The 72089-nt window shown below is 43.6% G+C and overlaps 1 protein-coding gene across 1 annotated transcript; it reads left to right on the top strand.

The window, feature by feature from the left end:
- The first annotated feature begins 3822 nt into the window (after window positions 1-3822).
- On the top strand, window positions 3823-56104 carry IRS1 (insulin receptor substrate 1). Its single transcript, XM_082221720.1, is given in 4 exon segments — window positions 3823-5730; window positions 5733-5782; window positions 5784-9009; window positions 55043-56104. Coding segments are annotated over 3 exon segments (3612 nt in total). The 5' UTR covers window positions 3823-5372; the 3' UTR covers window positions 8988-9009; window positions 55043-56104.
- The last annotated feature ends 15985 nt before the right edge of the window (window positions 56105-72089 follow it).

Below are 72089 nucleotides of genomic sequence, written 5' to 3' on the forward strand. Positions count from 1 at the left end.
AGAAAAATAGCACCGATAAGAATTAAATCTAAATCTGTGTGTATTTCATAAAAGACAACTCCAGTTATATTTACTTTACAGTATTTGTATATTCGTATATTGGTATATTTGAAGACAGGAATGCCTGGCGTGCTCTGGTCCATGGGGTCACAAAGAGTTGGACACGACTAAACGACTAAACAACAACATTTGTATATTGCTTTTCAACCATGGTTCTCCAAGTGGTTTGCAATAATAAAACCAGATTTGTAGGCATATGACCTTTCCCTCTTTTAAGCTATTAAGCTTTAAAAGACCACTTGTTGTAGATGGTTCAAAATGAACCCATGATGATGATATCATCGCAACTCCACTGAATAGCTGAAGGTGGCATGTGTGGTCTGTTCCCCCCCCCCCACACTTCATTCTCATAACCCTGAGGACAGTGACTGCCCCAAGGCCACACAGTGCACTTTATGGCTATGTGGGGATTTGAATCCTAGTCTCCAAGGTCATAGGCCAACACTCTAACCACTGCATCACAGCATTGTTCCTTCTCTTCTTGGGAATATTTTTCTGTGTGTGTATTCTTTCTGTTTGCCTGCCTTTAACTGGGAGAAGCCGAACTATTCATAAAGTGAACTAGAATGACAACATTAATGTATGGGAAAGCTGCACAGATGATATACAAATATAGAGTTAGTAGAATAACCACAATGTCTGTTAGATTCTATGGTTTAATTGAGGTTGTAGTTGAAGGTTTAAAAAAGTATACATATTTGACTAGAGTGTGGCAGTGTTACTCTAATCCTAAGACTCATTTACTTCGAAACAAGTCCTATTCATTTTTAAAAAGATATTTTTAAACAAGAAAGCTGAGGATGATAGCCTTAGAATGGGTACTTTTTCTAATTTTCTTAATAATGTAATTTGAGGCTTAGTATTAAATGGCTTCAACATCATATTCTTTATTCAGTAATGCAGCTGTAGTTTAAACAAATGTACAGGTGTATCCATTGTCCATGATTGTTAAAGCAATTTTTCTAAACAATTATCTATGACAGCAAGTTTAATTTGCAGTTTACTTGAAACTGGCAATAAAATGCTGGGCTCAGACTACCTCATTCATCCAGGTGACACAGTGGTAATGATACCAGTGTCATCACCAAACCAATGCTTTAATTGTAGGCTGAGTTCATGTGACTCAGAGTATAGGAACATTAAAACTTTGTAATAGAAAAGGTGTTATTGGTTTCATGCTCATTGTTTAATACTCAGAAGCCTTCATAAAACTTTAAACAATGATAATAGCAAGAACAAAGAGTGGGCATCCTAGCAGCCTGCACATTCATATTCCTGCTGAGTTGTTTCAATGATTACCAGATTAAGTAAATTTAGAGATAAAATTGGATGTCTACACCACACATTCATTACCATTGGGTGGGTAGCCTCATTATTGCCTGGAAGAATACATATGATCAGCACTTTTTAGTTTTGATCAAATAATTCCAGGTATCAGCTGCTAGCCCATAAGAATATAAGGTGAGTCCTACTGGATCAGATCGAAGGCCAATATCTAGTCCCGTATCCTGTTCCCCACCGTAGTCAATCAAATGTTTATGGAAAACCTACAAACAGGAAAGGAACATCATTGCACTCTTCTGCTTTTGCTCTGCTGGAGGTATTTATAATGACTAATAGTCATTAATAGCCTTATTCTCCACAAACCTCCCTAATCCCCTTTTAAAGGTAAAGGGACCCCTGACCATTAGGTCCAGTCGTGGCCGACTCTGGGGTTGCAGCACTCATCTCGCTTTATTGGCTGAGGGAGCCGGCGTACAGCTTCCAGGTCATGTGGCCAGCATGACTAAGCCGCTTCTGGTGAACCAGAGCAGTGCACGGAAATGCCGTTTACCTTCCCACCGGAGCGGTACCTATTTATCTACTTGCACTTTGACGTGCTTTCGAACAGCTAGGTTGGCAGGAGAAGGGAGCGAGCAACGGGTGCTCACCCTGTTGCGGGGATTCGAACTGCCGACCTTCTGATCGGCATGTTCTAGGCTCTGTGGTGTAACCCACAGCGCAACCCGCGTCCCACAGAGCCACCCGCATCCCCTTTAAAGATGTATAAATTAGAAGCCACACCACACTGTTTTGTAAATGAATTCCAAACTTTTACTATCTAATGTGTGGAGAAGTACTTTGGTTTGTTACAAGTCTTACACCATTGAGCTTCACTGGAGGACCCTGAGTTCTGGTATTATGAATGGCAGAGAAAGAAATAAACCACCCCTGTTCAGAATATGTATGATTTCATGTCCCACTTATTCACCGCCCCCTCCCCAAAAGCCCCGAACACTGTGAGCTTTCGTGTTAGGGAATTTTTAAAATCACCTGATCATGTTGATTGCCCTTTTCTGCATCTCTTTCCAGCACTACAACACCCTCTTTGAGGTGTGGCGACCAGATGCCTGTTACAAAATGCATCTTTCTTCTTTGGCGATCACTTGTAGCCAAGTAAGATTGTCTTCCATAAACACGGTTTTAACAATGAGTCCGTAAGTGACTGTGGAGGCCAATTCTGGATCCACACATCCTTCCACAGTGGGGACATTGGTTTCCGGATGGGAGTTGATCACATAATGCATATTGTATGAGTGTTTCAGCGTAGCAAACTTTGCACACTGTCTCTGAACATACTTCTGGATAGATCTGTCCACAGGGTTGTCTAACCCCCTTTTAGCCATGTAAACAAAGGGGCATCGCCACATCTTGTGGAAAGGGAGGGGAACATAGAAAAGAAAAAGTAATCAATTTCTGTGTCATTAGTTGGGCTATTCAGATTTCAGTATGTGTGACCCCCAAAGTGGGAGTATGACTTCTTCTTGCCCTCTGGTTGATATTTTGCCCAACCCTCTTCTTATAGTTATGCTTTCTGGTCACCTTCCCCTCAGGAGTAATTGCTGGAAAATGGATCCTAAACCTATATATATGGCACCTGTGGCCCGTCAGACATTTTTGTTGGACTACAGCTCCCATCAGCCCCCACCAGCAGAGCCAATTGCCAGGGATGATGGGAGTTGCAGTCCAACAATACCTGGCGGGCCACAAGTTCTCCTGTCCTCCTATCCTCGACCTTTTATTTTTATCCATGGATTATTATTTTTTGGATCCATGGAATTTGGATCCATGACATTCAATGGGACTTGCTTCCATGTAAACGTTTAAGGATTGGGGGACCTGAATGCTAGGTTGACAAGCGGAAACGGAGCAGGGAGGGAAAACAGGAGCAATTCGTGGCGACTGGGGAAAATATTAATTATTCCGCAAAGCGCTGCAAATCGTGACTTTCCCCCCTTTTAATTCCCTACAAATCATTTTGTTTTAAATAATGAGGGGGTTATGGGATGAATAAACCCGGCACCTCGCCCGCCTTTGCTTCAATCACGGCGGCGGCAATGCAAAGCGAGACCCGCAACGCCCTCGTTTTACCAATATCACGCCAGTGAATGGCGTCTACTCTTTCTCTCCCTCATATATATATATATACACATACATGTGGGGGGGGGAGAGAAGGCGCGAGCTCGCTCCCGCGCGCGCGCGCGCACACACACACATATTATACATAACAAACTACTACGCCGCGCTTCTCAACCAAGCCTGGGTTTGCCTTCCCCGTCTGGCTCTCTCCACACAACCCTTAGGAGGCCCAAAGAAGGACAGGCAGGTGCTCCAATAGGAAAGCGACCCCCCACCGAGGCTCCGGACGCGATCAGCGCCTAAAGGTAAGCGCTCTGGCTGCGGTGCTGAATGAAAAAGCCGCCGCCGCCGCGGCAGGCATGGGAGCGGGAAGGCGGGCTTGGAATGCCCGCGCTAACTAAGCTAGGCTGCGCGTGAGCGCTTATTTCCACCCCGCTCCCTCCCACCTCGCCCTGCTCTCCCGCGCTCTTGCTGCTGCTGCGGCTGGGGCTGGAGATGGGGATGGTCCACGCACTGGCGCCATCACGTGTTTTTCTCCTAGGAGTGAGACGGAGTGTCGGCGGCGGCGGCGGCTGGAGGGGGCTGGACTCATAATAAACACAGACGGCAGCCGCTTGTTTTGGTTCGCGGGGGCTCTTCGGGAAAGTCTGCGGAGCTGCAGCTACTGCAGGCGCCGCCGCAAGCAGCAGCAGCAGCCCGAAGAGGGAGAGGGAGAGACAGCCAGCGAGCCAAGCAAGCAAAGCAAGTCCGGCGGCTGCTGTTTCCCCCCCTCGCTCGCCTCCTTCATCCTGGGGCGCACGAGGAGGAAGAGGACGTAGCGGTGGTGCAGGAGGGAGACGGATTCTGCCGCCGCCGCTGCTGCGAGTGCCCTCCGAGACTTTCCCGACTGGAATGAAGAAGAGGCGGAGGAGGTGGAAGCAAGAGCCGCCGCCGCCGCCGCGAGGATGTTCCCCCTCCTTCTCCTCCGCTCGGGCAGCTTCCCCTCCTCGCCTTCTCCTTCCCGGCTCTCGCCCCTGCAGCCGCCTGCCCGCGTTTTGTGTCGAAATGGCACTTTCTCGCCCTAACCAGACGGGACTGAATGGGGTCGCCAGTCTTCTCCTGCACAAGCTGAAGGAGCTGCAGTCTCAGCGGCGCTGATTTCCCCCCGGATATTTTGTTTGTTTGGGTTCTTTTCGACGCCCCCCCCCCGTCCAATCTCTCTCTCTCCCGCGAAGGATATTTTGACTGACATTTTTTTGGCGGGGAAGAAAAACAAGGTGGTTGGCGTGGTGTTTTGCCTGACTGTTGTTGTTTTTTGCTTTCGGAAAGAAGGGTTGCCTGCGTTCACGACGAAGATTTTCCTCCCTTCTCTCTCTCTCTCTTTTTTTTGCAAAAGCAAATCTTCCCTTCCCAACGCGAGAAGATATTTAATCGGCATCTGAAATTCGCTCCTTGCTGAGGGGTAACTTGAGAAGGGGAGGGGGCTGTTTGTTTGGGAGGGAAGCGACGGGGGAACCCCATCCTGCTCCCGTCGCTGGAGGAATTTCCACCCCTCACGGATGAAATTATGCACTTCTCCCCTTTCCCGGCGGCTGCTCGGACGAGACTTTCCTGGACTGGACTTTTGAAAGCCACGTTTCTCCTGCGAAGGGTGATTTGGAAATAAAAACAGCAACCCAAACTCTGCTTCTGGAGCTGGAAGGACGCTGAACAGCTGCTCTCTTCCTATCCCCTTTTTGGAAGGGGGGGTTTGCAGTGCTGTTTTGCTGGGGTTTTGTTTTGTTTGGTTGCTGCTGCTGCTGCAAGAATTGGATTTTGGGCTGCTCCGTTAGTTCTCTTTTGTTGTTGTTGTTGCTTTGTTTCCCCCTCTGCTGTTTCGGAAACTGCCCGTTTGCAGGAGGAGAGCTGCTCTGCCACCTCTCTCCCCTTCCAGCATGGCGAGCCCCACGGATAATAACGAGGGCTTCTTCTCAGATGTCAGGAAGGTGGGTTACTTGCGCAAACCCAAGAGCATGCACAAGCGCTTCTTCGTGCTGAGGGCAGCCAGCGAGTCCGGACCCGCCCGGCTGGAGTACTATGAAAATGAAAAGAAGTGGAGGCACAAGTCGGGGGGCCCCAAGCGCTCTATCCCGCTGGAGAGCTGCTTCAACATCAACAAGAGGGCAGACTCCAAAAATAAGTACCTTGTGGCGCTCTACACTAAGGACGAACACTTTGCCATTGCTGCTGACAGCGAGCCTGAGCAGGAGAGTTGGTACCAGGCTCTGCTACAACTGCACAACCGGGCCAAGAGCCATCAGCACCACCACCACCACCACCATCATCATCACCACCACCACCATGGGGATGTCACCCTGGGTGGTGGAAGCATTGGGATGGGAGAGGCAGGGGAGGACACCTACGGTGATATGGCTCCTGGCCCAGCATTCAAGGAAGTTTGGCAGGTGATCTTGAAACCCAAAGGTCTGGGCCAGACTAAGAATCTGATTGGCATCTACCGCCTGTGCCTAACCAACAAGACCATCAGCTTCGTCAAGCTGAACTCTGACGCGGCAGCCGTGGTGCTGCAGCTGCTCAACATTCGGCGGTGTGGCCACTCGGAGAACTTCTTTTTCATTGAGGTGGGGCGTTCTGCGGTCACCGGACCAGGTGAGTTCTGGATGCAAGTAGATGACTCGGTAGTAGCCCAGAACATGCATGAGACCATCTTGGAGGCTATGCGGGCCATGAGTGAGGAGTTCCGGCCCCGTAGCAAAAGCCAGTCCTCCTCCAACTGCTCCAACCCTATATCGGTGCCTCTCCGCAGCAGGCACCATGTCAGCAACCCCCCGCCCAGCCAGGTGGGGCTCAGCCGTAGGTCCAGGACTGAGAGCGTGACAGCTACCTCACCTGCTGGCAGTGGTGTGGGAGGAGGGACAGGGGGCAAGCCCAACTCTTTCCGCGTCAGAGCCTCCAGTGATGGAGAAGGTACCATGTCCAGGCCAGCTTCGGTGGACGGGAGCCCAGTTAGCCCAAGCGCCAACCGGACCCACTCGCATAGGCACCGCGGCAGCTCTAGGCTCCACCCCCCTCTCAACCACAGCCGCTCCATCCCAATGCCTTCCTCACGCTGCTCCCCTTCTGCTACGAGCCCGGTCAGCCTGTCGTCCAGCAGCACAAGCGGCCACGGCTCCACCTCGGACTGCCTCTTCCCGCGTCGCTCCAGTGCTTCGGTCTCTGGCTCCCCCAGTGATGGGGGCTTCATCTCGTCCGACGAGTATGGATCCAGTCCCTGTGACTTCCGCAGCTCCTTCCGCAGCGTGACCCCTGATTCTCTAGGACACACCCCACCTGCCCGGGGAGACGAGGAGCTCAGCAACTACATATGCATGGGAGGGAAGGCTGCTTCATCCTGCTGCAGCATCGCAGCTCCTAATGGTCATTTCACCCCCCGCACTTGCCACCTTCAACAGCAGCAGACCCGCTGCCCTGGTGCCCCCTGCTGCCCCCGGCTTGGCGGTGAGGATGTGGGTGATCCGGAGAAAGGCTTCAGGAAAAGGACTCATTCAGCTGGTACCTCCCCTACCATCTCCCACCAGAAGACTCCCTCGCAGTCTTCAGTGGCCTCCATTGAGGAATATACCGAGATGCTCCCCTCTTATTCCTGTGGCGGCAGCAGGCTCTCCTCTTATCGACATTCTGCCTTTGTACCAACCCATTCTTACCCTGAGGAGTGTCTAGAGATGCATCAGGTGGAGGGCAACCACCACCGGACCAACTCTACCCCACACACTGATGATGGCTACATGCCAATGTTGCCAGGAGTGGCCCCAGTCCCCAATGGTGGTAGTACTCCCAAAGGTGGTGATTATATGCCCATGAGCCCTAAGAGTGTGTCTGCCCCACAGCAGATCATCAACCCTGGGAGAGGAGGCCGTCATGTACAGGCCACGGTGGACTCCAATGGCTACATGATGATGTCTCCCAGCGGCAGCTGCTCTCCAGACACTGGTTCTGCTGCCTACAGCAAATTATGGATGAACGGGACTAGCCACCACCCCAAGCTCTCCGTGGAGAGCAATGAGGGGAAGCTGCCGAGTGGTGGGAGCGATTACATCAACATGTCTCCAGCCAGTGGCTCTGCTACCAGCACCCCTCCAGATTGCTACTTCGCCAGCTCAGGACCTCCAGGCCCAGAAGAGCCATCTGTGCAAGGACCCGCCCGGTCCCACCACAAGCCCATCTACTCCTACTTCTCCCTGCCACGTTCCTTCAAGCACATGCAACGCAGGACAGGCGAAGAGGGAAATGCCCAGATGCGGATGTCCTTCAGCTCCGGCCGCTTGCTCTACGCTGCTGCCGAGGACTCCTCCTCCTCCACTAGTAGCGACAGCCTTGGTGGCCCTGGGGGACAGGAGGGTGTGGGGTATGCCCTTCCCGCGCAGACACAGCCATTGCAGCCTGCTCCTTCTTGTACTGCGGACGCGGCTGTGCGGACCAAGAGCCGCCTGGTCAGGCCTACCCGGCTGTCCTTGGATGGCCCAAAGGCCAGCACTCTGCCTCGGGCTCGGGAACAGCTCCCAGAGCCCAAAAGCCCTGGTGAGTATGTGAACATTGAGTTTAAGCAACCAGCCTTCCCGTCGCCTTTGCCCCACGGAGATGCTGGCTCTAGCTCAGAGGAGTATATGAATATGGATTGGGGGGCAGCTTGCCCACCTACCTTAGCATCCATGCAGCCAAGCCGGGCCGGGGCAGCTCCCCCCAGTGGCCGAGACTATATGAGCATGCAGCTGGGCAACGGGGGGCAGTACGTAGTGTGTGCCCACACCCCTTCGCCTCCCCCTCCGGCCCTCCTGCTCAGCTACGCTGACATGAGGATGGGTCGCAGGAGGCCGGAGAAAAGCCCCCCGCCTGTGGGGCTGCCTTCTCAACACCCCCAGGCGCAGCCGGGGGAGCTGCCGGCCGTCTTGCCCCACTCCTGCTCCTCATCCATGATGGGGCCTCCGGGGATGAGCAGCGCCTTCACGCACGTCAGCCTGAGCCCCAGCCGCAGCAGCCAGAGTGCCAAAGTCATCCGCGCTGACCCGCAGGGAGGCCGGCGCCGCCACAGCTCCGAGACGTTTGCTTCCTCCACCACGCCTGGTGGTGGCCTTGGGGCCTCAGCCCTGCCCCATGGACCAGGAGGAGGCTCAGAGGACGCCAAGCGCCACAGCTCAGCCTCCTTCGAAAATGTCTGGCTCAAGCCTGCATCTGGGGAGGCAGGGGCCTTCTCCGGCCTTGGCACAGCGGCATTCAGGAGGGAGCAGGCAGCTGGCGGGGCTGGGGGTGGCGTGGAGAATGGGCTCAATTACATCGACCTGGACTTAGTGAAGGATTTTAATCACCGCCAGCATCATCACCATCACCACCCCCACCCTCAGGAGAGCGCTTCTCTGCTAGGGGTCAAGCAGCCGACACAGCAGCATCAGCCACCTAAATCTCCTAATCAGCCTTGTGGGAGTAGCCACTTGGGTGATGAATTAAGTGCATATGCCAGCATCAGCTTCCACAAGCGGGAGGATATCCAGTAGCTGGGCAAGAGCCAGAGACAAGGTGAGCATGCTGTGAGCTAATGGTTGGTTCATAGGGGTGGGGTGGGGAAACTGCTTTGGACTATTGCAAATAAGATGACTTGAATTGGTACCCCCAGTAAGCCCTTCAGTGAACATGCTCTCAGCTTGGGCATGGGTTAGGTCACATTTTGTTAGTTGGTTTAAATTATGTAATCGTTAATAGATCTGGCCGTTCTGCCATCTACTTGTTCACTGCATCTAGTCCCCCATTTTGCCCCTGGTCACCCCTACATACCGTGTGTGTGTGTGTGTGTGTGTGTGTGTGTTTAGAGCTCCTCAGTTTACTGGTGAGTTAGAACTGGAACAAGTCTGTTTTAAAGGACGGGTGGTCAGGGCATACAAATCCCATTAATTCTGGTTAAGGAGGGTTAGGTATGTTATATTGCTCTGTTTATGGTCATAATATAAACATTTGTCAAGGAAACAAAGTCCTATGAAAGGATTGTTAATAGGGAAAGGAGGAAGTCACTGCTACTAGATAGCAAACATGAGATGAAATCTCAGGCTATGCTTGGTTTTGAAGCCTGGTTAATACTGGTTAATATATCTCAAACAAACAAAATCTGTCTTGCTTTGTGTTTTGCTATGTAATATCCCTTTCTAATATCCTTTCTAATGGCATTCGATCTGGAAATTGAGGCAGTTGCACAAAGTGGGGGGGGGGAATCATTGCAAAAATGTTGCAGCTGTTTAAAACCCTGATAGTGGGATATTAAATTGGTTTCTTTGTTTCTCATTTGCTTTTGTACCTTTAGAAACAATATATCGTATAATACAGCACTCCCGAAGCATAATCTTTTACGTGTAGACACCATTGTTATTGTTGTTATTATTATTGTTGCTACTACATTATACTTTTCTCTATGAAATCCCCTAATCCACTTTTGGCTGAGACTCTGAGAAGCGTCTTTGTGAATATTCTGCTGTCCTACTTGTTTAACCTTCAGAAAACTGCCGTCTAAAAGAAAGGAATCCTGTGTTTGTGTGTGCCTGAGCAAGTGTGCATGCTGCATATGAGAAAGAGGTGTGGTCTTTAACTTAGGGCATGAGAGCTGGAATTGGAAACCTCTGCAGTCTAATCCTGAATGAGCCAGTGACAAGTTTTGTGGCTCCGGGCAAGTTTTCCTATGCGTAGAATACATGTAGTAATACTTACCTCAATGGGTTGCTATGGGGATTAATTACCAGTAGATGATGTTTGCAAAGCACAGTGTATATGAAACAAAAGGCACACTAACTTAGAATATGCTTGACGTTGTTGAGAAAGCTTTACTGCTGTTGTGTTGCGTTGAGCAAAAGTAGATGAATGAGCAGTTCTTAAATAGTAAATTAAGCAGAATTTCCATAAACTTTCTGCATTTAAATTATGGTGATGAGTGAAGTAGGAAAGAGAATGTTTTAGGTTCGTTTATGGTCCCATGAGTCTGCACAAGGAAGCATAATAAAATAATGAGATGCTTTATCACCGCTGTAGGTTTTCCAGGGTGTGTGTACTGCTGATACGAATATGGCTGCCACTCTTTTACAGTGTTTCTTCCACTCATTATGCTTGTCAAAATCTTGATGTTCTGCAGTTATGATTTTGCCCTGAGCTTTGTATTATCACACTCCTCCTGATCTGACCTCTTCCTACTACCCCCGTTATCTTTGATCCATGGCAATTACTGGTGAGACGTAGGAAATGTTTGTACTGGCACAGATGGAGGCAAATTCAGCAGTGTGCTTTTTGATCTTAGAATGTCATAACAAACACTTCTGTTCTGTGACGTGTTTTAATTACGTGTTTGCTGGGTATAAGTACTAACAGTGTTGAGAGATGGGAGTGGTAAATGCCCTTACAAAACACAGAGGTGGTTTTCCTGTAGTTGAATACGTGAGGATTGAAAATGAAAACTGTGAATACTCCGAATAAACATTTTGCACCATCGAAAAACAAAGTAAGCACCTTTATTACAGCTTTTTACTACATAGCAAATCACAAATGGTCATGTAAATCCTTTTGCTTCTCCAATGTCCACCAAGTAAATTTATTCATTACATTCATATCCCACCTTTCCTAGAAAAAGCTTGAGGTGCTGTACATGGTTCTCCACCTCCTTGTTTTATCTACACAACAACCCTTTGTAGTAGTTTATACTGACAGTGACTGGTCCAAGATTGCCTAGTGAGCTTCATCGCTGTAGATATTTGAACCTGACTCTCCCAAGTCCTGTTCCAACACTCTAACCACTTACTGCCTTTAAATTTCAATGTGAGGGCCATCTGTAATGGGTGCTTTAGTTGAGATTCCTACATTGCAGGGGGTTAGATTAGATGACCCTCAGTGTCCCTTCCAACTCTACAATTCTATGATTCTATAAATGCAGATAGTAAAGATTTGTAGGCCGCCTTTTAAGTGCTTCTTTATGACACCATTCTCTAGATTCCACTTTGTTTCTGCTCTTACTGACTTGTTTTATGGTCCTCGATTTCCTCGGTTGTTCCTTTGTCATGTTACCAGCAGATCCTGAGAACAGTTACAGGGTAACACAACTTCTCATGGAATACTAGTGATTATGAAAGTGGGCTGTTTGGCTAATGTTTTATTCCTTGATGGTTTGTCTAATGGAAACCATTGCTTTGCTGGACTTCTGTTGTTTGGTTGTTCCAATAAATCAGTTGTGGCTTTCAAGGGTGCTGTCCAGTGAACTATGGAGAGCTCAAGTAACATACTAGCACAATCATATAGTGAAATGTAGACAGACTCTAGCCCCTGTGTTGCTTTCTAATATTCAGCTAACTGAGCCATTGTGGAGGTTTTCTGGGAGGATGGGTGTGATGCAGTCTTTCTTTACATTCTTCAGCGAAGGGTAGTGGGAAAATTAAATGTTGTAGAGAGTTCAATTCCTCCTCACATGGGATCACAGTTCTCCCTTGCCTTCTTGGCTGAACATATGCAGTTCCTAAGACATCTTAAAGTCGAGAGTATTTACATTTCCTGATCCTCTTACGTTGCTCTTTTGATGCTTTATGAGAGGGGCTATGTTGCTGCCATTTTGTTTTTGTGCACGTTAAGGCAATGAATATTTTGCATGTCCTGTTTGAAGCAAAAACCCATGTCAAGTCTGCTGCAACCTGTAGAGTTTGGCTCTTCCTGCACATTTTTAATAACTGGTGCGGTTTTCTTTTAGTTTGATTCATAGCTGAAGACATTCTGTTCACTTCTCATTCAGACATAGGCAAGAACAGCGTTTAGTCTGACAGAACTGCTTTGGCTGGGAGTGGAATTCTGTTAGCAATATAGTTTCACTGAGCCAAGCAATAAAGTCTGTTATTGGCCTGTTTTTAGATTGTTGACTGTGGAGATGTCTTGGCCTCCGTTGCATCTTTATTCAGGTGGAACTGGGAATATGTCTATGCTTAAGACTGTGCACAAAGATATACAAGCAGCATTAAGTACTTCTGTGGAGGTTATTTGGGCAGTCGTGCTTTATTTGTTCATTGTTCACACATGTTTTAACTACAGGAATACATACCGCTGTTCTCTCCCTGGGAAATATTGGATCAGTGAAGCTGTATGTGGACATCACAGGTTTCTTGGCTATGCTATCTGTAATGTATTCTCTGTAGTTGACAGTGTTGCCCAGGGAAGGGAAAGAATGAAGCCAATGCTCTGCAATGTTCACATGAGCCATTTTTCTTTCGAGGGCCACATTCCTTTAATACGAAATCTATTGCAGCCACACACACCAGTAGTGAGCAGGGTCCATGTATACAGGCATTAGTCTCTGTAAATAAATGAGGCTAAGGAAGAGAAGAAATAACTGAGAGAAGGAATTGTAAGGCACCCAGCAATACCCGCTAAAGGTTAAAAGATAACTCTTGTTTCCTTGTTCGTGTTTATGAGGGATTTGAAAGCCTATTTAAGATACTGGAAAGACTGACCTGTTAATTTAAATCACAGCTGCTGGAACCTTAGGGTGGGGGTTCAGTGTTCGAAACTCCCATTGTTCTAGGCACATTTTGCGACAGGGAATTTCATTGGAGTGAGCAATTTCTGAGCTCGGGTTGCAGTACTGCGCCTAAGATTTCAAATTAAAACTGCAAAGTGGAAAGAAAGACCTTTTTTGAGCCTTCCCACTTCTGGCTACAGTCTGAAGACTGGAGAAGAGACCCTCTTAAGAATATTAGGGGGTGGAGTGGGCAGGGGAAGGACTAGACCATGTGAAAAATGAACATAATGTTTTAGCAACAGTTCCTTCATTTTCAGCTTTGTATTCTTGTTATTAAAAAAAGCACACCTAGACATTCCGTCGTTGCGCCCATAACCTAGGTTTAAGGTTATGTAGGTTCTTTGGTGTATTCTTGCTCACCCTGTGTAACTATGCCCCCCCATTCACAGAACAAAATGGAGGAAAGTGGGCAAAAGTGGGGAGTGTTGACATCTGTGACTCACTCTAGGAATGGGGTGCTTCTGTGGCATGAACCCGCAATCTCCTCTTCCTTGTCTCGCAGTTTGGTCTAAGGCAGGGTTTCCTAAACTTGGGTCTCCAGCTGATTTTGAACTACAATTCCCATCATCTTATCTAGCAGGAAGGTATTGTAGTCCACAATACGTAGCAGGGTAGGTATTATAGTCCAGAAACAGCCGGAGACCAAAGCCCTGGTCTTAAGGGGTGGTTTTAAACCAAGCTTTGCTCAGGGCAGACCTGTTGAAATTACAGTAATGGCCTTAACTTTGTCCTGTTCATTCACTTCAGTGGGTCAGGTCTGAGCAAAACACCCTCGGTCTTGGTAGATATGCTTTGTATCCCGTTCCTCCACTACAAGTTCAGCAAACTCTTCAAGGCAAAGCAACTTTAAATGACAGAAGGTCATGGAAAGCTGTGTGTGTGGAGGGGGAGAAATGTTGGGGGGCAGGGAGAGAGAAAAGGGGGGGAGATGGTCACTTGTACATTCCTTATTCGCTCGTCTCCTGTTAGTGGAGGGTTTTTATTAAACTGCTTGATAGGTGCTTGGTGTTGTGTGTGCATCTTGGTTGGCAGGGTGGGGTGGGGAATACACTTCTTAAAAACCACCTCCTTCCCCTAGTGACCAGACCAGACCAGACCATAGGCAGGAAGCCATGACAACGTGGAAGCCCCCTTCCTGCTCTGTGTGAGGGAGGAACCCAAGATGAGGGTGAGTTAAAGGCACAGTGACCTTCCTTCAGGTTTTGCATAGTTTGGCTTGTTCTTGAAAGGAGGAACGTTACCCGCTGTCCACAGACAGCACCAGGGAATCCCAGTGAGGCAAGGGGGATGCAGGGCTGAGTATCAAACAACCACATGATGCACAACTGGCAAAAGAGGAGACCAAAACCCTGGAAGTGGAGGTGTGAGGCAGAGGAGGAGAGGCTGTGAGCTGGATCAAAAGGCTCTGCAGGCTAGGACCAGCCTGGAGCTGGTGGTTCCTCATTAAAGTTAAGTTATGCCTGTTCATTCCTCACTTTAACTCAGCATGGTCAGCGCAGAGGTCATAGAATCAGAGCTGGAAGGAGCTCCAAGGGCCATCTTGTCCAACCCCCTGCAATGCAGGAATCTCAACACAAGGTCCCCCATCCAGTTTGACCCTGTTTAGCTTTGCACATGTGCTAGCAGTTTTATAGCTGTGCCACTAGGAGGATCATAATTGAAGGGTATTAAGGATTTAAAGTGCATATTTTTATGAACATGGCATAATTGAGGTTTTTAAATACTGCTGCAGATAGACCAGGGAGGAGCAGAGTAGCTCCTCTCCTAGAGCCCAAATGTTTGTACTAAGCCATGGTACCAAGCAGACATCTGATGTGCCGAATGTCTTGTGCTTGTGCTACATGGGAAAGTTTTTTGCTTGTAAAATCAAGTTCTACTATCAAGACAAGACAGTAATAACCTAATTGTAGGTTTTATGATAATCTGCTTTTTCATTCTCTAGTGAAAATGTTTTACGACATCAGAAAAGCAAATCAAATAAAACCCTGGTCAGACTTTTGATTACTCTGCTGGTAAAATGTTGCCTTTATTTAAGGTTTGCCTGCTGATACAAATACTGAACTAGAAATAACAGTGCCAACAACAGCTCTTGGGAGCCATGTGATTCATGACTGCTCTGGTGAGAGTCCAGCTCCCCATGTGAAAATTACTGCAGTAACTTGGCTGTTACATTTGCTTAGTGACCATTAATTTATTTCTTGTAGTATTTGTGAGATGCATTTGCTTTCTTTATTTAGACACCCAAAATGATGTAGGGCATTAAAGTTATAAAGAGCAAATGCATTCTTTTATGCCTCTTATTCAGTTTCCCCTCTTTATTTGTACAAGGAGGGACACTTACTAGGGGAGGGCACACACTGAAGAATTCACATTTAATTCCAACCTATATCCCTGCTTGCACTATCCTGGGACATCATTTCATCTGCGTAGGCTGGGTTTGCTGGTAGGTATGACTTTTTGGCATGGGAACATGGGGCAGAACGGGCAAAACTTGCTTCCAAAACTGGTCATAGTTATTTCTGGGTTTTATGTAACTCTGCATGCTTCCAGCACATAGCTCTGCTCACATTGCATGACATAGTTATTGTTAGGGTGGGTGCACATAGGAGTTGCTATGATACGATAATCTTTATTGTCATTGTCCCATACAGAACAACAAAATTGAAAAATATACATAAGACATTCAGAAACCAACAAGCCAGCTATCCCAGCCTAGTTAGCCCCCTGATACCCCATTTTAAAATACAATATACTCCCATAGAGACTCCTTTGGGTAGAAACTGTTTCTCAGGCGGCTGTTCCTAATCTTTATAACCCTGTACCTTCTTCCAGAAGGCAGAAGATACAGATTACTGGGAGCTCCTTAGCTTTTCTGCTTTAGACTGCGGTAATAACCTCACTTTACCTGGTTGCAAGCTCCTACTTGAATTCAATGGAATTTACTTCTGAGTAGATGTGGTTACGCTTGCAGCCAAGGTAAGTAGGTATGTGACGATGAGGACATAAGCTTTCTATATATGTCAGCATGCAAATTTAGGGAACTTCCTGCCAGAGGTTTCAAGTTTCCTACTTGTTATGACTTCAGACATTCTGTCGAAATGCAGGTCAGCTTGACTCCCAATTAAAATATTGTGTACAGTTAAGGTGGAGCAACTTTTAAATCTAATACTCTTATCTGTAGACCATTAAAAAGAAAAGAAAAAAACTTGACGTATTGCCAAAGACGAAATCTGCAGAAGTTTTTGTGGCTCTGGGGCAGTAAGTTGAAAATCTGTAAGGTATGCAAGTCCAAGCAGTATGCTTCCTCCTATAGACATTTGATTTCTTTGTCCCCTTAGTAATTGTTTGCTAACCTTAGCCTATGTATCTTATTCTGTATTTAAGTATTTGAACTTTTCTCATTAATTTATCTAAGCATTGTGCTTTCATACTGTTCAAAATTACACCCAGTTGCCATCAAAGATTTCTTCCATCACTTGCAACTTAGCCCAGCTAAAGGAATCATTGCACATATCCATGTTGTGTGTGTCACTGTGCTGTGCACTGGAATGTGCATATACATGTGGTTGAATGAGGTGGAAGGTGGTATAATACATATAATCACACTTCAGGCTGCTGACGCGGATAACATTTTATGAACGTTCTCCTTTGTTTTTTGTTTAATAGAAAGCTGCACTAGAACTTTTCTCCATGGCTTTTTAGATTTTTAAAAGGTAAAGGACCCCTGACGGTTAAGTCCAGTCGCAGATGACACTGGGGTTGCAGTGCTCATCTCGCTTAACAGGCCGAGGGACCCGGTGTTTGTCCGCAGACATTTTTTCCGGGTCATGTGGCCAGCATGACTAAGCTGCTTCTGGTGCAACGGAACACCAAAACCAGTACCTATTTATCTACTTGCACTTTTGGGTTTGCTTTCGAACTGCTAGGTTGACAGGAGCTGGGACCGAGCAACGGGAGCTCCCCCCATCGAGGGGATTCTAACTGCCGACCTTCTGATCAGCAAGCCCAAGAAGCTCAGTGGTTTAGACCACAGCGCCACCCCTTCTTACAGATTTTTACTTACAGAGGTTTTTGGGGTTTTTTACTTTTGAAAAAAAAACACCTTCAAGGAGTGCTGTGTGATTCTTACCTCCCTGTGCTGCATCACTTCTGATACTTTTCCTCCTAGTCTGGCTAACTCAGGGGTCGGCAAAATTTTTGTGGCTTGGGCCGGTTCACGGTCCCGTAGACCCTGCAGTGGGCCAGAGTGTGTGTGTGCATGCGCCTACATTCGCAAACGCTATTTCCTGCCCTCCTTCCAGCGCGGAGGAGGCATGCGCAGCTTCCCATTGGCTGCAGGAGTTTCCTGAGCCAATAGGAAGCTGGCCGGCGTTGCGGAAGGTAATCCCCGCTCTGCTCCGTGCCGGTTTAGCATGGCGCATGGGAGCCTACCGAGCAGGTGGGGGTCCATGGGCTGGTTAAACGACCCCCATGGGCCGCAGGTTGCCGACCCCTGGGCCAACTTCTGGTATTAGAGCTAGCCCTGGGGAAAAGTACCTGGGGCAGTGGGGCACAAGGGGGTAAGGTGAGAAGAGAGGAAAGTTCAGCTTCTTTCACCTGTGTGTCCTTTTTCAGATGAAAATAGACATTGTGGTTTTTTTAATTAAAAAATGTGGTAGCCTATAAGTTACTGGACTTCCTTGCACAGTATATTGTAAAGTGGGGAAGTAAATTTTAAAATAATTTTTAATAGAGAGAGAGAAACAGCTCCCTAGCGTGTAAGCCAAAGAATTAAAGAGTGCAGAATAACTTGCTTAAATTTAGAGTGCTGATAAAGGACATCTTATGCAATAATTGCCAGTTTCAATAATCTTTTACTGCTTTTTATGAAACACATTGAAATAGGGTAGGTAGTTCGCAAATCCAGCTCTGTTCCCAGTTCTCCAGAATGCTGAAACGGCAATCTTGGTCTCTTGACTATACGCAATGTTATATGCACACCTTTGCTTAACTCAATCTGGTTTCAGTCATGTCAAAATAAAATATAAATTACAAACCCTTTCATGAAATTCTGCAGGGGCAAGGAGGACAATATGCAAGTTCTGTTGGGGATGCTTGAGTAAACATCATATATTATGCATGTATCAGTGTGACAAATTTTAACCAACACAGAGTGTAAATAGTTAAAGGGGATGTAAATAAGTCTGGCACTTTTAAAAACCAGCCAAAAGATGGCTTGAAGTATGTCTCTCTGATCATCTTTGACATATCTAGGTCACATTTAACCTTCTATAATTGAAAGGTTTGCTGATTTCTTTGCAAAACTTTACAGTGCAATTGGAAGCTAGTGAAAAATGTGTGATTTTTTTTGGGGGGGGGGTGTCCTGTGGCAAGTGTCTTAATCAGATACTACTTAAACTCCTGCACTCATATAGAAAGTTTAATTTTGAAACGTCTTCGCTGACGGATTGTAAGGCTTTCGTTTCCCCCCACCCCTTCATTCAGACTTTACAAACAGAAACTATCTGCCAAGTGCTGTCAGGCTGCTTGGACCTTAGCTGCAGATATTCTGCCTTATTTCAAGTTGAGCTGCGTATTTCAGCTATGCATAAAAGAATGAAAAGCCTGTCAAAAATTAGCTGCCTCTTACCTAAGAGCTGGCAGTAGAGCATAAGAGTCCTAATCCTAGGTTGGTGGGTCAAGCCCCACATTGAGCAGAAAGATTCCTGCGTTGCAGGGGGTTGGATTAGATGACCCTCGTGGTCCCTTCCAACTATACAATTCTATGATTCTATATTTAGCCATTCTACGGAAATTATCAATGCATTTGGACATCACCATGAAGATGTTATTTTTTAAAAAAGGAGGTTGCTCTTCTTTTCATTCCTCATTCCAGGTTGGAATCTCTCTTTGGACCAAACTAGACATGATGAAGGCAGCAACATGTGTTTGTTAATGCATTTGCCCCATTCACCTGTAAGGCAGGGTGAGTGGTCTTGTTTTAACAGGCATGTGGATGAGCAGAGAGGACCACATCTTCCCACCTTAACTTTCTCATGCTCTGTCACTGCTGACTCTTTCCCCTCCATCTGGTCCAACCTACTTCTTGAAATATCACCCTATGGTTCTTGGTGGAAGTGCTAGATGCAATGTATATTCTATAGAATAAGTAATAGGAAGTAGGACATACGACTTTTCAAGAACTTCAGAACAGACCAGTTTAGAATAATATGCTTAATAATTGTGTGTATTTTTAAAAAAACAACTTGGATTCCCTGTGTGGGTTTCTAGATCTGTGCATCAAGTGCAATCAAATTTCTCCTGGAATTTATAGTAGAAATAAGTTCCAAAAGAGTAATGTAAATAGGATAATTTTCAGCTGGGGTTGTTTTGTTCAGTAGCAGAAAACTCAGCAATCTTTTTCTTTTCTTTTCTTTTTGGTGTGGGAGGGTTTGAGCAAAGACTAAGGATGTTTAGTTTAGCCAAGGCTGCAATAGCAGACAACTAATAATAATAATAATAATAATAATAATAATCACGATAATAAACAAATATCTGACTTTTAGAAGACACCTGAAGGCAGCCCTGTTTAGGGAAGCTTTTAATATTTGATGAATTATTGTATTTTAATATTTTGTTAGAAGCCGCCTAGAGTGGCTGGGGAAACCCAGCCAGATGTGCAGGGTATAAATGATGATGATGATAAGTTATTATTAATGTTAAGAGCATCACATCCATCTCAATTGCAAACAAAGTTGTGTGCAATCTGCAGTTATTTGTTGTATTTTGTTTTTATTTAGAGGATTATTTATTGTAAACACAAATGAAATAAATCCACTTGTTTTGCTTTATCCTTAAAGATATAAAGTGGAGGGGAGAGTATTTGATCCCCTGCAAAATTTGCTCGTTTGCCCTCTGACGAAGAAATGACCAGTGCATAACTTTAATGGTAGGTTTATTGTAGCTGTGAGAGACAGAATAACAACAGGAAAACCCCCAAGGATACAGGTTTCAGCAGAAAATGTTAAAACCTGTTATTGTAGGATGCTGGCAGAGACCATCTGAGATGGAACTATCCCTTGCATGGTTGTTGTCCCCCCCCCCCCCAATAGTGACAGATCTACATTTTACATTACAACACCCTCCATTTTTGGAAACAAATGAAAATGAAAGGAAGTTCTTAGTTAGAATAGCTGGTGTAGCTACTTCTGTATGGAATGGGTGAGAATTCACTCAGCAAAACAGAGATGGGTGGGAGAGGGGAGACAACATTAAAATACGGTATCGTATTTTAAAAATTCAGGCACCTGTTTTTACCAAGCAGAACTTATAAAGGTATGTGCATCTTGTGAATATATCAACGCTCATTAGCCTCATCCAGTGCTTCAATGTGCAGGCACATAAGCACTTCCTCGTTCACTTTGCTTCTTGAAAGAGCTCTCCACATAAGTTTTAAGTGTAGTAAACAGGAAAGGCTGAGCTCCCCAGGATCTCCATGTTTAAACTGGAGCACCTGCGCAGCTTTGCACTAGAATCACTCCATGCTGTAATATGTTGTGGTTTTATAAATGCATGAAAGATTGAAATGTTGCACTCCTGTGAATTAAATTAGCATAGTTTATCTAAGTCAAAAGTTCTGATAATAGTGTCACCTAATTAACAGTCTTTAAACACTCGTAATAAATACTTTCTTCAACCAACTTTTTGCATCTTGCAAGTTTCTGCAAGGGGAAAGGTGTGCAGGCTTGTAGCTGGGATATGTGGTTTCTCAGGCCTTTGAACTTGGTAAGGAATGTTCTCAAGATGGAAGAATGAATGGTTGGATAGTGCTTTTTGCCTCGGGGCATGAAACTCACAAGAGGAATGTTACCATGTATTCAAAAGCCTGTTTCACACACCTCTTTGTTGAACAAGATCTTGGATAGAGTCTTTGTTATTATCAAGCACTCTGCAGCAGCAACAACAAAAAGAGCTCCCCAAAGTGGCTTCCTTGAATAGAGATGTAGAAAAGAATCTGAAGGATGTACAAATTATGATATGACATTGTAAACCAACTTCAGTCTGTCTTTTTTATTTAGGGAAGGGGGGATATTTAGAGCCAAGGTGCATAACCAGGATCACACAAATCAGTGTCCTGCTAGTATTTTTTTATTGATGGCTGCCAATGGTGGTGTGCAATTATCACTCCTACGCTACTTTTCTAACGTTGGCAACTGTCCTGTTGAGTTATCCCATCTTTTATTATCCTTTGCCAAGCCTGCTCTGGGGTTTTAACATCCTGGTTAACATTTAACAGAGACAGGCTGTAGCAATGGTATTTAGTGTTATGCAGGAACAGAGATACAGCAGTACCAAACTCTAAAATAATTTGACCTTCTACCAGAACATGGCTTGAACTGAGGTGGGTCACAAGTGTAGCACTGTTGCCATGAAAATATATAGAGTAAAAAAGAAGAAGAAATGGGTCCCCAGATGCATGTTTGACATCTGAATTTGAAAAGGTTGAAGACTGCTGCTCTGTAGCATGAAAAGACTGAGCAATACATGGGTAACTAATGGAATATTTCAAGCCTATGGGAACATGCATGTTATAAGAGAAGTTGAGACCTGTGATTGTTTGTTTAAAAATGCCCCCCCCCAGTGACTTTAGTAAAAGGCGAAAGATTTATACGACCTGAAGAGAAACCAGAGTATATCCTTGTTTTACTTAAGTCTCTGCCATTGTTTTAAAGTCTTTCCTACCTTCTTGCAACACTCAAACTTCTCCCTCTTTCACCCTGCAGTTGCTACATGTGAGCGAGATAAAGGATGTGGAGCCCTCAAAAATTCCACAGTACTGTACTCAATCCTTCCGTTGTTTAAAACCACCATTTTCCTCTCAAGTTGCCTCCCTCACTGCTTTACTCAAACTTCTGCCATTGTTTTAAACCACCACTTTCCCCTTCTCAGTGTTCCTTCCTTCTCGCTCCCATGCTGTGACTGCTGCTGCTGGTCTTCACTTCCTCCTGACTTCATGCAAATCTAGGATTGCATTGCTGCACCACAGAAATGTAATTGCTGCGATTACATTATTATTCAATAGAGAGAAATAGTATTCTGTGACTAAGTGTCTAATTATACTAATACTCTTAGATGTTCCACATTTTTCAAAAAATCATGCTCTTAAAGATTTACAGGACCTTGGCTTTGTTTTGATGCAGTTGTTTACTGTTTTGGGGTTTTTTGTTTGTTTTTGTTTTTTTGCTAAAGTAGCTCATCAGGTTTTATTCTGTTTTTGTAGAGCTCTCATGACATTAATTACCTCTTACTGATTCAGGTCACGGCAACTGCATTTAGGTTTGAGGACAGAAGTATGAATGTGGTGGGGGTGTACGTTTCATAAAGCGTGGATCAGATGCTAACTAGTTGGTTTCCTGTTGTAGAATTTGCAATTCCCCCTGTATTAGACTTGCTTATGTATCTCCTAAGGTGGTGCTTTAGATGGCTGCTTATATTTGAATCAGATGACAGGTTTTAGAAAGCTTTTACAAGGCCACAATCTGTATACCTTTCAGCTGCAATGAAATCCCTGTGGTTTTATCATTTGACCTAATGGTGTGTGATTGAAGGCACATTAATAGTCATTGATTCTGCCAGATCGGCACAAGTCACACTCTTCAAAGTACATTTTGGGACATTACGTGGGTTATGTTTACACGATCAAGATCCTGTGAAGTAGCAGCTCCCTTTTTTTGACTGAAGAAATTCCATGGCTCTTCAACCATTCCCACTACCCCCTTGTTGACTGTCTTTTGGTTATTCCTAGGCCACTGTAGGGATACAAGCTCTCCTGACTACAGGTTAGCAACAATCAATATCCTGCTGCTGTTTGCATGCCTGTTTATCCTAGGGTGTAAGAGAACTTAAGGCTATAAACAGAGCCCTGCTGGATCAGGCCAGAGACCCATCTAGTCCAGCATCCTGTTCCCACAGTTGCCAAGCAGATGCTTACGCTAAGCCTGCAAGTGGGACTGAGTGTAACAGCACTCTTCCCGCCTGTGATTCCCGGCAACTTGTATTCTAAGACATAGTACCTCTGGCATGGGAGATAGAACATAGCCACGAAAGGCGCAAGAGTTCCTGTTTGGCATTGCTGACTCACATTTCATGTAAGCATGTTTGACCATTATGTTTAATAATCTGGGCTTCTCAGCTTTGAACGGAATCATAATTGCGCTTCCGTTTCTTGATTTGTTAAGGTTTTTTATGACAGTGATACCTTGGGTTAAGAACTTAATTCATTCTGGAGGTCCGTTCTTAACCTGAAACTGTTCTTAACCTGAAGCACCACTTTAGCTAATGGGGCCTTCCACTGCTGCCACCGCACTGCCTCCATGCGATTTCTGTTCTCATCCTGAAGCAAAGTTCTTAACCTGAGATACTATTTCTGGGTTAGCGGAGTCTGTAACCTGAAGCGTATGTAACCCGAGGTACCACTGTATTTTAAAGCATGTGCCTTTTTTTGTTTTTTGTTTGCTTTGTGAGTTGCCTAGAGAACACGTCCTATGGCGTAGGTGCACAAATGCAGTAAATACATCAATTCACCTTGGGCAACTGATAGTGCAAATGCAACTTGACTAAAAGCTTAAATTGGAATACAAACGCCTCCAAGTCTTTACGGCAGCTTGGCAAACAATTATTTGAGGATAGCGGCTTGGCTTCCCCTTGCTTTGAGTCTCCCGAGTCTCTTTTGCTCCTTCTTTGGGTAGGGTAGTGAGAGGCACCTGCTGTAGCACTGCAGGAGGAACAGAATGGCAGTGGATGGGCAGTGGTGTGTAATTTGTCACTTCAAGAAGATTGGCACTTCCTGAGAATCTGATTGTAGTCATCAAATTACTTGTAAGCTTCAAATTACTTTATGCCATTCCTTAAATAATACTACAGCAGAGTAAGTGGTTAGAGAATTGCAACAGCTATATAGAGGTTACCATTGGAATCATCTGGCAGAGTGCACTGCCGTTCATTTTAAGGGCATCCAAGTAGATCTCCAACTGCTGCAGAAAACCTATTGGAAATGGGGCCTGCTAAGAGGACTGGAATAAAGATTAGAAATGGCAGGTAGTGTTGCAACCTATTGTTTTGGTTGTGAGCGTGCAAAACAGATTCTGTTAATATTTTTATACCCTTTGAGGCATATGTTCTTTTCTTGGCGGGACAAATGCAATTCAACAGAGCAAGATCGAAGCAGTAGTTTTCTTCCCCACCTTATGTGACTCTGGCAGTGTCAAATATTTTGGCACCTTCTAATCTCTCTGTGTCACTCTATGACAGGATTCCCTTAAGTTCATTCTGCCTTAGCAAGTGAAGGTCACATAGCACACTCTTCCTTTCAGTCGCCATCTGGCCGTTTATTATTAGCAGTACTGTGGAAAACAGAAATTAGAAACACAAGACCAAAACAGTCTTTGCAAGTTCAGCCATTTTGCCTCTATCAAACGGAGCCATTTCTCCTCAGTTGGCACTCTCACTAAGAAAAGGAAGGTGCAGAATCTGCTTTTCAGTAGGTGCAATAGGTTGTATTAGATAGGCCTCTATAACAAACAAGAGTATATATGCTAAGCTGATCTGGAAATACTGAACGACTCCTGTATTAATAGAACCAATGGGAAACTACTTTTCTTAAGCTTCTACAAATGTTTGGTATTTCCCCGTCAAGAATAGATAGGGCTCAGCCCTTATCAGTTTTTTTTAACCTTCAGTTCCTTCATTCTTATGGGAATTTAGGCATACAGAATTACTGATTTGAAAGGCTGAGAGTACAATCCTGGACATGTCTATCTGGGAGCAAGTTCCATGCCAATAGGATTGCAGTCTTAAGTTCCAACATGCAACAAACGCATTGGGGAGTGTTACCTGCATTTTTGTCAATTCTTCAACAAAAATGTGCTCTGTGGTTACAGAATATGCATGGGCAGAACACTGAGAATCATATACATTTGCCAGGGAAAACCTAACAAACGTTACGTTGAGGAAACAAGAGTTGCATTTACAGCTGGAACAGTTTTATGGTATATTAGCGAGATGCCCAGTAAATGCAAGTGAGCGTATATTAAGACATGGACACAAAGATAGGCACCAAAATGGCACAGAAGAAGAATGCGGACTGGCAGAAAGAGACAAATAGCTGTATGGGGGAATCAGGACATGCAGGCTCTGTCCAGACTCTCAGTTTCTGCATTGAATTCACTTTGTTTACTGAATGTTGGTCTTTCTAGCATCACACAGCATTTTCTTTTAACTGCAAATCTGACTTGTCTGGAAAGGAAACTGTTGAAGGATTAATGTTCTTCTGCCCCACATGGTTCCTATTAAAGCAAGTCTGGCATATATAGATGCATGTGTTTGTTAAGTGTGATTTGTAACAAATGAAGAGTTGGTCCTAAACAAAACATTTCTATCGAAATAACCCACATACATATATCCTCTACACCTCTTGCCCTTTTCATTGCAGGTGTGTGTAGATCAGTGATGTCTCTACAGGAGAGGCTTTTGCTGAGCTACAGAGAGAAACTTGCATAGCTTAGCTTTTGGACAAAGGTATATATATGGAGCACCTATTTCACATTAAAAATACAGCATTTTGAATTTATTTCTGTTATGTCTGCAATGAAGTGTAAATAAATAAACCACTTGTTTTGCAGAAGATTATTGCCTAAGAAACTCAAGGAATTGCATATTTAGAAGTGAGGGAGGGTTTGGAGTCAGGGTAAGAAATACAATGGTACCTCGGGTTACATACGCTTCAGGTTACAGACTCCGCTAAGCCAGAAAGAACTTTGCTTCAGGATGAGAACAGAAATCTGGCAGCGCAGCAGCAGCAGAAGGCCCTATTAGCTAAAGTGGTACTTCAGGTTAACAACAGTTTCAGGTTAAGAACGGACCTCCGGAACGAATTAAGTACTTAACCCGAAGTACCACTGTATTGGTTATTGTCACAAGAGTTCTCTCCTTCAGGCCTCACCCCCTCTTACTTTTTAGAAAGTGGGCATGTTAGAGGGACTGCTACCTAAATAAGAAACCAATATGTGGATGTGTTCTTCCATTGTGGGTCTGCTTACATACCATAACCACAACTGCAGTTGTTGTTCTGGTATGTTTGCAGGAGCAGGTGATTTTCCAAGAGACCAGAGTCTTCTTTAAAGGTAGTTAGCTGTCAAAGTGAAGAATTCACAGCTTATGCCCTCCTACGCATTTTTGTTCTTTCCCGATTTGTTCAAATTCACCACAAGAAGTAGGAGTCAACTGGAAAAGTGTTGTAACAATTTCCCGAATGTGCACTGCTGAGACTTAAATCACTTCAGCTGCACTGTAAAATACTAACGGCAGGCCTAGGTGGACCTGGTCTGGGGTGGAAAATGTACTAAGTTTCACTACGTTTTTCTCAAAGTAGACTTGTTGAAATTAATGGACCTACATGAGTTATTTTATTTTATTTTTTAATTTTAGTGGGTCTGCTCTGATTAAAAGTCAGTTGAAAGCATTCTGTGCCTTTCCCGCCCCCCCCAAGGTTTTTGATTATTACTTTTTTTTAAATAAGTATACCTGGGAAAACTACCTGGTATCAAACTATTTAGAAGGTTTCTGCTTGTTTATTATTACATACCCTTTGGGGTTTTTTTGTGTCTGCATGTGGAATTTCCCTCTTTGGTGAAAACAGTTGAGGCCTTATTACACCTTCCCTTAGGAAACTGTAGATGAGCCATTCTACAACTTCAAAGTCCCAAGGAATTCCAGATCCTCTATAGGCCTTATAGTGAATGGTTTGCCACTTAACAGTGCAATGAATCACAAATTTATTTTCTATGTGTGTCACATCAATTTTAAAAAAAGCAGAGGTGTGGGGATGGGCAGGCTCTGCTGGGAGGTTTATGAACGGAACAGGCAAGATGCACACAAGGCAAGGAGGAGTAGAAGAAAATGGGAAAGGAAAGAGATCAGTTATTCAAGACCTGAATGAAGTGGCAAGCTATAAGCAGACATTTGTACCCAGATCAGGCTGATATTCCCTTGGTGGTTTTCATGCCCCTGTTGCTCGTTTTGGCAAATGGATAGGGCCAGTGTGTCCTTTCCCCTTGCTTCTGCTGTCCCAGGGCAACTGCCAATTAGAGCTTGAGTGTTCATTTAGTCAAGGGAAGGGAAGCTCCCTGCAGCCCTTTCCTTCTTTGGCTGAACCAAAGAAAAAAGGTCCAGAGAGCACTTTCCCTTCCAGCTGAGCCCTTTGTGGGTGGATGCTTGAGTAGCAGAATGCTCCCATTATCACCCTTGTCTCCAAGGTCTCTTGGCATGCTCAGAGAACTTGGGGAGGAGGCGGTTAGTGGTACAGTGGTACCTCGGGTTAAGAACTTAATTCGTTCCGGAGGTCCGTTCTTAACTTGAAACTGTTCTTAACCTGAAGTACCACTTTACCTAATGGGGCCTCCTGCTGCTGGCACGCAATTTCTGTTCTCATCCTGAAGCAAAGTTCTTAACCCGAGGTACTATTTCTGGGTTAGCAGAGTCTGTAACCTGAAGCATCTGTAACCTGAAGTGTCTGTAACCCGAGGTATCACTGTAATTACAAATTTTGTCAAGACTGGGCAGAAGAAACATGAGGGGGAAAGTATTTATATAGCACAAAAGGGACAGATGTCATATTCTGCCTTCCTACCTGTGCCCTATTTCTTAGCAACGAATAAAAATCAACAGGAGCATAGTTTTGGGTAGTGTCTGTGTATTCAGGAATACACTACCCAAAGTTATTAGTTATTATCTGTGCCTTTTTGTTTTTTAAACAAGATATGCTGGTGTTCTTAATACAAATGTTGTGGCCGCTAGTGCAAAACCAAGGGTAGCAAAAAAATATGAGGTGCTAGTGCTCTGTACCGGTGAATACCATCACAAAACGATGCTAGCAACGTAGAACTGCATTTAATATTGCAGTTCTTTATGCATGGCTATTTGTGGACTGATAACCGAAATCTGCTAGCTGTCCTCTTCCTAGGCTAGGCTGCAATCAGAAGTGAGTGCTCATAGAAGCACCTGGGCAACAACTCCCCTGCAACCTTGCAGGTTCACATTTCCGAAATCAGATACACTCATAATGCCAGAGGCTGTTTGAAATTGCCCTGGGAATCCCAAAGAAGATGACTTTAGGCACAGAGAGGCCACACGCAAAAGGACCACATTCCAATTTGAGGCAACTCATTAATGCCACCCCTGAAGGAACATTCTTTGCTTACGCTTCCTCCCCGCTCTTCCTACCAGTTCTTTTTTGTTGTTTTATTTTTGTTCAAAGTTAATCATCTTATTATATGTACTGCTGCAAATTCATATCTACAGAAGATGTTATCTGTCGTTTTGAATTGGATTCTAGCTTCAGAGGGGGGGCGGAAGGGTAAAACTGCAGAGGTTTATTCACTTGATTCTGCTGGTGGCCCTGGCTCTCCAATTAGAATGGTTGGGTGTAATCCAGCGAATGTTAGTCATGCCTAAATCCAATTAAAATCCTTGGAATTTACTGCACATAACTATGGGATGTGCCTACCTTTCTCTGGAGTGTAACTGTAAAGCTCAACTATGTGGATAATGATAATGTGAAAACTGCAGGCATAATTTCATTAGCACATCATCCAAGGCTTCTATTAATTCTGTTACTGCCACTGGTGGTCATATAGCTACATTGTGTGGTCAGAATTGTAGATTAACTAGCAGGTAGTATCATACCTTAAACAGGTAGCAGAGGGGAAATGAGCAGATTACTAGTTACACTGCTCAATTCCCACAAAATAAAATTCATTTTGTACACAGATCTTTTGATCTGATCTTGATGATCCATTGGATGTTATAGCCCTAGATATCCCTTTAATATAAGAGTGTGGCATTTGGCCGTTTCTCAAAATTGTATTGTCATAGCAAACTCTCTACTTCTAGAAAAGGTTTGTGTGCAAATATGGAAACTTGCTAAACCCTTGGGTTAGATGTTGGGTTTTGGTTTCTCTAAAAAATTTAGACATGATGGCTTCCTAATAATGTTTAAGGACTGCTTCTATGTTTGCAAAGCTTTCACTGCATAGATACATTTCTTTGACATGAAAAATCTGATTGTATGAACCATTTTTTGCTAGTAGTGAGCAGTAATGGATATTGACTTTTTGAGCCCCGAGGAGACTTTCTGCAACGTGAGTCATGTATCCCTTGATTTGAGATGAAGTATTTATTGCAAATGTATGGGATGTATAAGGAGGAATACATATATCCAGTTTATTTATTTAGTTGATATATTTATCACTTTTCATGCACACCTCACCAAACAGTTTATATAAAAACATTAAAATAAGCATCAGTTAAAATGATATAAAACAACATTATAAAAATGAACAAAACACAAGCTGGACGGATTTTTTTTTTTTTTAGTAGATCTCCTTTCCTCAGGGGAAAATGATTCTTGAGTCGCCCTGTGGTGATGGTTGTGGGAAGGAAAAGCAGCTTTGGATTGGAATACTAGGAGCTAGATGTGGGTAGCTCACCAAATTGTCATTTCTAATCTCTGTCTTCTCTTCAGGGCAAGCCGTGTCCTTAGCCCTGTGCTGGCATTTGCAGGGAGGGAGGCTGCTCTGCTTTCTGAATTTCTGAAGTTTTACCTCCAGCTACATTGAAAGTTGGTTATGCGGCCGCCAAGCTGGAACCAAATGGAATATTCCTGTCCTTGTCTCTAGACATGCTGTGGTACACAAAGGAGAAATGTCTGTTACTCTGCATATTGAATTCATGGGTAATGTCAAACTCGCTATAACAAGAGTCCTAATAGGTGAGTCCTCTTTACCCTGGCGTTGGACTTCCGATATCTGTTTTAGGACCAGCCTTGTTATTTTGACTGTAATTTGTTTTAACGGTTTTTGATAGCACACTTTTAAATGGTGCCCTGAGACCATATGGTGAAGTGGGGGTAAGAAATCTAATAAATCAGTAAAATTGGAGGTGGAATCACCATGCTGAAGTGAATGTATCCTGCCGCATCGACAGCTACTCCTTTTGTACTTTCATACTTGTACTCGTTTGCCTTTTTACCCTTCTTGATGATGATACTCAGTTTGTTTTCTAAGTTTAGGTTCACATAAACAGTCAGCAGTGAAACTTAGCAGTATCGGCTTTCCTGCAGCTAGCGAGGGAGACTTCAGCAGCCCTTGCTGGTTGGCTGAAGTGGGCACATATGACTATACAGAGGAGTCTTCTATTGCGGTGTTACATTGCGCTGTTTCTTTCCAAAGGTTTCCCCCTCTTATGCACATTAATTTCTAGTGCATTTTTAATATCTGTGTATTCTAACCATACTGATTATGCCTCTGTCAGTTTTTCACAGAGTGGCAGTTCGCTTCTTAAGATAGGGAAAGGCCATAAAACCAAGGACTTCTATCCCCAAAAACCAAAATAATGGCAATTCTACTTGGATCCTTTTCATTCCGTACGTAAGTTCTGATCAACACTATGTTTCTAGGCTAATACAGTGGTACCTTGCAAGACGAATGCCTCGCAAGACAAAAAACTCGCTAGACGAAAGGGTTTTTGGTTTTTTGAGTTGCTTCGCAAGACGATTTTCCCTATGGGCTTGCTTCGCAAGACGGAAACGTCTTGCAAGTTTGTTTCCTTTTTCTTAACACCGTTAATACAGTTGCGACTTGACTTTGAGGAGCAACTCATAGAACACGGTATGGTAGCCTTTTTTGAGGTTTTTAAAGACTTTGGTGATTTTTGAAGCTTTTCCAAAACTTTCCCGACACTGTGCTTCGCAAGACGAAAAAAATCGCAAGACGACAAAACTTGCGGAACAAATTAATTTCGTCTTGCAAGGCACCACTGTACCTATGACGCAGACATTCTAGGAGTACGGGTGATATTGTGTACAGTGGTACCTCGGGTTAAGTACTTCTGGAGGTCCGTTCTTAACCTGAAGCACCACTTTAGCTAATGGGGCCTCTGCTGCTGTGCCACCGGAGCACGATTTCTGTTCTCATCCTGAAGCAAAGTTCTTAACCTGAGGTACTATTTCTGGGTTAGCGGAGTCTGTAACCTAAAGTGTATGTAACCTGAAGTGTATGTAACCCGAGGTACTACTGTATTTCAGATTGTATATGTGAAGCTTAATTTAAAAACACACACCTTCCTGAATTTAAGCAAGATGTTGCAGTGCTTAGTTGTTTTCTTTTATATAGAGAAGCCGCTTTTGCATATGTGTACTTTTTGCAGAATTTTGAACAAGAGAGCCACAATCAGTAATTGATCTACTGCCTGCTTTTCATGGTCTCATGCTTTGTCCTTTGGCCTACAGAAGGAGGTTTTTAGCCTATCTGAAATGTTATGGGATGCAGGTATCAAATTTTCATCAGGCTTGAGTAGTGTTAATTTGATGTATTACTACCCAGTCACATACAATCATTTGGTTTATTCTTTGCATGACGGTTAAATCTCCAATACTAATTGATGCAGATGGTATCATATTTTTACAGCAGTTGAAAGAAGGGTGACATATTGTGCCATATTTTAGTGACTCTTGCTGCCCTTGCTCTCCCCCCCCCCCCAATAAATGGTTTGTTTTTACCAGGACTGCTTTTTGCAGTATGTTCGCAGCATGGAAAATGCTGCAAACGTGGCTCCTTTCTTTGCCAGACAGGTAATGTGAGCAGCCCTTGACCCACATGGGAAGACTTTCCAGGACTGCTGGTATAGAATCCTTCCACATGGCTTCCCATGTCTCTAGAGCAGTGCGGGAAGGAACCACCTTGTAGCTGCATGCGCTCTACAAATTTCACGTGAGAGGAAAGAAAACACAGAAACTGATGCTGTGGGGAAAGAGTTTTCTGATGGGATGCGTGTAGTCTTATTGGAAAGCGAAATAATAGTTTCCCCAACTACCCATTTTTATCTCCCCATTAAACTTTCATTGGAATACGCAACTGGCTTGATATCTCTGTTTAGTGGAGAGTACATACCAAAATACATTGTAATATAGCAAGTACAGCAAAGTTTCCGAACTTGATTTACCACAGCTGCTCTTCTGTGGTTAATGTTACAAGACATTTACCAGCTGCCCCATGGTCTAGGTTCTCAAAAATAGCCAATTGGTATCATTTAGGTTGGCAAATTCTCTTCATTCTTTTTGTGAACAGCACCATGTTTGCAGATGCTAAAACTAGTGTGTAAAAGCAATTTTATTCAGTGTTGGTAGGTGTAAGTTCCAGTTGTGTGTGGTTTTTAAGATGTCTTGCATTTTGGGGAGGGGGCGAGAGACTTTGATTAGCCCTGGTAACAAACCCTATATTAAGCATAAAGGAGCTTAAGTTGTCCTATTAAGGACCTGGAGTGAAGAACTGCCTAAGTGAGCCCTGTGGGAAGGAGGTTTGATTTGATTGTGGGAATTTTGTATTTTTCTCCTCCCTGGGGGCAAGGGGGATTAGCTGAATAGAAGTATGCATTTATGCAGCAACAGTGTTGATGCCTGTAAAATTGTGGCACATTCTTTCAAAATTTCAGAGGACAGCCTCATTGTTGGGAAGCATAGTGCTGTTTAATATTGGTATGCAGCTTGTTTGGCATGCTACATTAAACCATAGATTAAACTATGGTTTTATATGAATGAGCAGCATTCTGGTGCATGCTTCTCACTACAGTCCAATTTGCTCCTACCTTTGCCACATTTGGAAGAAACAAGCTCTCATGGGTTGTTTCCACCAAACAAACCATGAGCGATAAGAACAAACCTTGACTTCTGATCGTGGTTTGAAAACAAACAAACTGTGAGCACTGGTTGACATAGAATGCTAATCCAACTTCCTGGTTTTTGCCTCGCAGCGTGGCAAAGCCAGGAATGGCAAAAGAGCCAAGCGGGTGAAACTGAGCAGTGTGGAGCAGCATAGTTTATTTTAAAATACGGTGTAGCGTTGTGTCTGCAGCAGATTTTCCCTGAGGCTCTCTGCACTGATGTTGACTGTCAATATGGATGTACCTTCCTCCAGTAATGACAGGCGGTGGAGTTTTCTGAGTAACATCCCCCTTGATTACTACACCCTGACTTGCGGTCCAAGACCTCCTTATGCCAGGTTGTGGGGGGTTTGAATCTCTCTGTTCACTTCTGCTTGCTAAACTGACACCCCACTGCCAACAAAATGACACTTGCATCATTCTGCAAGTCCTGACCTTCCAAACGGGTGGGCAGAAGGCCTGCTGGTGGTATTTCTGTCCAAAGAGACTAGCAGAAGGCCCCCAAAGCAGTGTTCCAAAGGTTGGGCAGAGCCAGCCTGGGATCTGCTGGATCCTAAGCTGATCTCACAGCCAGCCACAGGTACCATCTTTTGAAGAACATTGAGGGGCCCCAGCGTGATGTCTTGACGTCGCTCCACACCCAACTCCACCTTTGGCTTTAACAGTGGGAGGGCGGCCCCCTCCAAGCAATATTGATGGGACTCAAAGAGCCTTGGCCCCTTGGAGCCGGCACCTTGGAGCCAGCGATGGCCTAAAGCTGACGCAGGAATCAGACCCAATCTACCTGCTGCCCATTTTCTGAAGTGTCTGGACTTGCAGCAGCCGCTCTGGGCAAAAGTCAGCAAGCAGTTTGGATTATTTTGCCTGCTGGTGGAAGCACAGCAGCAAGGATGTGGAGGAATAGTGCAAGTCTGTCCCTTCTGCAACCCTCACTGCTTACAAGGTGTTCTTCAAGAGGACCCACCATTGAGAGGCTCTCTTTGAGTCATCTTCCCCTGGCGGTTCTGCCTTACAGGGCACTTAGGGGAGTGGTGGGTGGTGAAGTCTGCAGCTAGGGTAGGGGCCTTGCATTGCTCTTCTACCATGATATTTGCAGTTTCACCCCAGAGTTGATTCATGAACTGGGGTTATATCTCTGAAACCAGCCTCTTACATAATCTTTTCTTATTATTTAATGTTCTAGTGTACCAAGTGCAAAAATTCATAAAAGCTTTCAGTTCGCTCTTCCATTTCCTCCTTTAAGTATTCTATCACTTGGGGTGCTGAGAAGCTGTTCAGAAAGTCAGCTTATCTGTTTCAAATTAGGATCCTTGTAGGATTTGTCTCTGGCCAAGGATCTCGTTGAACAATGCTATCTCCACTGCTGGTGTACTCTTAAGCTGGCAATTACTCAAAATTGTCCTGAGTTACACTGACCTTGTTGCAAGCCTGGCGATTGAATACTTTCCAGGAGTCAACTGATTATTTAGGTCATTTTGCTTGACCAGGTAACACTCTTAATAGCAGTGGTGTAGCGTGGGTTGTCAGCACCCGGGGCAAGGCAAGTAATTTGCGCCCCCTAACCCCTAACCTGCCGCCGCTGTCAGCTTCTTCTTGCTGCTGCCTGGTCTGGTCTGGTGTGGTTCTCTCCCGCGCTCAGCGCTGCGCTGGGCGGCCACTGCACTGTCCCTCCCCCAGATAGTTCCTTGCTCTCTCTCCGCACCACACACCTGGCACCCACCCCCTCCACAGTGGGCGGCGACCCAGCGGCTCGGATTGGATTCGCACAGCCAGCACTGCAGTGAGAGAGAGTGAGTGAACTAGGTAGGGGCAGAGAGCTGCGAGTGCGAGCGCCCCCCCAGATGTTGCGCCTGGTGCGGCCGGCCCCCCTTGCACCCCCACGCTACGCCACTGCTTAACAGTACCAGCTCCATTGGTTGTGCATAGCTGGCTTGATTTGAATGAGACAGGAAGGAATTGGAGTGACTGAATTGGGGAAAGCTTATGTTTAGTTTTTGATCAGTCATATTACTCACATAGGCCTTAATGGTATATGTATTCCTTTTGTGGAAGAAGACTAATTGAATTTTTAAGCTGTCATTGAGAAAGACCCAGCACATATTTTCCAGTGTCTATGTGGGGAACTTGGTCTAGCCCAGGCATGGCTAAACTTGGCCCTCCAGCTGTTTTGGGACTACAGCTCCCATCATCCCTAGCTAACAGGACCAGTGGTCAGTGATGATAGGAACTGTAGTCCCAAAACAGCTGGAGGGCCCAGTTTGGCCATCCCTGGTAGCCGCAACATACCGTATTTTTCACACCATAGGACGCAGTTTTTCCGTCTTAAAAACTAAGGGGGAAAGTCTGTGTGTCCTATAGAGCGAATGCAGGGGGGAGGCAGGCAGGAAAAGCCCCCAAGAGCCAAACACAAGCTTCGTGCGGCTCTTGCGGGCTTTTCCCCAGGAGGGAGAAGGGACTGACGCGGTCAGTCAGTCCCTTCTCCCTCCTCTAGAAAAGGCTTGCGCAATCTCTCCAGCCGGGGGGAGGCTGTGCAAGGCTAAAGAGGAAGCCTGGGCAGTGAGCGCGATCCGTCCCGCTTGCTGCCCGGGTTTCCTCTTTAGCCTCGCGCCTCTCCAGCCGCGGGAGGCTGCGCAAGGCTAAAGAAGCCAACTTTTTAAAAAAATCTCTATCTCTATCTCTATCTCTACCTCTTTTTCTTTTTTTGTCCTTTCTCCACCCCCTTCATTTCCTCTGGATCAGTGTTTTTATCTAGATTAACGTTTTAGGTTGGAGGGGGGGATATTATAAAAAAGGAAACTTTGCAGCTTTTATTTTAGTATACAATAAAAACAGATTAAACAAAACACAAAAGAAGGAAATAGCATAGAAGAAGAAGAGAAAAGGGAAAGCCATTTACCAGAGGTAGATCTTAACCCTTGCCTCACCTGGGAGCTTCTCTGGGCAGGAATTCCTTCGGCTTAAGTGGGGTGGGGGAACAGTGGCAGGTAGGGGGGTACCTACCTAGACACTGAAGCCACATGTCTCTCCAATGAAAAATGGGAGTAGGCATCGTGTGAAGGCTGTGGATCTCCTGCTGCAGAAGTGTAGGACTGTATAGAGTTGGGAGGGCCACCCGAGGGTCATCTAGCCCAGCCCCCTCACAATGTAGGAATTACAGCTAAAGAACGCCAGGCAGATGCCCCCCCCCAACTGCTGCTTAAAAGCCTCCAGTGGTGGAGACCCCCAACACCTTCCGAGGTCATAGAATTGCAGGGTTGGGCGGGAACCCCAGGAGTCATCTAGTCCAGCCCCGGTGGACAGCGGGCACGATCCATCCTGTTGCGCAAGGCTAAAGATGCTGCTCAAGGCTAAAGAGGAAGCCAAGGCAGTGAGCGGGATGGATTGCGCTCGCTGCTTTGTCTTCTTCCTTAGCTGTGCTGTAGAGGTTTAGCTCCTGGCTGGAGAGGTTGCGCGGCTATGGATCCCGCTCGCTGTCTTGGCTTCCTTGTTCTTTGGGGCCGGGGGGGGGACCCAGGCTTCCCCCGCAGCCCCAAGAAGCTCTGGGAGAAGCGGACAGGCTGCGTGCAGCCTGTCCCTTGCTCTTTGGGGCTGGGGGGGGAAATAATATTTTCCCCTTGATTTCCCCCTCTAAAAACTAGGTGCGTCCTGTGGTCCGGTGCGTCCAATAGAGTGAAAAATACGGTACTTAGTCATTCCCTGGCTCCTGACTTTTCCTGACCTAACTCTTCACTACCTCCATTTTGGTGTTGCATGTTGCCAGTATAAAGTCCTTCAGGCAGGAAATGTGTCTGCATGGCATTCCTTTATGGCACCTAGAACACACACAATGCCTCACAACTGAAAATAGGTCATATAACAATGCAAAATGCATACCTAAGGCAGAGAGACCTTTTCATCCATTTGCAAAAACCTGTTGAAACAAAAATGTCCTCAATTGTTTCTGTAATGTTCAGGTAGTGGGTGTCTTTTGTATCTCAACAGGAATGCTATTCCACAGAATGGGGCAGCCATGCTGAAAGCTGTGCTCCACCACTATGTCTGATATTTTTGGCCTTGTTATGATTTTATTTTATTTTTCTATGGCTGGCTTCTATGAATACTTGCATAGGCATGGTTGCGCCATCCTATGGGATATATAGTGGTACCTCTGGTTGCGAATGGGATCCGTTCCGGAGGCCTGTTCGCAACATGAAAAGCCTGCGACCTGAAGCGCCGTATCTGCGCAGGTGCGTGGCGCAATTTGGTGCTTATGCGCAAAGCATGATTTAGCGCTTGTGCGCATGCACAAGCGGCAGAACCCGGAAGTAACCCTTTCCGGTGCTTCCGGGTCACTGCGGGACGCAACCTGAAAAAACGTAACATGAAGCAAACGTAACATGAGGTATGACTGTAATAGATGAGATGTTGCAATGCTACAGTACTGTTTCCTTGTAATCACCTTTTATTTACAAAGAAGTTATTAATTTGCACGAGTGACACTGTGTGGGTTTGCAGCATACTATGCGTCATTTTAATGATTCCAAAACATTTACAGTGGAGTTTCTATTTTCCCAAATAAAATGCTGTTAACAGCACTTATTATTTATTTTAAATGAAACAGGAATCCACATACGGTGGTAGATGTTCATACGATCATTGGGAAAAATGACGTAGATGCCTTGTGGCTTTATTTCCTAAAACTAAATAAAACCCAGGCATTCAGAGTGCAGCACGCATTGCGGTATTTAGTACTATCAAAAATGTACTGAATGCTCCAATTTTGTGTTGTTTGACCTGAATGGTTGGAACAATAAAATCTGTTAACTTTATTTACATATGTGCTGCATTTAACACTAGCAGTTCAAAAATAAAATTGCTATCACACATAGGACTAAGTGAGTCACTTTCTGAAGTTGGCCTGGGGCCAGGCAATGGAGAACTTGATGTGGGACAGGCTGGGGCCCCTTCAGTGTAACTTAATCCAAAGAGCAGATAAATTCTTTTCAAAGTCAAAGCCAGTAACAAGTTATTCCCCGTTATACAAATGTTATACCACATTATAAATGGTGGATTGATTTAAGTCCATTCATACTGCTGGGTTCCAAGTCGTGACTAGCTCTAAGTCAGAAGTTTAAGATGGAAATATGAAAACCCAATACTCTGGTAGTACCTTCACTTATTTAAATTAAATTATTTATTGGTTGATTAGTTTGCATACTTTGTATTTATATATGAGTTCTTAACCCTCCCTTCACCATAAAGGACAAAATATACAATCATAAAAACGGATAAAACCATTTCAATCACAGGGCAAATAAAACTAGGAAGAGTCTACTTCTGCATGCCATTCATTACTGTATTTTTCCGTTTATAAGACGCCCCCCATGTATAAGACGCCCCCTGTTTTTGTGGACTCAGATTTAAGAAAATGGGGGGGGGATGTATCCGTCTATAAGATGCCCCCTAATTTCTGCCATTATTTTTTAGGGGAAAAAACCTAGTCTTATACACGGACAAATACGGTAGTTAACTCTTCCTACTCGACCCTTGCTACTGCTTTATTCAAGTGGTAAGTGACTCCTGACTGAGGGGGACAGAGGCATCTGTGTTTGGAGGTAGCAAGCTGCCTAGGGAGGTGTGTTGTCTTCCACCAGTGCAAAGATTCACAATTTGACAGAGAAGTTATCAAGTCTTATAAAAACCCACTCGGCACCATGCTTTCCTTCTGAGTCATGACCTGGAACATGTAAGGCAGAGTGAGAGCATATGAGTAAAAATTACAGGAGAGGGAAACAGTTGTGACTCTATTGTGGGTGTCTGCTTTAGACCTCCAAGCCGGACTGGAGACTGGGAGGACTCTTTCAGATGCCATGGGAGGTAGCAATGCAGGGAGCAGCAGAGGCAAGGGAGAACTACTGAAAATCTCCTTCCATGCCCTCCCACTTATGAGAGCCTCCACTGAATCCAGGAGCCTTTTTTTCAGTAGAGGGACACAATTGAATGCAACTCTGAGACAATATTAGTTACTAAATATGGATGCCTTTGATTTCTGCACACAAATTTGGACGATATGGTAAATGCATTTTCTATCAATTTGAAAACAAGTTATTTCCAAGTGTGTAGTTTAAGAAGCATTGTTGATGTTTTGCATCTATTTTGGTGTCCTGAATTTTCCAGTGAAAGAATGTTTGGTTGAGCAGCAGAAGCATGCCTTTGCATGGTGCAATGAACATTCACCTGGGCAGCTATAAAGTCTTGTTCTGGTGCAACATTGATGAAATAAAAGCATACCTATTAGCTATAGTCTGCGATCAGTAAGCAGAGTGTATTTTTTATTGCTCAGACCACCAAAATAGCAAAAAATGTGAGCTGTAGGTTCTGGTTTGTGTATGCTTTCAGAGTTTTCTGCAAGCGATCATAATTTATTTATCACTAAATTGCATTAATGTCAATTGAGGTCATACTCATAAATATGGCTTCATTTGTATTGTTAAACTGGCAGTGTTTTAAAAGCAGCGTCATTGTTTAGCAGTTATCCAGGCACAGCATGTTTTGATCTGTATAGGGAATATTTTACAAAGTGGAGGCCTCAGAAGAAACATAAACAATAGGGAAAGGAAAGGGCAGCTGTTTTCTATTAGTTTTTAATCTTGAGCACTTCAATGTCTTCTAATGTTATGGGACGTTTTGGCTCCATATGAGAGACCGTGGTTTGTAATATTACAAATGTCCTGGTTACAATGTACCGTTTTAAAAGGAATGGAAGAAAAATACGAACAGTAAAATGTACAAATCCTCAGACATTAGGACTGAAGCTGTGAGGCTAGTTGAGGTGGAAAGGGTTTGCAATTTCCAAGGTACTGTGTTAAGAGACGTGTGAGTGCTGACTTATGTGCTCAGACAATAGCTTTTCAACACCTTGTCTCTGCATTAGTTGTAGTGACTTGGGAGCAGTTGCAGTGCTACTCAGCCAGCGTATAAGTAGAGCTGGTATGGGAACTTTTTGAGTTTCTTATGTTATCCTGGTGGTGTGGGACAGAGTCCCTCTGCAGTAGCTCCCATGCTAGTGGTATATTGGAGAGGGCTCTCAATGGAGAGAGGACATCAGAAGCTCCAGTGTTGCAGCTTTCAGCTGATTATCTCTGGCATCTGTTGTATGGTGTTCATGGTTGGTTAGCACCACACACCAAACTTAGCCAGACCACACAAATGTCTAGGCTCCCAGACAACAGCAGGAGCTCACAGCTTCTTTGCTGCTCCCCAGTCTGTTGTACTTTCACACCGTGCTGAGCTAAGTCAAGGTTTCGTTTAGCATGTCATCTGCATTGGGAGTTGTTAATAACCCTCTTCTCGCTAACTATGAGCTGTAGCCAACTGCTAGCATGTGCTGCTAGTTCTATCCTACCTGGGCTGGCAGGCCTGGAGGCCAGGTGAAGAGATCTGAAGGGATAGCTAGCATGGTATCCTCCAGATGTTTTGGACTGCAACTCCCATCAGCCTTAGCTCTATCATGGCCAGTGGTCAGGTAAAGGTAAAGGCACCCCTGCCCGAACGGGCCAGTCTTGACAGACTGTGGGGTTTGTGCGCCCATCTCACATTTATTGGCCGGGGGCCAGCGCTGTCCGGGGACACTTCCGGGTCACGTGGCCAGCGTGACATCGCTGCTCTGGCGAGCCAGAGCCGCACACGGAACGCCGTTTACCTTCCCGCTGGTAAGCGGTACCTATTTATCTACTTGCACCCGGAGGTGCTTTCGAACTGCTAGGTGGGCAGGCGCTGGGACCGAACAGCGGGAGCGCGCCCCGCCGCGGGGATTCGAACCGCCGACCTTTCGATCGGCAAGCCCTAGGCGTTGAGGCTTTAGCCCACAGCGCCACCCGCGTCCCAATAGTGGTCAGAGGTGATGAGAGTTGTGGTCCAGAACATCTGGAAGCTACCAACCACATTGGCTACCCTGATTTAGAGTAGCAATATCCGGTCAGCAGTGTGACTGGGGGGAACACGAAGCCAGGGTAAGAGGGTAAGGTAGGTCTAGTCCTAGGCTTACTATTGCCTTGAGCTGGCCAGCTCTTTTCTCTCTGCTGTTGCCTGAATAATGACTCTGGTTTTGAGTTTTGATTTGGAGTGTCAGTAACAGTAATGGCCTTTTTCAGTGGTCTTGGGAACTAGAGAAAATATGGTGATGGTGATTATGATTGCTACAGTGTATTACCCACCCTTTACCCTAAGATCCCACGGCTGGTTACAGCAATTAAAACGCAACATTAACATTAAAACACAATGTTAATACAAATTTTAGAAAGAACGTAGGCAACTTGTGTCAGAAACCTACCTATAGTTCGTTGTAATGCACCAGGAATGTGCTAGAAAAGAATAAGCTGTTTACAGTGATTGAAAGGTGAAAGTTGTGTACAAATATTGTATTACAGCTCCATTGTGAAATCGCTTCTCATTGACCATGTCTTTGGTGGCGATGATACAGCAGGTGTAGGAGTTTCTTTTTCCACTTGGATGACACAAGTAGTGTATGACATCATTTATATCAAGTATCATTATAATATGATCTTCAAAACAGGACACTTGATCTCGCCCAGAGCTTGTGATGAATTCATTTACAATATCTGTTAAAAGTCCCATGTAAATGACCAAATAACACCATGTCCCTTGGCCATGTATACATCCTGATCATAGTTCATATCATATTATCAATAATAACTAGACTAATTGAGAGTGGTATACCATCATTGTGAATAACACATATTTATTGAGGGATATAAGTTTGTGCTAGCAACAGTTAAGAATATAAGGTATCATTTGCTGCAAAAATGGAATATGTGCCTTGTAACCAGCCTTGTACACGTGTGTGTGTGTGTGTGTGTGTGTGTGTGTGTGTGTGTGTTGAAAGCAATAGCCCGAAAGGGATATTAGCAACCTGAGCAGTAGTGTGAAATTTTGGATTAATAGGACTCTGCTGTTGATAGATTTTGGTAGTTCCTTTTTCTAGTGGGTTTGGCTAAAGAAAGCTTTTGGAGATAGCAGTAATGGACATGACCACATTATATCACACCCTTCATCTGCAGATCTCAAACTGGTACAGGCCTAAGGAGTATTTTCAGATGTCAGCAGTGTGCTTTGTTCTGGGTATAAATGAAGATACTGTGTCAACACTAAGGACTTTTTATAATTTAAATGGGCAGAAGCACAAATACAAAAAAGCAGAAGTCCAGAGAATTGTGCCAGTATAAGCATGTGTCCGAATGAGCAGATAAAGGAGTTGTTGTGAACATGGGTTACCATAGTATTTGTGTGACTTGAAGGAGTAAAAAAAAGTGTGTCTACAAGCATTTTGAACACTTGTTTATGAAATAAGGTTGACAGGATTTCTAGGTTAGGATTTTAGCTCTACCTAGCTCTGTTTGGTGGCATGATCTAATGGGCTCATAGATGGTCCTCAAGCAGTAGCAGATTGGGATTACAGCTGCTGGACAAGGTCTAGATATGGATGTGGTAGTCCAATAATTCAGATGGATTCAGTTGCATAAGACAAGTGTAGCATTGTAGTTGGAGTATTAGACTAGGATTGGAACATTCTAATTTTAAATATCCACTCAGCCAGATACTCATGGGGTGACTTTGGGCCAGGCACTCTCTCTCTCAGCCTACCTAGCTTAGAGCAGGCATAGGCAAACTCAGCCCTCCAGATGTTTTGGGAATACAACTCCCATCATCCCTAACAGGAGCAGTGGTCAGGGATGGTGGGAATTGTAGTCTCAAAACATCTGGAGGGCAGGGTTTGCCTATGCCTTAGAGAGTTGTGAGTATAACTGGAGCACAGAAATTCATGTATGTAGCTTGTGCACCTTGGAGGAATAAGTAATATGGAGTACAACAAACAAACAAGAGCTAAGTACTGTAGCATCAGTGTACATGAATCAATTGGAACTGCTAATGAGGAAGCTGGGTGTCTCATCGCTAACGTGGTTGGACAAGTTGCAGATTCTGCACTAATAACTCATACTCTGAAACTAGAACACCAACATTTTATGATTTGAAAGAAGTGCTGAAGGGTTCAAGTGGGAAAGCAATGATCTAGGATTGGTTTGGGGACCCATTTAGGTTTGTGATCAACTTTGATAAAGTCTGCTGAGAAGCTGCTGGTTGGAAAATGTATTTAGGATGAACAAACTTGTAGACTGGAGTAATCAAAATGGGTCAACATTTACTAGTACAAAGTGTAATGGCTTGCCCTTGGGGAATAATAATGAACACTCTCTAGCCTAGAATTCATCAGCTGGAAACACCAGAGGAAAATGCGAGAAACTGGAAATCTTGGTTAGTCTCAAAATTATAACAGGCTGCTGTTTTGATACAGCTATCCCTCACATAGATGCATAAGCAATGTTGTGTTTGAGCCAGAAGCAAGAGCTCTCGTGGCCTTTATGTGGGAAGTGCCAAAATGTACACCCTCAGTCATGGGAGTTGCAGCAGTACTGTGTGAATTTCTTGTTTATGCAATGTGCTGATCAGACCCATGCTGAGGGATAGGGATGAGGAAGCCGGAGTTTATGGCTACTGGTTAAACCTTTCCATTAGGCTTAAGAAAGTATTCATGTCATTGGATAAAGTATTGGTGAGGTTTCCTGTAAAAGCATTGTGTCAATGACTGAACTCCATCTCTCTTAGTTTAAATTGCTTAATGAAAGACAAATGCAAAGGTATCTTGACAACATGCCACAGTTATGGGATGCAGCTGGGAGCAAAATGGAATTTGCTCGTCCCATAAAAGGAAGGAAGGAAGGAAGGAAGGAAGGAAGGAAGGAAGGAAGGAAGGAAGGAAGGAAGGAAGGGCTTCTCTTCCTCTTACGGGATGATCAAAAGATCTTTGTGTGAAGATGTGTTAAAGGTGCAGATGGATAGTTTATACATATGATTGGATGGGCATTGATCATAGGTAGAACGTAAGGGCAACCAGCTCAAAACTATAGATTTCCAGGGGAAAATTATTACTAATTCTGCTGTTCCGGGACAGGGAAACTCTGGCTATCTAGATGTTGTTGGACTCCCATACCAGCCAGCCCCAGCCAGCAAGGCAATGGTCAGGGATGAAGAGAGTTGTAGTCTTACCATTTCTAGAGATGGGCAGGGCCCTCATCCCAGTCTTAGGAAATGCTGGGCATCTCCCATGTAGCTGCTTCCTGCACTATTGGCATGGAAAGTGTGTGACTCAGGAGTGTATGAATGACTCAGACCAGAACAAAAACTGTGATAATTACAATGGGGTTAGGGCATTGCTTGTTCTCTGAAAGTCAGATACCACAGCGCTGACTCTGGAATAAATAACCAGATAGAAGGTCAGAGCTCTTTGCATAAAAGCACAAACTGCCTTTTAACAACAGGTGGAGGCATACTTATCAGTAGATCATTATGAAGGTTATCTTTTTATACAGCGGCCTTTATCAATGCTGACTTTACGGTGTGGGCCCTGTGCTGGCTTCCAAAAAAAGGCTAATGCTCATTTTGGCGCAGACAGAAGCTGACCTCTATATTGGGTGCAATCCAAGATAATGCATTCAACTTGTAGACTTGATACTTCTTTAAAAAATAATAGTTTGCAACTGTTTATACAACCTCGTTTCACTATTTTGCAGTGGCCTCTATCCTAAGATGTTTTCATCAGTACAAACTGCACATGCTACTACTATAAATCAATTACTTTATTCAACACTTCAGTGGAGGAGAAGGTGATAAGCTCTCCCCACATAAGCCGAGCATGAGTAGATTGGACTAGATCACGTACAACTCTATGAATCTTTGACATTTTATATTTGTTTTTACACCTAAGAATCCTCTTTTCTAGATCTTTATATACCGTATTGGCCTGAATATAAGCCGCACCCACAAATAAGCCACACCTTTAAAATTGAAGGGGGGAATACCTGGGCTGCTTCCTTTGGGGGGGCAGCACACCACTTTGCCGGTGGCCTTCCCCCTCCTTTCCAGCAGCTCAGGGGAGGCTTGGTAGCGGTGGGCGGGCTAGCGCCGTTGCCCCACGCTCCCGGGCTGCTTCCGGGGGGTGGGGGTGGGGAGCCGCGCCACTTTGCCAGCGGTGTAAGGTCGTGAATATAAGCCACACTTTAACTTTTCACTGTCAGAATTTTGAGGAAAAGTGAGGCTTATATTCAGGACAGTAGACACCTGCTTTTGAACACATGGTTATTTATAGCAAGGTTTCACCACCTTCTGTGCTATCATGCAGAATATGGTGTTTCCTGTCATGCATTGTGGCATCACGATGATGTTACAGGAGGACACATAGGCACCTGGTGCAGTTTTATGGGCAGGCAGAGGGCAAATGTAACTGGGGCAACTTGGATGCTGCAACAAATAGCAGATGTCAGAATTCTATATCAACATCAAAGTGGATCCGAAAATGCAGTCGGGCAGGAGAGATGGAGACTTGCTACAGTCCCGAGAAATGATGGAAATAAAGCAATAATGGGATATATTTGAGGTTACACTCATACCACATGGTTATCTGTGTGATGAGTCTTTGTTTTGTGTGATCAGTGAAGTGCCCGATATGAATACCAGATAGCATCAGTCATCCTAAACGGATGATGAAAATAAAGGGGAATGCTGAGGGGTAATGCTGTTATTAATGCTCAATGTGTTTGGCCCATAAATGCCTTCCTCTGTGACATTTCTACAAAAAGATAGGACAACAGTTAATCATGCTTCCAAACAAACCACCCACCACCTTCGAAACACAATCTCAAAAGTCACATATTTGTAAGGCCCTCATTGTCATAATTCCCCTTATTAGTGACACTAAAAAATATTTCCTCTTCCATATATAAACATAAGAACTTAATGCTTCATTGTAAACAGCTCAAAGCCATCAGAACTAAAGAAACCAGAGAAAAATATGGTGGTGGGGAGAGACTTTATTTGTGTGCCAAAACACACTGGGCATTAATAATAATATAAAATAACTCCTCCAGCATCTTTGGGATGGATTCTCCTTTATTGTAACTTCCATTGTATGTTTTCAGTTTTTCTGTGTGAGAGAGAGATTTTGGTTTTGAAACATCCTAAGCTAGCATATCAACTTGTTGGTGATCCTTGCATTTCTAGAGGATGATTTGTGCCAGGGATTATGGCAGCCCAACATTTTGATATAAACATTGATGGGAGACTTGCCAGCTCAAGGTGTCTTGGCAAGTTGGGTGCTTTTTTTCTTTACTGTAAGGCTGAAAAGCATCTGCTTTGTACTGGAGTTCAAAGCATAGGTGGGAGGCAGGGCAACACTGCATATTTTTAATTGATGAGTAGTCTGCACCAAGTGGGTTGTCTGACGGCTGGTTTTAATAAGTTGTTTCATTTACAAGTTAATACTGTAAACATATGATATGACTTGTATGTGCTCTGGCAAGAATAGGTTTTAGTTACAATTAAGGAAATACGGTACCATTGTGAGTCTCCAGATGTTGTTGAACTCCAGCTCGCCTTAGCCCCAACCAAGCATGTTCAGCAGTCAGGAATGGTGGGAGTTTTCCAACAACATCTGGAGGGCCACTGGTTGTCCACCCCTTCTTTAAATCACATGCCTTTTAGACTCTGAATTGTACGAAAGCATAATAAATTTTCTTTTTTTGGGGGGGGCGACTGCCAATTTAATTAAATCATTCCACCAGATGTGGGCGTTGAGCCTCTAAGCCCATTTGGGTAGCCAAGCAACATTTGGGAGCAGTGGTTGTGGAGGTATTTGACTTTTAGGAGGCACATGAAGGCAGTTCTTTTCACGGAAGTTTTTAAGGGTTGGTGTTTTAATGTGTTTTTAGTATTTTTTTGAGAGCCACTCAGAGTGGCTGGGGCAACCCAGTCAGATTGTTGGTATGAAAGAAAGAAAGAAAGAAAGAAAGAAAGAAAGAAAGAAAGAAAGAAAAAGTACGGTAAGTAAGTAAGTAAGTAAGTGTATGGAAAGGTCTTAAGCAGGTTGAACAGAGAAGTCTGAAGGGAGCTTTTAACCACATTTTTGATTGCTCAGAGTTCAGCTGTCTATAGTTAGAAGCCTCTTTCAGGCTGTTTCTGGGGTGTGCGTTTTGAGAGCAGGACTTTTGTGCATGACCTCTCTTCCTGAAGAGGACTTCTGTATTTGGATAATTAGTTTCCAGCGGCAAAAGCAAGGCAAACAGAAATGATGATGTATTTGATACGTGTGTGTTTTTAGCTTGCTAATCTTGCACCTCACCAGTTTTCCACCCAACTCTTCCCACCTAATTTGCACCACCAAAAGTGAGAGATTCCGTTAATATCATTTTGTTAACGTTGCTTAATGCCACTAAATGATTTAGCAGGCAGATAGCTTTAACATACCTCTACTCAGTCATATTTGGTATGAGGAGCCAAAATCAAATGGGTTTTAATTTTATCCATGGCTGTATCCAAAACATTACCTGGGGCGCTGCAATATGTTTGTTGTTTTATCCCATCTGATTCAGACTCCGTTAGCTGTGTCCCCATGATTTAATGTTTTGATCAAAATTGGACTTGTGTCTGCTTGACCTTCATTAATTAAAGTGCTCCTTTAACTTTATATTTACTTCAAAATGTAAAATGTATTTATTTGTTAAATTTGTTCACGTCATCTATTGAAATGGAGGTTGCTAGTGCTTTTGAGAAAGTAGTGCAGAAACAGATACCGAAGTATACAATAACTGTAGGGAAAACGTGCACCAGCAAGTTCAACTCTTGCTGCGTGAGCTGATTAAGTAATTCCATGCTGCTTTCGAGGTTAATCCCACTGAAGTCCAAAATACCTTGATAGCTAAATCAAGAGGCCTGTATACTTCCACATAAGAGCGTCTTGCTTGAGCAAGAAAGGAACAGCTCATCCTGTTTCTGTGTAGGTCTTTGTATGATTTTTGAAGTTACTTACAGTGAATTATTTAAAAACATCTTAAATGATGACTCCTTTCCATCCCAATAGCAGATTAATTTCAGGATTCCAGGGGGTTGGACTAGATGACCCTTGGCATCCTTTCCAACTCTACATTTTTTACTTTTCTCCCTGGTTTGTACCCTGACTTCTGTGTTCAGCGACTTCCGCCTATCTCTTAACACTTAAGAGTACTTGCATACCACCTTCCTTTCTCCTCATAGTCTCACTCAGTAAACTCCTAAGGGCTTTAGTTTGTTCTTTTTACCTTTATACAAGGCCAGATTTAGAAAGAAATAGGCCACCTCTCAACTGAGAAAGTTTACTATATTAAGACATAATTGGGCATATCTCCCATCATCCTATCCTATCCTATCCTATCCTTAACTCGGTGAGTCCGAGGAAAAGCTTCAGGGGTGCAAGATCTTTACACTTTACTACAGAAGGACAAATATACAGGTGGTGTTTACAAGTCTACTCAGATGTAAGTCCCATGCACCTCAGTTATCATTTCTCCCAGGTAGTTGTGTAGGATTGCAACCTGAATTGCTTTATAAGGGTGAGGGAATAGCAGACAACTAGTGACCATTGCACTTGGGAAGGGAAGAGAAGAGGATGTCATGATCCATGTAACCAGCAAAGCCAGAGGCTGCAGGGATACCAGAGGGGGAACCAGGTCTGGGCCAGAGCTCAGAGCTGTGGGAAATAGGGAGGCCATTGTGCCTGAGCAGGTTGGAGAAGAACTCCCAGAGGAACCTCCCAGACCCCCAAGGCCTATAGGGACAGAGTCTGGACATCTCGTTGACTTCTTCCCTGGAGCCTGAAGAACCAGATATCTCCCATCACACATCACCAGGCCAGCCGCACTGGGGGTGCACCAGGAGGGAGGCTATGGAATGAAAGAGGTGCCTGTCTTCAGGCCAGAGGGTTGGAGCCTGGAGAAGGTAGTCTGGAAACAGGGGCAGGAAAGGCCTCCGTCTACTCTCAAACTTTGTCAGAGGAAGTTGATCCATCAGAGCTGTCCAGCAACCTTGTTGGCCAGAACATAACAGTCGAGGATCATGAATGGGTTTAATTAATTTTTTAGGCTGCCAGATACAAGTGAATTCTGGGTACAAGGTTACTACTATGGTTTATTTTTACATTTTTATTTAATCTCTGCTCCAAGGAACTCATGGTGGCCACAGGAGGTCCTCTTTCCTTCCTAGCCACTTAGGAGGCAAGTTACTCCTCAGGAGAGCTATGGTGAAGGTCTGTGCTGGAAGAGGATTAACATGGTAGGCCTATGCTTAGGTGAGTGCTTGTATGCTTTCAGAGATCAGTCTGCTTCCCAGAGGCTTAGAGGAAATTGAGACCTACTTCAGAATAAATGGCAGCGCACAAGCTTCCTGGGTCTAGAAGTTATGACCTAATTGCTGAGCTTGGGTGGCCCATGGGAATCAGCCTGAGTAGGCAAGGAAGGAAAACAAAGTTGCTGCTGCTTATCTCTTTATTTGTAAGTGCATTTTCATCGTTTTGAAAAACGTTAGGTTTAAAGACACCTAGGAAGCATGTTCTTAGTTAGGCAAGAAGTAATGGGTGAATAAAACGCCGACACATTTCCAGTCTTTGGAAAAAGAAGATTCCACTTGATTTCGCCGCAATTCTTGTTACAATGCCTATGTGAAAATTGTACCCTACAATAGAATCGTAGAATCAGGAGCGTTGGAAGGGATGTTGAGGGCCATCTAGTCCAACCCCCTGCAATGCAGGCATCTCAACTACAGCATCCATGACAGATGGCCATCCAACCTCTGCTTAAAAACCTCCAAGGAAGGAGAGTCCACCACTTTCCAAGCAAGTCTGTTCCACTTTCGAACAGCTCTTACTGTCAGAAAGTTCATCCTGGTGTTTAGTTGGAATACCCATCAGGAGCTTGAATGGCTTGAGGAGATCTTTAAAGAAAAGGGCTTAGGGTCTTTGTAGCTTTACAGATGAATGTGAATAAGCTTCTTCAGTAAACATTGTGAATATTTGTAATATTAAAGTGTAACTTCAATCGCACTATGTACATGACGTAAATGCCTTATATCCCTCTTGTTGAACAGCCTTGAAAAAGGGAAATGGTTTGCCAGCTGGATCATGCATTAGTGTTATCTTCATGTATTTTGCAGCAGATGTTGAGCAGAGACCACTTGTCAAAGGTAGCTTGTAGTATAAGATGCAAGTTAGGGCTCCCCCCCCCCCTTCAAGTACATTTTTCTTGCATTACCAATGTCTTCCATAAAGTCAGCCACAAAGCCATATTATTGGGGAATCCAGCTTGAAGCCTGTGGTGAGTAGGAAATGGATTAAACACAGGTTTTCCCTATTTTCAAGCTGCCAACAATGATGTCATTAATGTTAACGACCCTTACCACAACACACTGAAGTCAGAGAACCCTCTCTTAAAACTCCTGTCCTCTGCACAGTTTTACGCGTTGTTAAGGAAACACTGATCTTTGTTGATAAGAAACAATAGGGGTATCCAAACACTAACTTATGCTGGGAAAGATGCTCTGCTCCAAACTTACTCAACATCTTATACAATTCATTTACTATTAATGAGGAGAGAATTTTGATTTTTAAAAGATGGGAGTACTTCTAATCGTCTCAGAAGTTTTCGATTAGTTTCTTAGGCAGCACCCACTACATATTAGTAACATATCAAATGTCCACAAGGCAACACTATTTTGTATTGTATGTGTGAATCAGATCGGCTTAAATCATAGGGTGTTGCTGTACTGCAGTTTTTAAAAGCCCACATTAAAATCTTACCAAAAGAAGATTTCCCCATATTTAGCATTCAGAAAGCAACACTATTTGGTGTTAAATGATAAACCTGTACGTGGGGGTGGCTCTCAAGAAAGAAGTGAACAATCTTATGTGTCAAGTTGCTAAAAAACAACAACACCCAACAGTATATTCATCTATTATATGTCAAGATATATAATAATATGGATTTATATACCGCCCTAAAGCTATACCTGAGAATTACATGATTGCACATGCTAAATTCCTTTTTCAATGTTTTGTTATTTTTCTGTAAAAGTTGTGCTCTGCAGTGGGAGATGTGCAAGAATCATGCCAAGGTTGCAACTCGTGCTACTTCTCAGTTGCTTCATTTTCAGAAGTTGTTCTGTGGGTCTAGGCTTTAAACAGCATATTAATTGCCCAAGGATATTACTCTAGACCAGGGGTCAGCAAACCTTTTCAGCAGGGGGCTGGTCCACTGTCCCTCAGACCTTGTGGGGGGCCAGACTATATTTTTTTGGGGGGGGATGAACGAATTCCTATGCCCCACAAATAACCCAGAGATGCATTTTAAATAAAAGGACACATTCTACTCATGTAAAAACACGCTGATTCCAATTTAGAAGGCGATGGGGCCTGATCCGGGCCCCAGGCCTTAGTTTGTCTACCCGTGCAAATACCCTTAAGCAACTAGTGTGAAGAAGAAGAAGAAGAGTTTGGATTTGATATCCCGCCTTTCACTCCCTTTAAGGAGTCTCAAAGCGGCTAACATTCTCCTTTCCCTTCCTCCCCCACAACAAACACTCTGTGAGGTGAGTGGGGCTGAGAGACTTCAAAGAAGTGTGACTGGCCCAAGGTCACCCAGCAGTTGCATGTGGAGGAGCGGAGACGCGAACCCGGTTCCCCAGATTACGAGACTACCGCTCTTAACCACTACACCACACTGAATAACACCAAGAAACCCCTAACCGAGTGTGTGAGAACTTCTGATATAGAGGGAGACCTGCCCCTCCATCATTGCTAACACCCAAATAGGATGCTGAGTCCCAGATCTAGACCAGTTAAAATCCGGCAGTAGAAGGAGTTATCATATACAGATCACTTCCGAAGAGTATACAGTGCATATATATCTCAGGATCAAATGCAATTATTCTTAACATTGTTCATCACTGTGATTATGCACCTGGTACCCACCTAAGATGTCATCACGTGCAATACACATTCGGACCAACAGCTTGTGCTTTCTGATTTTTATGGCGTAGGTTATCAGAAAGCGAAACGGAAACAGAGTTATAAATCAAGTATTTTGAGTCCCAGTCGTGTTCTTTTGCAAAAAAAACCCCCTCTGGGCTGCTAGTGATGCATTTCGAGGTAGACGGCACTTCGTGTGTGAAACAGTATATAAAGGTATTTAAAGCAGAGCACCAGGCACCAACCAGCTCACTACATAGGATGAGCACAGCATCACTTTAAAAGCTGACTGCAAAAAGCGTCGGATGGACAGCATACACCCAGCAATAATATGTCAGGTAAACTCTGGTTTTAAGTTTCAGAGTCCTTCTCCGCTTGGCCTCCTATAAAAAGTGCAGAGGTTTCTCAAGAGCTCTCGAAAGACCGAGGACTGTTCCACAGTCAGTTTTGATTCAAACTCCTGCAGTATTTCCTGAGTGCTGGCTTGACCAGGCACCCGGGCCTGGAAAGCCAAGAAGTGTGCTCTTTCTTCCATATTGGGTTCTGCAAAAGTACACAAGCTGTTAACAATGGTGATTTGTCCATGGTAAATTCTTGATTTCCCATGCAGAAATCTTGTGTTTATATATCACCAATAGACAATACCTTGCTATTCGTGCATGGGATACATGAACAGAGCATATCATCTTGAGCCAGCTGTAAAGTATTTTGGTAAATGTAGCAACGCTAAGCTCCTGCTCACAATGAGGCATGTTGCACACTCATTGCAAAAAGGAGGTATTATATATAGACAGATAGAAGGGGTTGCAGAAGCAGAAGGGGTTGACAATATTGTGATGTACGTTGCAAATTTTAATTACAGATGAGACAAACCCATGGTTTCCTGTCCAGACCATGGGATCATTGAGAGATCGTGTGTGTGTGTGTGTGTGTGTGTGTGTGTGTTTGCTTGGTGGAGTCCTGTGTGTTTGCTTGGTGTTTTCTAAGTATTTACTTAGAAATAAAACCAAGCCAGTTACTGTTCTCAAGAATATTCAGAACCCTGGACTTGCACAGAAATGCTATATGCATACTTATGCAGGACTAAAACCAGCACCAGTTTCTTGGGGAATTTCAAGACAGTTTAAATACTCATAGTGACCAATGATATGCAGAGTACACAACTGACTGTTATTTTTATGATGATAAACCTCAGAAATCACACATTTTTCTTGTTCTGCTTGTCCCCTCTCCACACACACATTTTACATAGAAAACAGCTTTTAACTCAGACAAAATATAGGGCCATGGATTAGTTTTAAGTGATGGCTAGTATAGACTTGAATGTTTGTTTCGTATTATATACTGATATATATTTAAAGCAGGCTATTCTTAAAGGACACTTACATTAAGAATCTAAATTTAAAAAATATTTACTTTTATCCACCCTGGAGGGACGTTTCTCTTCTTTTCCAAGTACCTTCAGTCATGTTTGAAGAGAGGAAGTAGATGAGAGCAACATTAGCTGAAGTGTGGTGCTATATAAAACATCTCAGAGCAACAAGCTTTGTCCTGCGTAGCAGAGCTATGCGTTTCACTCTCTGTTTCTGTGATTGTATAGCCATTGCAGGTTAGAGCATGTGACCATTCTGTTGGGTACAGTTTGTTCCTGCACTAAGCTTGTTCATTCAGCCATACTGGAAGGGAGCCAGATATGAAACGAAAAGCAAACCATGTACACCTAGCTCCTTCCCAGTTTAAATGAGGCAATTTCTTTCTTTGTTAACAAGCCTTTTAAATAAAATACGGCAGTACTACCTTAATTTTAGGCCCAACACAGTTTAAAGCTGTGAAGCTATGTTAAATTTCCTATAGATATTCCAGTTGGGATTTTTCTGTAGATTGGCAACAGGAGTTCAGAAGAAAGCTTGAAAGTATGTAAAAAGATCTGTGAGAGAATTCTCCGGGGTGTTACTCACAACATACCACACATTTGCAAGGAGAGGCTTCCTGTTCACGTGAAGGGCCATACAAAATAAATTTGGTTTCTTGAGCAATTAGCGCATAAAGCACAGGCAATCTTTTCAGTCTTTCCACGTCTCTGTGGAAAGTCTCAACATTTTATTAAAGCGGAATAATGCTCTATTTCTATTTCTAGGAACAGTCTTTAAAATGCATACAGGTACTCTTACACATCTAAGACTTGACGTAAGCAATTTGGTTTGTTTAGTTGAGAATTGCAAAACATTTAAAGGCAAATCATTCACTGCAGTCGACTCAAAACAAATTCAGCAGTTGTAGGAATTTTGATTCACATTTTTGCCAGACAGGTTTTGGGAAAGTCCTTCTAGCTCTGTGAAGGTTTGTAGGCATCAAAAAGCTGAGCTAACATATGGAAGAATAATAACCAGGCACAGTACCAGAAAACACCTTTCTATCAGTGATTGTTTTGCCCTCTGGTTTAGAAGCAATGATCCATATTTGCATTTGTTATCCTTGGGTTCCTTGAGTTACACCACTCATCACGTCTAATATGCACAAAAACTCTACAATTATGTTTGGTGCTTAGCTTTGAATCTTACAAAACAAAATATCCCCCCATTCCCAGCCCTACTTTACTTCAACTTACAAACTATGCACTGGACCTGGAGTGCTCCTTCTGAATGCTGAAATACTCATTCTTTTGGCAGAATGGACTGAGATCCAGTGGGAACTCCTGCTGGAGGGAGGAAAGGCAATTTTCGCAGCCTCCTGTGCCTTCATTCCAGAAGGTTCTTCAGCCCCCAGAAAAGTTTTACAAGGGGCTGCAGGGGGGATGAGAAACTAGTGAAAATCATCTCTTTTCCTTTACTGTAGCAAGAGTGTCTTGTGAGTGAAGTTGTGTTCATGGAAATTCTGGCTCCGACCCTATGTATTAACATAACATGAGAGCTGATAGATGATTGGATGTCTGGCCAATTGTAGCGTGTACTTGTAACAGAAGAGCCAACTACCTGTTATGTATAGTTCCATTATTATTGCACTCTGAAAATGTGTTGTTGTTTTTAATGGATAAAGGCATCTGCAAGTGATGTTAGCTTGGGTGGAGATTGGATGAGGCAGGTTGAGAAGACAAAGAGGGTATTTCACACTTGGAATTCCCAGTCCTTTGCCCTTCCCATAAGCCATTTTCTCTTTGTCCCTCCCTGACCAAGATCTCCTTTACCTGTTCAAACAGCCCTCCAAGAAAGAATCATGGAATGACATGCATGTAATATGTAGACCTTTATTCAGAATGGTCATTTTTGCAGATGCCCTTATAGCTGCAAAAGATTTATGAGCATTGCATCAGCTTTTATTGTTAATCTTTGCTTATGGCACTAGATGTTTTAAAATATTGTTTACATGAACTTTCTTTCTTTTATTCTCAGATCGATGACCTATACAACCTCAGAATATCCTTCTTGGAACTCATGAATATCCAGACTCTGTTTTGTGTATCACAACTAGGACCTCACATCTTCTTCCCCAGTAGATGGGTACGATGCATCCAGTTCAATTTGTTTACTTTACACAAACCTCAGGAGTTAGTTGACTGAACTGCACATTCTTCTTTTACTTCTTCTTATTCTTTTTTTTTTGTGCCAAGCAAAAGCACTGTGACACCTGGACAATGAGTCTATGATTACTTACTCCTCTACCATAAAGACTTAGCTGGCTACAGTGAACTCATGTGCCCACTTTAAAATGGTGAGAATGGGCATGCTACTAGCTCATTTACATAAGACATGACATTTTAATTTGCTGCTGAAAAACCTGTACGACAAATCATCAGTGTAAATTATTACATACAAACTGTTAATGTTGGTTGAAGAGTATTAAATATTTAACATAGGTTTTTGATTTATACATGTACTTTTTTAATTAAAAATGTAACTTTTCCTACAGCACATCTTTTTTTGATGTGGAACTGAGGTATACTATATTCTGTTGTAAACAGAGTGGGGTTGGGGTGGGGGAAACTGTTAAAAAACAAGGCGATTTAAGAATAGAGTAGGGTACTATTCTTTTTAAGATTGTAATTCAGAATATAATATAATATGGATCAATGGGCCCGTGGATCTGGATTGTACAGTCATATTTACCAATCTAATGATTTGTAAGATAACCCTGTGACTGAGCTGAATTCTTTCAAAAATAAAATAATATTTTGTATTGTTCCTGTAAAACATTAGGCTGTATTAATGAAAAGGCAAATGAACTGTGCATGGTATTTACAAGTGTGGGTTTTAAAATTGTTGGTTGCACAGGAACTTTGAAAACATCAGAAAAACAAATCTAAGTCTTCCATTGTATATATATATAGAAGAAGAAGAAATGAAACTTGGGCGAACTCTTTAAATCAAAATATCCCTGGAATGAAATACGTGGGTGTTTGTAAATTCTGGAAATCTCTTTCTATACATAATAAACTAGATACCGTTTTATCTTTATTTCTCTTACTTACTGTGTTCCCCACCCCCCTAAAAACGTATCCCTGTACTTAATGCATATATTAAGGTATCTTCACATTCTCTGTGGTGGGGTCAGGTCCTTACTTTAGAATCGATATTTTGAATGTACTTGTGTAATGAGATCTCTCAGTAGAAAAAACACATCTCTATAGAATTTCACTCATACTTTGGAATTTATGTTTACTCACTGCCTGATAGATTGAGGTCCTTTTCTTTTCCATTAACTGAGAATTTTGAAATGTCTTCCATGTTAGGAAGACCTTCCCATAACTTTAAAAAGTAAGAATTGCGCCAGCATATTCATTTTCCTTTTTGTACTCTTGAGAGTCAAAGGTAATTCTTCTGCTGTCTATTGCACTGTCTTGTATATCCAGTTTATTTCACTGTTTTGTATATCAGTCTGCAATCCTGTGGCTATCTACATCGAGCTAAGTCCTATGAGTTTAGTGGGACATGCTCTTATGTAACAGTGTTTAGGAAAGCAGCCTTAATTTCCCTTTTATCACTGAAACAGAAAACTATTGTGCTGATTATTTTCACAGTGAACTACCCTCAGGTCTCATAGGTCGTTATACCACAAGAATAGGAGCAACAAGCGAATTGGATGTGAATTGAATCCAGTTTGAAAATCTAAGATAGATGAACCTTAATAGAGATACTGTAAAAACAGCATTTACGGAGCATATTGATTGAGATTCACTTTCTGCTAATGTAGCACCCAGGAAACAAGTTGGAACCTTTTTTGATCCTTAGACTTTGGACATAACCCAGTCTTTGCAAACTATAGCTCCTAATTATTTGAATAGGGCATGCACAGGAAACCTTTATGGTAGATTGATTCCCTTCTTTAGTCTGATATCCTCTCCCCCCACACCCCTGGCCATACTTCGGGCCTCAGATGTTTTCAGCAGTGTTCTCCACTGGTAATTTCTGAAGTGCAACTATACCGAATTTCAGCAGTAAGAATACACATACTACAAAGAGCAATGGGTTTATTTATTTTGCCATGACTCTCCAGATGGCAACATTCTGCTTCATCAGGGTATGCCCTCATTTCTGAAAAATATTTACACAACTGTGTGCATTTCTGGAGGCCTCACCTATTAGCACCTTGCAACACGTCATCAGAATCCGTGGGGTGGAAAAGTTCCAACAGAAATCTGGAATACCAAACATTGCACATCCTGTAACCTTGGAGTTCTCAACTTTTTTGGGGAAGCTGTAATGAGCACCAAGAAATGCCCATTCCACAGAGGAAAAACTGATGTTCAGAACACCACCACCTCAAAACGTAACCATTCCAAAACCAAAAAGGAGACAGCCAAAAAGCAGGTAACACCCCCAAAACTTGCATAACACTCCCAAGCAAAACTAGGCAATGCATCCACAAACAAAAGAAAAGAAGAACCAAACTACATAAGTAAACGCTGCAACCAAACAACCTCTACCAAAAGCAGTTATAAAACACCAGTCAGAGGCATTCGGGGGAAAGCGAAGTAAGGTGTTGTGTCTGGATGCTTTCATTTGGCTTTTGAGCCAGCGCACCACCACCCATGTTTTAAACAAAGTTTTCTAACCCCCCATTCTTAAGAAACCTGGGAGGGGCATGATACCTTGATGGATGCTAAGAGGGATATCTGAGGACACTGCTGTCTATGGACATCATACCAGGGACCCAAGATACAGTGGTACCTCGGGTTGCAGACGCTTCAGGTTACAGACTCCACCAACCCAGAAATAGTACCTCGTGTTAAGAAGCGTATGTAACCTGAGTTACCACTGTATCTCTGGTGCATATCTGATTGAACACCACTTGTTGGGTGGAGACTGCCATTAAACCACCTTATTGATTGCTTCAAAAATGAAAGTGGGGATACATCAGCCATAATGCTGTCAACATAGAATGAAAAAAGGCTGGCATTTCTATCCTTCACAATTTTGCTTTTAACCACAGCAACGTTGATCCCAAAAGCTATGGGAATAAACACAAACATTTGCCATATGCCAGCCTTATGAAGAAAACTAGCATTTGGGGGTGGGGAGGAATACCTTTTAAAAAAACCCACAATTGCATCTCAGTGTCAATAGGCCACCAGTCTTTTCATCATTTAAGACCCTCTTTTTTAAAGTGTAGCTATCATCTGAAGCTTGTGGAAGCATCTCTGGGGCATTTCCAGAAAACCACTATCAACCATAGTCTGGTGTGAACTGTTTTACTCTTAGAACATCAGCCTATCTGCACAATCCAGGAACCGCAAGACACATTCCAAAATCCAGCAGGCATATACAGAGGTAAAACAGAAGCTGCTCTGAGAAAAATATCTGCAACTACATCTTGGCACATTTAACAAGAGTCTTTGCCATGGAATGCTATCACTGTCCCAGAGTTAGAAACTAGTAAAACTGCAGCTGGTGACCATGGGATCTGGCTTGCTTTTCTTTTTGCTTATGTTTGATTACCAGAAACATATCTTGAACCATATCTATGGAAATCTTTACCAATAATAAATTAAGGATCATGGGTTTGCTCCTCTAATAAGTGTACTGACATGCTAAGAATATGAACATAAGATTTGGTGTTGTAGAAGAATGTTTGCTGATGAGAAGTATCTTTTCCCGTTAAGTGGATTTCATTTTTACAAAATATTAGTTTAGGTTTATATTTGGCAACAAACCACATGCAGCATGTGCTGTGGTAGCAATGAATGCCGATGATACCTTTGTTAACAGATCTAGCACCAAGCTCTAATGTCCAAAGTGCAGAAGGATGTCCAAAGTGCTCCAAACTTTAGTTAGAGAAGTTCTAGAGCAACATTACATTTTCACAGTCTCCTTATGCTTATTAGGGAAGAAGAAGTTCCCCCCACCCTTTGCAGCTGTGGTAAGACTACAGTCAGATAGTTGTTTATTTCCTTGACAGCTGATGGGAGGGTGTTCCACAGGGCGGGCGCCAGTACTGAGAAGGCCCTCTGCCTGGTTCCCTGTAACTTCGCTTCTCGCAGTGAGGGAACCGCCTGAAGGCCCTTGGCACTGGACCTCAGTGTCAGGGCTGAACAATGGGGATGGAAACACTCCTTCAGGTATACTGGGCTGAGGCCGTTTAGGGCTTTAAAGGTCATCAACACTTTGAATTGTGCTCGGAAATGTACTGGGAGCCAATGTAGGTCTTTCAGGACTGGTTGTATATGATCTCAGCGGCCACTCCCAGTCACCAGTCTAGTTGCTGCATTCTGGATTAGTTTCCAGGTCACCTTCAAAGGTAGCCCCACGTAGAGCACATTGCAGTAATCTAAGCAGGAGATAACCAGAGCATGCACAACTCTGGCAAGACACTCCGCAGGCAGGTAGGGTCTCAGCCTGCGTACCAGATGGAGCTGGTAGACAGCTGCCCTGGATGCAGAATTGACCTGTGCCTCCATGGACAGCTGTGAGTCCAAAATGACTTCCAGGCTGCACACCTGGTCCTTCAGGGGCACAGTTGCCCCATTCAGGACCAGGGCGGCCCCCCCTTCTCCCCCTGTCCCCCTAAAACAGTACTTCTGTCTTGTCAGGCTTCAACCTCAATCTGTTAGCCTGGAAACCGAAGGCTAGGCCATCAAGGAAAGAGGCGCTAGTCTAGCTCATTTATTTGCCTGCTGTACTGTTTTATATTGTTGCTTTTAATTTGTAGGGAGCTTTTAACATACAGAAACATTTAAAAATGTGATTGCCTGCATGCAGTCTGAAGAGGTGCTGTTCTGTTGCATGTGTTGACTAGGCCTTGTTCCAAGTAAATTTGCAGGGTCAGGCTGTACAGATGTTGGTTAATGATTATGTCTTCACAACTGTTGGGTTGTTGTTGTTTTTTGTAAGATTCTTTGGACTATGTTCATTCAGATGGTGAGGAGAGCAGTTCTAGCCAACCTTCAAAATTTACCTCTGGAAAAATTCTCAGGAATTATTTTGCTTCCATTGCTTGTGTGGAAAGCTATAGCTATGTATGGAAAATGATAATTTAAAGTACTAAAATGTTCCTAGGCAAATTCTTCCAGTCTTTCATATGCTGCTTCTTTTATAAATAGTTCTTAAATTGTGTTATTTAAATCACTAATTTTGATAAATGTTCTCAATTAAACACTACGGAATCTGACAGCTATACATAGAGTGATATCCTATGTATCATATCAGCCTGGGCATAGACAAGGGGGGTGCGGACAGAGCGGCAGCTCCCCCCTCTAAATCAAGTAAATAAATAAAAATACTTAAGTGACCAATCACATCTCAGATAGCTCTGTTCTCTCCCCCCCCCCCAACATTGATCTGCCCCCTCTAATATAAATCCTGGCTACACCCATGCATATCAGTCATATCCGAGTAGTCAGGATAGATTCACTGTAATCTATGGATTTAAAGAATGTGGCTCTGCTCTGGGTATGATTTGGTTAGATATCATCCATTGTTTCCATTATTGTGTTGCTTGGTGTAGCAGTATTAAGCTGTTGTTTCAGCCAGTACAGTGGTACCTCGGGTTACATACGCTTCAGGTTACATACACTTCAGGTTACATACTCCACTAACCCAGAAATAGTACCTCGGGTTAAGAACTTTGCTTCAGGATGAGAACAGAAATCGTGCTCTGGTGGCGCTGCAGCAGCAGAAGGCCCCATTAGCTAAAGTGGTGCTACAGGTTAAGAACAGTTTCAGGTTAAGAACGGACCTCCGGAACGAATTGAGTACTTAACCCGAGGTACCACTGTATTAGAATGTGGTCCATCAAGGAGATGCAGGCTGGTCCTTGGTTTTGTTTGTCTTTTGCTGTTCTCTTTTCTTAAATGTTTGTTATATATGCATTGAAACCATTTGCATCCCTCCCTTAACTCAAAGATATCAGAGCGGGGATGTTATAATGTTGTATTGTGGGAATATACAGGCACGCCTCGTTTTATTGCACTTTGCAGATATTGCTCCTTACGAGGAGACGGTAGCAACTGCAGGCAGCCCGGCCACTTCCAGGGAAGGGAAGCCCCCTGCCCCCCCCCCCCGGCTACAGGAGTGGAGCTGGCTAGGGCTGGAGCCAGGTTATTACCCTCCTGCCCCTGCAGCCATGCAGGGCCTGGTTTAATAGTTTACAATACAGTATAAGTACAGTGGTACCTCGGGTTACAGACACTTGAGATTACAGACTCTGCTAACCCAGAAATAGTACCTCGGGTTAAGAACTTTGCTTCAGGATGAGAACAGAAATTGCCCACCGGCAGTGGGAGGCCCCATTAGGTAAAGTGGTACCTCAGGTTAAGAACAGTTTCAGGTTAATAACAGACCTCCGGAACGAATTAAGTTCTTAACCCGAGGTACCACTGTACTCCATGTAGCTATGGTTTCTCCCTAAAGTGTGCCAAAAAGCAGGTAACACCCCCAAAACTTGCATAACACTCCCAAGCAAAACTAGGCAATGCATCCACAAACAAAAGAAGAACCAAACAATACATAAGTAAACGCTGCAACCAAACAACCTCTACCAAAAGCAGTTATAAAAGACCAGTCAGAGGCATTCGGGGGAAAGCAAAGTAAGGTGTTGTGTCTGGATGCTTTCATTTGGCTTTTGAGCCAGCCCCCCCCCATGTTTTAAACAAAGTTTTCTAACCCCCCATTCTTAAAAAACCTGGGAGGGGCATGATACCTTGATGGATGCTAAGAGGGATATCTGAGGACACTGCTGTCTATGGACATCATACCAGGGACCCAAGATACAGTGGTACCTCGGGTTACAGACGCTTCAGGTTACAGACTCCACCAACCCAGAAATAGTACCTCGTGTTAAGAAGTTTGCTTCAGGATGAGAACAGAAATCGCGTGGCAGCAGTGGGAGGCCTCATTAGCTAAAGCGGTACCTCAAGTTAAGAACAGTTTCAGGTTAAGAACGGACCTCCAGAATGAATTAAGTTCTTAACCCGAGGTACCACTGTATAAGTTTCATATGGGAAACAAATAATAATAATTGTGTGACTTGCTTTATTTTGATATTTGCTTTATTGCAGTGGTCTGAGGTATGCCTGTGCTGAACCACACCTGTTTATTGGAAACCAAGTGAACATGGGTTACTAGAATTCTATATCAGGCAACTGTTACATTGGATTCCCAGAATGCATGAAGCACTTTGCAGAAAATGTAAATGCTTCCAGCTTATAAGTTCTTTCTCTCCTCCTCCATCTTCTTCTTCTTTGTTGTTTAGTCATTTAGTCGTGTCCGACTCTTCGTGACCCCATGGACCAGAGCATGCCAGGCACTCCTGTCTTCCACTGCCTCCCACAGTTTGGTCAAACTCATGCTCATAGCTTTGAGAACACTGTCCAACCATCTCATCCTCTGTCATCCTCTTCTCCTTGTGCCCTCCATCTTTCACAACATCAGAGTCTTTTCCAGAGAGTCTTCTCTTCTCATGAGGTGACCATAGTACTGGAGTCTCAGCTTCAGGATCTGTCCTTCCAGTGGGCACTCAGAGCTGATTTCCTTAAGAATGGATAGGTTTGATCTTCTTGCAATCCATGGGACTCTCAAGAGTCTCCTCCAGCACTATAATTCAAAAGCACCAATTCTTCGGCGATCAGCCTTCTTTACGGTCCAGCTCTCTTCTTTAATTTCTCTTCTTTAATTTCAGCCAAAGCTAATATGTTTGATGAGATGATCAGAAGTTAACATAAGTGTTTTTCCAAGTCATTTCCCCTCGTTAATTCATCTCAAAATGTGCTTAGGATTGTGTATCAGTGATTTAAGTGGCTGCACAATTCATCATCCCGGTGTGATCTCATTCGTTTGCCATCCAAACAACTCCCAGATGTACATTTAGAGGGATATGGTCACATCCACAATATATCAAAAGTAATGCAAAGCAAAAGTGGCTGATTACCTCAGTGAATGAAAACAGGACAAAATGAATTTAATATTGGTATTCTCTATTGACTAGAATAAAGTCAGTCACATAAATGTCTTTATTCGCCATGTAGTAGGACCCAGTTGAAGCCCATCATTTGGCTTGATATTTAGAAATGTCCTCAAAACACATGCCACATTCCCATGGCCTATGGGACACAGCAGCTGGGGGAAATTCCTCAAATATTGAACAATGTTAAAAGTTGACAGGAATGTAGGCTGCCAGTTGTACACCATACCTGTTTCAGCAAAAGTCATGCTTAATGTTTAATTAAAAACGCTGAAGACAAGGAAGACATTTTGCCTTCTGAGCATAGCCTTTTATCAAATCTGTTTGGCAGAAATTCAAAACAAAGTGCATCATGCTGGAGTTATGTGATGAATCCTTTGATAATCATGTTCTGCTTCTGACTAGGATCATGAATTAGGTACTTCTATTCCTTGGGATACTGCTTTTATCCCTACTTGCATCTGACGAAATGTACTCCAGTCCATGAAAACTTGGCATTTCATTTGTCCTTCAGATATCATTTAACTTTGGTTTCCTAAAGCTCTAGAAAACAATCTTACGCACACATGAACTCCAACTTTTTGTTTCGAACCTGCTTTGCTTACCTAGTGGTAAGTTTGCTACTAAGTACAGTGGTACCTCGGGTTAAGTACTTAATTCGTTCTGGAGGTCTGTACTTAACCTGAAACTGTTCTTAACCTGAAGCACCACTTTAGCTAATGGGGCCTCCTGCTGCTGCTGTGCCACTGGAGCACGATTTCTGTTCTCATCCTGAAGCAAAGTTCTTAACCTGAAGCACTATTTCTGGGTTAGCGGAGTCTGTAACCTGAAGCATATGTAACCTGAAGCGTATGTAACCCGAGGTACCACTGTAGTGGGGCTGGTCCAGATGCTAAAATAATACATTTGTTAAAAGACTTTGAAGTATTACTAATGTCCATTCCTGCGGGTGGTGTTTGCTGGTGAATATTTTTATATGAAGTCATCCGCACAAGGGAAGCATCATGTAGGAAAGGAAAATGATTTATTGTAAACATATGACAGCCCAGTATCTGCTGCAGTCACTTTCAAATAACTTTTTGGGGCTCTGTGGCGTATAGTTTTACTGCAATAATCTGTCTAGTAATAAACCATGAATGGTCAGTGTCCACGACTGAACTTTGGACACTGGTTTATTACTGGGCAGATTATAGCAGTAATGAAAATGGAGATGTCATTTGCCTTTGATCAGTTTCCCATTACTAAATTTTGGAGAAAACATCGAGAAGGGAAGCTACACTGTACTTTCAACATCTATCCACATCATCTAGCCAGACAATTATTTTTTAGAAGAATGGGTTTATTTAAGGAAGATTTGTAAAAACACGAGTTCTCTGAAAGAGTGGAGCCGGTTTTAGCAGTACTCTTGTTAGTTGCAGCTTCCAGTATGTGGTATTTATGATCTAGGATAGAGGCAAAACCAGTGGCGTAGCGTGGGGGGTGCCAGGGGTGCCGGCCGCACCGGGCGCAACATTTTGGGGGGCGCGTTTGGCCGGCCCTCCTCGAGGAAGCAGGAACCCCACTGTCCTCGGACCTCCTCCGAAGCCTGGCGATGGGGCGGAGAGACCTTCTCCCCGCGCCAGCCTTCGGATGGCTGTCCTGAAGACTTGTGGTGGGAGCAGTGGCGTAGCGTGGGGGGTGGAGGGGGGGCCTGCCGTACCTGGCACAACATCTGGGGGGGGGGCGCGGAGGAGACTCGAGTGCTAAAATCCACGGGTTAGGGGGCGCAAATTACTTGCCTTGCCCCGGGTGCTGAGAACCCACGCTACGCCACTGGGCAAAACATCTTCATTGCATGCAGAAGGTCCCAGATTCAATCTCTTAGAGACACCTAAGAGATGTCTGGAGAGCTTTGGCCAATCTGTGTAGACAATAAACTCTAAACTAGATGGACCAGTGGTCTGATTTGGGATAAAGCTGCTTCTTAGATTCCTATGTCCCCAAAATCTGGCATCCATTCTTTTTTTCAAAAGTCAGCAGTCCCATTAAGTATATCATGCGACTATCTACACTGCAAATGTAAAATTCACATCACTGTAGTAGCTTTCCCAAAATGTCTCAGGATTTATAGTTTGATCAGTTGGTGTTAGCAATTATTATGGTCATTCACATAACAATACTCTCTAGGGTTTTCCTAGGCATGACGATGACATCTACCCATCATACCTTAGAAATGCAAGCCCTACAGGTTTTAAAAACAAACAAGCAAACAAACAAACAAAAACAAACAAACAAACCTCAAAACAGTTTACAAAAGGACAAAGCAAGAAAATCAAGAAAAATGTACAGCAATACAGTGGTACCTCAGGTTACATATGCTTCAGGTTACATACGCTTCAGGTTACAGACTCCACTAACCCAGAAATAGTGCTTCAGGTTAAGAACTTTGCTTCAGGATGAGAACAGAAATCATGCTCCGGCGGCGCGGCAGCAGCAGGGGGCCCCATTAGCTAAAGTGGTGCTTCAGGTTAAGAACAGTTTCAGGTTAAGTACGGACCTCCGGAACGAATTAAGTACTTAACCCGAGGTACCACTGTAGTTTGAAACATACAAAAAGTTAGAATACTAAAACGGGTTAAAATTCACATCAACTAAGATCTGAGTGGGCTAGTGATAAGCCCCCTGTGGTCTTAGAGAAGAAATAGCACCCAGTATCACTCTGTAGGATCACCCGTGCTATGATTAGCTATCCCTGAATTAAGAAATCCTATGCTAAATGTTAACAAGGATACAAGTTTTGCTGTAAAAATAGGCAGTAGTCAAAGACTATAGGAGATGTTGATAAGCAACGTTGCCAGAGGATGAGATGGTTTATATCCCAATAATGGAAAGCCAAACTGCAATAATTTGCTTATAGATGAAGGTTCTGAAGAAACATCACCATGCTTTTTACCTGACAATACTTTGGGCCTCAGTCACCCTTGGCCAAATATGTGGAAATTATTTGACCCCAAAGGCACCAAGAATATGTGAAATTATTTGGTTTTAACAACAACAAACAAACAAACAAACAAACAAACAAACAAACAAACAACAACAAGCAATCTTTCCCAGCTGTTCAGTAGAACAGAAGAGCTATTCATTTAAGCAAACAGAAGTCCTGGATGATGTTTCTGCTGGTACAGTTAGGCTATATAAATGATCTTCAAGCTGCATCTGAAGTCCTTGGTTTACAGTAAAGTACATACAGTACAATGCTCATGGAAGCAAAACCAAACACCCAACTATTTACCTTAGGATTCTTCATCACAGGCCATTGTTAAAGTGGCATTAAAGTGGCATTATAACAACAATGTGGGGCACAGGTGGCACTGTGGTCTAAACCGCGAAGCCTCTTGGGCTTGCCGATCATAAGGTCGGCAGTTCAAATCTGTGTGACGGGGTGAGCTCCTGTTGCTTTGTCCCAGCTCCTGCCAACCTAGCAGTTCGAAAACATACCAGCGTGTGTAGATAAATAAATAGGTACCATTGTGGTGGGAAGGTAAACAGTGTTTCCATGCGCTCTGGCACTCGCCACAGTGTTCTGTGCACCACAAGCGGTTTAGTCATGCTGGCCACATGACCCGGAAAGCTGTCTGTGGACAAACACTGGCTCCCTCTGCCTGAAAGAGGAGATGAGCGCCACACCCCATAGTCGAATTCGACTGGACTTAACCATCCAGGGGTCCTTTACCTTTACCATAACAACAATGCCACACTCCTGATATTTTCCCTCAACAAACAACAAACAACACCCCGATACCTGTGGAAGGTTTGAGGCAAAATTTGACTCAGTTTCTGCATTGATCATTGTTCCTGCCTGTGACATGTCAGATGGGTTGACATAGTTGTGGTGAGGTTGAGGGCGTGTGAATATACTTAGGTAGGTGTCTGAATCCAGCTGAGATTAGCAGGATCGTTTCAACCTTCTATGGAGAAACTATTGTCCCACTCTAATAAAGTAATAGATGTTTCAGAAGTGCTTTGAAGTCCTTCCAGCTTCTTCACAGCACTGTGAAATCTGATACTTTCGGCTTTTAAGCAGTCTGTGAAAGTACAAAACTGTAGTACATGTGGAATTCATTCACTGACTTCCAAGCTGAAGGAGGGGTAGAGGGAGGCAATGGTGTTAGAAAATGTCTAAGAAAGGGGAGAGGGAGAGGAGAAGTCTTCAGTAAAATGTGGCATCTAATTGTCAACTTTGGCACACTCTCAAATGTGCAGCTTCCTGCACTTTTGAGGTAATGTGCGACTTTCCCCATGTAGCTTTCCTTTGAAATCTTCAAACTCTTTTGAAAGTTAAATGAAAGTAGACGAGAAACAGCAAAATGACGTGCTTTTATGAGGCATTCCATGGTTATAGCTTCTACTGGATTGTAAGTTGCGTTTTTTCCCTTCCTTGTGATTCTGTCTTCACTTAGGCCTCTGTGTTAATGGCTTGTTACACAAGTGCTTCTTTTTGCCAGAAACGTAACAAAATCCCTTAAGTTATTCATGCCAGTGGGTAGGCTGGCAGGCACTGTTTGCCTAAAGCCTCAGCCCTGTAATCAAGGGTTTGCTTTTGGAAGGAAAGACTAGAGGATAATGAGATGTTTTCTTCTCCCTGAGATAGCAGAGTTTCTATCATCAGTATAGGCGAGGTGAAATCTAGCCAGAATAAAAGGACCTGGGCTTGGAGTGGCCTGCTTCTAGTCACCATTACGTTGCATCTAGCAATATGAAATATGTGCTGTATTGGATAGGCAATATGTGGAAAACCCACAGCTTGTTGGACACACATATGAGTATCGTGTGCAGCCCCCAAGTGCCCCAACTATTGCCATGTTTTCATTCGCTGCTGTTTTTACGGCTTGCCGCTACAGGGTTTCCTTCTTTGTCTCCCCACACCGCCCCCTGGCATGTATTCCCCCAACTGTCCACCAACTGTTGCTTGTGGCCTTTGAGGCCCAAAAGGTTGCCCACACCCCTGGGATACAGTATTGGGTTAGATGTTCAAGCTAGATGATCAAGCTAGATGTTCAGCAACAAACCCATGTCCAGGAGCCTGGAGTGAAAGGAGTAGACTTTTGAGAGGCAAAGTGGTCTGTGGAATCTTGCCCTAACCCACTACTTTCTCCCAGATATGTGCTTGCTATGATGGGGGGGGGGGAATGGCTAGAACCAGCCTAGTCCAGCAGGGAGTGGGGGAGTTCACATTCCAGCTCCTTTTCCCTTTGAAGCTTCGCTCTATCACAAAATTGAAACGATCCAACTGCAAAGTGGTCTTGATTAGGAGAGCATTCCAATGCCCAGCCTTTCCAAAGTTACTTTAAAATTGTTCGGCAGACAGGGAGGAAACAGAAACCATCCATTCTTGGTTTAGATCTATCTGTACTTTCAACCCAAGAGATTTTGGATCTGAAAATGGAATTGTAACTTGTTGAGTTGCTGGGTGAGTTAAATCAGCTGCTTTACCTTTCTCTGTATGAACCCCTTGACTTTTACCCATTTAAAAAGTTTTGTGTGGAAGGCTTGTAGGTTTCAGGTGCTCAGTAAAATGGCAGAGCCACATCTTCAGATTACAGTGCCAACTTTACCCAACTACTGTTTGATTAAATGTACTTAGGCTCTGCAGGGTTCCTGATCATGGCAAGAGCTTCTAAGTGCTTTCAATGAATGAATACTCAAAAACTCCTCAGACCTTTGCACTAAGTCTGTAACTGTCTGAAGAGCAGCCCACACACCAAGGGATGAGTGGAGGTGGTATGTGAGTCCCTGTTCTCATTTGTATACATGGGATGTTCAGGCTTATATCTAGATGCAGCTTTTAACATTCCTTGATGGGACACTTCTAGTGGACTGGAAAACTTACTTTGGTGCATTGCTTTCACCTCTACTCTAAGAAATAAAAAGTTGATTTGGAAGACTAATTCCTCTTCCCTCTCCCTCAAAAAATGAAGACTTTGTTTATTTTTAAATTGATGGGTATAGGTAAGAGCTGTGAAAGAGAATCATACAGTAAGCTCTGCCAGAGGATCCCTCCAATGTTAATGAGCAGACAAATTCATCTCGGGGAAACAATTTGCTGCTAAAAATAGATGCCAGCCTAACTGTAACTAAAATAATTGCAGACGTGGAGCTAGCCAGGCTTTTGATTTCTAAGGCTCAAGGAGATGAACCTGTTACAAATGGGTTTAAAACATACATATTTAAATGTGCCAACTGAGTCTGACTTGAAATTAATCCACTTTCAAGCTTCCATCAAACAGGGCTATACAATTCCCTGGATAATGTTCTTCATGTTTTCCAAAGCAAACCAGCAGTCAGTTTATAGTTATGAGGCTGAAGGGAAAAACACCAAACATACCCTATTTATAGGACACTTAAGCCAAACAGCGAGGAGACCAAATGTAAGATTTCTGACAGAGGCAATTAATAAATGCTGTGCTCCAACCTATTCCAGTTGGAAAGGTGTAGATGGTTTTTTATTGAGGACACCAGGCAGAGGTACCTTTTCAGTATTCTGTAAACTCTGCTGACGTATTGCACATGTGTAGGGCCAACCTTAGCATAAATAGCCTTGGGTAAGGAAAACCTTCATCACACACCCACAGTCACCCAGAAGGTTTACAGGGCCTAGTACCCTAGGTGTGATCTTTTTGGAGGGTTGGCACTACAACTGAGAAGGCCTGTTTCTGTGAGGTTTCTAGCAGGTATGTCCAACAGGGTCTCCCCTGCTGAATGCAAAGATTGATGTGGCCTACATAGGGGAGGTGGTCTGCTAGTCTCAATATATATTGAGTGTGTGTGTGTGTGTGTGTGTGTATATATACCCGTGAAAATCTACGAAAGCATATATATATATATATATATGCAGGTTTTGGTGTCTTCGGGTGTCTTCCCGTGTAAGAGTCGGGGTGTCTGTGCGACGTTTCGACGAGGTCTCACTCGTCATCTTCAGGCTGGTGCTTTCGGCTTCTTTCAATATATATATTACTGCCATATATAAATGGCAATAATAAGACCCTGAACCTAGGTCAATAGCAAATAGCCAGCCAGATCCCTAAGCAGAACTGTAATACAGTATGTGCATTTACCTGTCCAGATGTGCCACTCAGTACCCTGACTGCAGCATTCTATGCAAATTTGTATTATCAGTACACTTAAAAATAATTAGCTTAATGAGTATAGCTGCACTCTACACAGTTTCAAGTATCCCTCTTGTTTTTCTCCAAATACTTTGAGGTACCTCCTTCCACAATATTCCTTGATATCTTCCTCGGTTTGACCTTGCAGAAGCATCACTTTCCTGTATCCAGGAAATAAAACTTCATTTCCCCTCATTCTGTTAATGGATGACACATTTTCCTCCAGTTTTTGACCTGCTCCAGAAGGACCACAAATTTGAAATTAAATGCAACAAGTCCTGAAGGTCGTCACGTGAGGGGAGAACAGCTGAATGGGGTTTATGGGACAAACAGGCTGCAAGCACGGGAATCCTCTACAGGTAACCACAATGGATTTCTTACTGTACATACCTGCAGCTATTCCATTTCTTCAGAAAAAAGAGGTAAGCTTTTTCTAGTCTCCGCTTTCTCTTCTGTTTGCTTGCCCCAGTTATCAGCCTCACACAGTGTATATATTTGTATTCCCATATGTTGGCCTCACAGGCAATTTCACAGATTTACTAATGGAGGCAAGTTTTTCCTCAATACACTTTCTTGGGAACTCTTGCTGAGAGATGTGAAAGCACTCCAGAAACTTGGTGAAAGACAAGAGGCAGGATTTTTGTGGCTCTTACCCAAACACACCTCAAAGTGCGTTTCAGACATCAAGAGTCACTCTTAGTTTACGGAAATTAGCTGATTTCACTTAGGTCAGGAACTATTTCGGAACTCTAGGCTGTTCCTTGAGGTTATGTATTTGTTTTCTAGCAATGCAATAGATGCCCATGTTAGGAAAAGTCATAGGGAAGTACCTGTCTTTTATGTTATTTGTGACAATCCCTAGTTTTTTTGAGGAAATGTATTTTTTCCCCTAAATGCATTTATTAATTAAATGTATATCCTGCCCTTCATCCCAAAGGAGTCCAAGGCGGCAACACATCAGTATTACAATGATACCATTAAACTAAAGATCACTGCACCTCGTTCTAGTACAATCAAGAAATAGAGTGTGTCATATATCTGGGCAATGGAGGGTTGGCTTTGTTCAAGAAAGGTTAAGGTGGGATATAAAGGCATTTTTTTTTTGCCTTATTGCACTGTTGCCATACAAAAGTACACATAGTACATGGAAGCACTTTTAAAGACTGGCACCAGTAGTAATTTCTCCCTCAAAGAGAAGATACTTAGAGTATGGCAGGGCCAAAGTATACGTTACTATAAATACTGTTTGTTTGTTTTTGAAAAAATGTGTGCTAAAAATGGTCACTTATTTTAAGGTTAGCAGAGTTACAACTAGATGTGAGCAGAGTGGCTCTTATAGACATATGTGCTGGGACTGCCCAAGGATAGCAACCTATTGGTATACGATTTTAGGGGCGTGAGAATAATTACCATGTAGGATGTGACGCTTTCTCCAATGCTGGTGCTCTTGAATGGGCAATGAAAATGTGCTATACAAGCCTTGGATACCATCTGTGCTAGCAGTGGCTCAGATAGATGTTGCAAGGATCTGGAAAACAGCTGAGTTGACATTTGATGCCTGGCTACGGGGTCTGTGGCACATAGCCATGATAGAGAAAGGGATGTTTGATATGCAGTTGGCAAAGGGGAAAGCAAAGGCAACGGACTACTCTGCAACTTTGAATCTATTTGTGAGATGCAGAAGGGAGGTCTGATCAGTGATGTGCATTTCTTAAACTCTGGGGACAGGGATAAGAACTGGCCTAGAAGAAAAAAGGATGCATGGTATTAAGATGCAATAACATTCCTTCAGACCACAGCAGTGGATCAAGGCCTTGCACCAGTTTCCCACCAAGAAATGACACACACACACCTGGGGTTGCTATTTGCTCACTTTCTGCTTGTAAATAGAAACAATGAA

The sequence above is a fragment of the Podarcis vaucheri genome (genome assembly GCF_965113315.1).
Source record: "Podarcis vaucheri genome assembly, chromosome: 5".
NCBI lineage: Eukaryota > Metazoa > Chordata > Lepidosauria > Squamata > Lacertidae > Podarcis > Podarcis vaucheri.